Consider the following 72089-nt stretch of genomic DNA (forward strand, 5'->3'; position numbering starts at 1 on the left):
CCTGGGGTGTCCTCAATCTTATCTTAAAGTCACTAGATGTCTTAAAATTTCTACCACCTACCTAAAGCCCACAAACTTATCTTGATCTATTCATATCTTCCCTCCCAAGGAATGTTCTTTTCAATCCAAAGCCTTTTGTTTCATACTACTTAATCTCAACGAGTAGGAGTTTTGTTTCCCAAACCAAGAGCCTGACAAGTTGTACTAGACTCCTCACCCCACCCCCTCCACATTCTCCCCATATTTAGTTGGTTTCTTCTCTATTTTAACAGACACTAAAAAGTTATGGCTTCAACCATGTCTACTAAACTCCAAAACTGTATGGCTACACGACTAGTTACTATTCCTTGGATTTCAAAAGCACTTAATTCATATGGCCTCCACACCTTTGACCAGTTTCTCGTTTGTCGATGGCATGCCATTACATAAGCTCTAAGTCATTCTTCTTACCTTGTCATATCCAAACTTCCACTAAATACTGTCAACTTTGCCTTTCACTAATTTCTCTACCTCTGTTGCTCCCGCACATCCCTGTAATTGAAGACTTTAAATAATTTCACCAGTTTACCTCACTCCCTGCTGTTACCTGCAACCAAGACTTCTGAAATGCTATTCTAATTGAGACACTTAAATGATTCCATATCACACTTGGGACAATATTTAATGTGATTTACAAACTCTGACACATCCTATCCCTTGCCTATTTCTTGAGCCCCACAGAGGCTATGACCCTCACTCCCTATTTCAGCCAAACTGGCATTCTTCTAATTCCTAATATGCTCCCTTCCTGCCAAAAGGCCTTCTGTTCAAACCTCTTTGTCTCTAGAAGATTCTTCCCTTCACTATTCACCAAGTTCTGTTTTCTTCTTTAGGTCTCAGTATAACATTAAAGAAATAAAACCTGTTTTCTGAATGTAGCTTTTTGTAAAGTAAAGAATGTATATAACATTTACCTAGCATTTACGACGACAGCTGATTGAACAGATGTAAAATCCAAAAACTTGCTAGTAAAATATAAAAGGGAAACCATTTCTAACACTATTTGTTTTATGGCAACTAGTGGTTAGGAAATAAAAGTAGGACACTGAAAAAACTTCCGTAATTCCCTCATTTAAAAAACCCTGTCCTGGCTGGTAGTTAGGCTAGTTAGAGCAATGTCCTTATACACCAAGGTTGTGGGCTTGTTCCCGGTCAGGGCACATACAGGAGTCAACCAATGGATCCAAGGATGGGTGGAACAAAATTGATGTTTCTCTTTCTTTCTCTAAAACCAATAAATAAAAACAACAAAAAAACAATAAACATTTTAAAGCCCCCTTCGCTAAATCAGGACTTAACTCATAAAGTTGTGTGGCACCTGCTTTCAAAGATGTACCTAATAATATTTCCTTTCAGTAAAATATTTTTTGCAAGAATCTTAATTCAAATGCAAGTGAGGATCAATGAATGGAATTTTCTTTAAGATGTAAATATGTAACAAAGTATTAGTAAACTAACAAAACCTGAACCACAATTTTAATTGGGATATGGAAAAGGTTCTCTATAATCTTAACATCTTACTTCTCATTAGTCATTTCAACTGTTTAGATTGTTACCTTCAACATACTCTGAAGCATACAGGTGAGAAATCTGGGGCCTGATATAACACCAGACACAAAAAAACTTACTGAAATCACAATTTGTTAGTTTTAAATAAACTTATTTTTAATATTTTAAAATTTTTATTCTTATAGTGTAATATAAGGCTTACTTTTAATTTTTTAATCTTTATTGTATTTTTTCCATTACCACAATTTGTTATTCTTTTAAAAGTACTGGTGAAATATTTCTGGTGTGCTCTATAAACATTTTTATCAATTCAAGTCTAGTAATGTTAATAATCCCTCAAAACTAGGCAAATGTTTTCTGAATCCTTAGAATATTATGCTTCTAAACCTTCAATTTTAGCCAGATACCATCTGCTTTAAGGACCACCACCAAATGCCAATACAGGAAATAACCACCATCCAGGAGGCCAACTTAAAATACAGACAACAGTCCAAATTTTATTATACTTCATATGACCAATAGATATACGAGGTCTGTCGGGAAAAAGTCCAGCGATTATTAACATAATGAGAACGGTTTGCAGGATATCCATGTAACCTGGCAGCCAAGGTGAGTGGACTGGAATGTGCATACGTGAACAATGATAGCTTCACTGTATTGGTAGGCAGTGGGGGCTGTGGATGTCTTTGAGTGAGCATGTGTACCATGTGGTCGTCACATTCAATATGACTGGGTCTAAGAACTTCTGGCGAAGATGGAGGTGTAGGTAGAATACATTTTGTCTCCTCGTACAACCAAAAGACCAAATTTAAGAACAAAAAACCACCAGGACTGACAGAAAATTGAATTGCATGGAAGTCTTGACAACCAAGGAGTTAAAGAACATTCAGACTGGTAGGAGGGACAGAGACAAGCAGCCAGGGTGGAGAGGAGGGGTGGCAAGGTGCAGCTGATGGAGCAGGCTGTCCCACAACCCTGTGCAGGTAAACTAGGAGGGAGCAGTACAGACCGTGCAACCCAGTGCTCCAGCGTGGGGAAATAAAGCCTCAAAACCTGACTGAAAAAACCTGCGGGGGTTGCTATGGTGGCAGGAGAAACTCCCAGCCTCACAGGACTTTGTTGGAGAGACCCACAGGGTCCTAGAACGTATACAAACCCACCCACCTGGGAATTAGCACCAGAAGGGCCCAACTTGCTTCTGGGTAGCAGAGGAAGTGACTGAAAGCCAGCTCAGAGTCCAGTAAACAGCATTGTTCCCTCTCAGATCCCTCTCCCACATACAGTGCCATAACACAGCTGTGTGGGTTGCCCCACCCACCCTGGCAAATACCTAAGGCTCCACCCCTTACTACCTAACAGGCCCGCTGAAACAAACATAATAAAGGAGAACTTTCCCAATCTGGCAAAGGAAATAGATTAAGTCCAGGAAACCCAGAGAATTCCAGAGAAGTTGGACCCAAGGAAGTACACACCGGCACATCATAATTACATTACCCAAGATTAAAGATAAGGAGAGAATCTTAAAAGCAGCAAGAGAAAAGGAGACAGTTACCTACAAAGAAGTTCCCATAAGACCATTGGCCGATTTCTCAAAAGAAACCTTGCAGGCAAGAAGGGGCTGGAAAGAAGTATTCAAAGTCATGAAAGGCAAGGATCTACATCCAAGACTACTCTATCTAGCAAAGCTATTATTTAGAATTGAAGGACAGATAAAGTGCTTCCCAGAGAAGGCCAAGTTGAAGGAGTTCACCATCACCAAGCCCTTATTATATGAAATGTTAAAGAGACTCTTCTAAGAAAAAGATCAAAACTAAGAACAGTAAAATGACAACAACCTTACAACTATCAACAAGCGAACCTTAAAAAAAAATGAATTAAGCAAACTAGAACAGGAACAGAATCAGAGATCACATGGAGGAAGGGGTGGGGGAAGAATGGGGAAAAAGGTACAGGGAGTAAGAAGCATAAATGGTAGGTAGAAAATAGGCAGGGGGAGGTTAAGAATAGTACGGGAAATGGAGAAGCCAAAGAACTTATATATATGACCCATGAACATGAAGTAAGGAGGGGGGTACAGGGCAGAGGGGGATAAAGGGGAGAAAAAAATAGGATAACTGTAATAGCATAATCAATAAAATATACTTAAAAAATAACTGGGGAAGAACAACAAATCTGCATCAAATTTTGCATTAGTCTTGAACATTCCTCTGAGGAAACTATTCAGATGATTCAGAAAGCCACAGCCATGACAAGGGCAACTGGTTATTAGCAGCTTCATCATGACAATGTACCTGCTGCTCATACATCAGGTCTCCTGCAGTTTTTTTTGGAAACATCAATTCATCCTGGGGACTCAGCCCCCCTATAGCCCAGATTTGGTGCCCTGCTACTTCTGGCTTTTCCCAAAACTAAAATTACCTTTGAAAGGGAAGACATTTCAGACTGTTAATGAGATTCAGGAAAATACGATGGATGGGGTAGCTGATGGCAACTGGGAGAACTGTGTGAGGTCCCAAGGTGCCTACTTTGAAGGGGACTGAGGCATCATTGTCCTATGTACAATGTTTCTTGTATCTACTTCAATAAATGCCTCTTTTTCATACTACATGGCTGGATACCTTCTGGACAGACCTTGTACATTACTTAAACCATATACAATGGTTAACGAATTATAAGTCGAACAAAAAGGACAAACGGCAAAGTATTATCAAAACTGGCTTTATTTTCAATACAAGATAAATACCATGCTTGTTACTAGTGCAGTTTAAGGCCAACAATGGCCATATAGCAAACTGCTGAACAATCACCTAAATGCTAAAGAAAGAAAAGACAGAAAGTAAACATTAAACACAAAATTGCAATTACAAACATTTTAATAAAATGGAATGAGCTTTCTAAGAGAAGCAAATATGGAAGTCTAGATCTCATGGACACCAAAAAAATGTACTTTTGATCAAATATCACCTTACCTTTTGCACAGAAATCTTAATGTGTGAAGTCACCAGAGTCAACAGCTAAAATTTCAAGACTTTCTTTGGCCTTCTAGTATTAGACAAATTATTTACAAACCGTGATTCACTAATTCATGGATACTGGAATATGATACAATTTTTTTTGTTAAGGGCGTTCCATTAAAAATTGTAAAACAACTTTGTAAGGCTGCACAAGGCTGTAAACTACTTTGCTAATATACCACTGGATGAAGAGGAAGAAGGAATAATAGACCTTTTTTTAAGGCTACAGTCATTAATGTTATAGATGCATTCCTTAGAATACACTAGGATTTACCCCAAAGGATCCTTTCCCATTAAATACCACCTGAGTACTTCAATTTTCAATGTAAAAAAATAAACATGAATTCACCATTGTATTTTAAAATAACTTACAAAATGCTGAGAAGTGTTACGCAGTAACAATGCAACAAGAAAAAATCCATCTTCAAAATGAAATTTTTTCTGAATGCCGATGCTGTCCAAATTTGAAACAACTGTAAAACATTTACACCCATACTCTCATATGGAATGGAAAATTCTCCGTAGTATTTACTATCTGCAGACACCATTTCAAGATTTGTGTGACTTCAATTGTATTCTACTTAATATTTTAAAAGACTCCCATTATAATGTTAATATAGCAGGAAGTCTTTAAAACATTACATTCTGTCTGTATCTAACCAAATGTTTATATGTCCCATACAAAAACCACAGTAGCTGCATACTCAGTGTGAATGCCAACAACCTGAAATTTTAAAGAAACATTGGTTAAGACAAACCTAAATCAATCTGAACAGGATACAATTGTCTGAATATTTTGAATATTCAGAAGAATTCATATTGCTTCTTTCTAATCCCAAGAAAGAAGAGTATAAGAACTTCCTCTCAGAAGCCTAGACATTTTAGCACATTTTCTATTTCAACTTACAATGAAACTTTAATCCTGTATCTTCTTATTTCTCTAAATCAAAAATCTCACATTACTAATGCAAAGAATGCTATATGTAAGGCCACATCTTAATAAATTTATAATTTTTGGTTGAATATTTATTTAAAAATTAGTCTAAGGCTTCTAAGAGTCAAGTTGCTAAAAAAAAAAAAAAAATACACCAGTGTTTAAACTGAAGATTAAAACAAAACAAAACAAACACACACACACATACTTTAAGAACAGAAAGATAGAATGCTTTGCTACAAAAATCCCACTTAATGTAGTTTAGCACAAAAATGTCCAATATGTACAATGGGTAAGCGTGCATTTAAGTACATACAACTGTGGGAAACATGTACAAACAGCTATGGGATGCAAATGGACTTAATGGATTAAAATTTAAAAGGCAGATAGTATCTGTAAAACACCAAGAATTTCAATACTGTATTATTAGTAAAGAATCAGAACATAAACTTTCTCTTAACAAGCTAAACCTTAAAACACAAAATTGGAGCCATCTTATGAGATACAGAAAATGCAATGATCATTCAGGTAGTATAAACCAAAATGTAGACAGAGAGCACTCCGACAGGAAGTTTGTAGTAGAATCTCATTGTATAAAACAGTAAGTGTTTACTTATTGGCACATTTAAATACGTAAGGGAAAATTTATCCTTCCAACAATTTTTCCCTTTCACTATAAAATGTTATACAACATTCATTAAAACCTCCATGTTTAGGAACTGACCTTAAAAAACTAGTAAAAAACAAAACAGTGTTCTCCACAGGAGAATTAAATAAAAATAATACCTTAAGCTACAATTTATAAGTTATTTGTGAACTGGAAACTGTAGTTAACTGTTTAAGAATAATAGTCTAGGTAAAGGGGACATTAAATGGACTATGACCACTAGCCACTGCAACTTAGGCGAGAGCTTGCTTATGAAAACTGACAAAATAAACACTTCCAAATTTACACTGGAATATCCTTCCCGTAATGTATGTCCTTTAACTAAAAGTAGCACAGTTCAATTCAAAGTGTTGCTTCAAGAAGCAATACCATTCAGGTGCTGTATCACTCACACGTAACTTTATTGGCTGAAAGGAATGTTGCTGCATAGCACTAATAAATGCTATGGTTTAAAATTAACTTCAAGTTTGTTTTCATATCCACTATAATTATTACTAAGAAGAAACTGAAAGGTCTCCAGGACTCTCTCTTTTTTTGGTGTGTAAGTAAAAATTTATCTCTTTGGATTGTTTTTATACATTAAATGTTTTTTGTTTTTCCAAATCACATCAGCCCACAAACAGAAGGGATATAAATAAAACAAGTCTTGCAATTTTCACCTTCACAGCTATACATTCATGTGTTATCAGGTAGAGAAAGACGGCAAAAATTAATTGGTCAAACTGAAAAGTTATTTCCCTCTGACAATACTTAAAAATAATGGACTAGCAGCAAGCAATTCTTGTACACTCACACCGTTTGCAACAAGCCACATAATGAAATCAGCCATGTAGGGAGAGGAGTGACACAGAATGAGCAATTAAAGGGTTCCACTGATAAAGTGAAAAAGTAAACGAAGAATTTAATTAGCATAAAATTTCCAGTTTCATCAAGTTCAAATGCAGTTAAGAGTTTTATGGTTCCATTTAAAAACTGTTCAGAGAAAATTTTATTATCATGGATATTTACTTACCTTTTAAGCTTACTATTACCTAATTTCCCCTGTAATAATATATTTACGTCCATACTTTGCATTAGGACATTATAATGAAAATATAAAAAACTAGGAAAATGACAAAAAATAAAAAAACACCTATACACAAAACAAGAAAATCGATTGATACAACTGTCAGATAATGTTAAAAAGGCAAGTGCATTTTCAACAAGATAAAAGACTTTAAAAATTTGAGAGCAAACAGTTCTGATAAAACACCAATGATCCATGCATAAATACTCACAAAATATTTTAAAATAAAACTGGCAATGTCATGAATAACTCGAAACAGCTAATTCTGTAAGAAGCTGTGTGACAGCGCACAAGATGAAAGTGAAGACTGCAGTACAATTCTCTACAGGGCTTCTACAGTTGCATGTGACATAATATCTAGGATACCTAGAAATACCTTAAGCATTGTCCTAAAATTTGGCGATACTTTGAAAAAAACCAATGTTATTATCAGAAGATCTCTCAAAGATAATCAGATTTCAAAAACATTAAAATCAAATTGTAACCTGCTTAAGGTTTTAAACTCAAATTTCTGTGGTGATTCAGAACAACCTTCCTATAAAACGTCTAATCAAAATGACACTGCCTATGCTAATTTTGCAATTAAAGAACATATGCTAGGCAAGTGCTTCTACTATAGGCCTATATGCAAGGCAGGTTTGAAAAAAACCTTTAAGTAACTCTAGCACGAACCAACAGGCTACATGAAAATATACAGAATTCCTTAAACTGTGGAGATAGGGTATACCTATAAACTCCCATTACACACATAGGAGAATACAACCTGATGTTAATAAACATCACATCCTTCAGAAATCTATATAGTAACCAGAAAATAAAGCTAAGGCTTTCTTTACTTAAATCTGTCTGTTGTGTGACTGTATTTACACTGCCCAGGGCTTCAAAAATTAACTATGAGCACTATCAATATAAAACCGCAACTAACTGCCTCACCAAATCAGAACTGTCAAAATATTTTTTCAATGCCAGCAGTTTACAATTAAGCATTTCAGTACATCTGTGCTGTAATTAAGCTGCAGTACTGTAGCAAATAACGTATGAGTTTTTACTAAAATGTTAAAACCACAAAATCGTTTTTACCCCTAACACATTGCCTGAATTGCTATGTCTGTGAAGTTTCATTTTTACAGGTTTACATACCATTCAGCAAAATCACAAGCTAACTAGGTAAAAACATCTAGAAAAGCAGAATATAGAAATATTAAATATCCATGTAATCACCTATCCTAATATCAAAATCAAGGGCAACAGACACTTAATTAGTATGTTTAATTCACTGAACGCAAGATTAGATTGATGCATATCCAAAAATGCTATTGCAATGCTTTTTTAAAGGACAGTATAAATGTCATAGTAACATTATCTTTAGATATTGCTGAACACAAGACTTTCCCTGAGGTGTAAACATCAAATAACTTGAACAGCTTTACACATCAGCCCCATTAAACAGTTTATTACAACACTACATCTATTGTAATCAAAGTGGTGCTGTTTACAGACATTATCATATGAACATTTTTAACAAGAACATACTACTATAAAAACAAGCATTTACTTGACATTTTTCCAATTGCTTGCACATTATAATGGCCAAAAAGTATATAACCAGTAATAAAGTTGCAAAAGCTATAACTTTAAATCACACAGGTTTTCTTCAAATAAAAACAGTTAAGCAACATAAAAAATAAAAGTAGAGCTACTGGTTACCATTTATGCAGATTTGCTTTATTCAGATCTATTCCTGTTCATTTTATCCATGAATCCTTACAGGTTCAGTTCAATCACAAGAAGCAAACTGCTGGACAAGCGTCATGTTTCCCTCATGAAGACTGTTTTTGTCTTGGAAGGTGTTCCTCTTCCTTCAGCTGTAATGTGTCAAAATTTGTGATGTAGATTTTGCTATTCCCCATAATACACAGAAAAACGCTGGCTTAACTATACATACACAAGTCGTGCATCTACTTCACTGTTACGTATTCTAACACAAAATAAGAATTAACTGAAACAGTAGCTGCCTTTGTGGTGGAGAAATGCTCCCAATTTGTATGATAATTAAACCCGAGACATTCTGATTTCATTCTTTGTGGACATTACTGTCTTATAAATTTAATGACTGAAACAGAAGTGAAAATATAACAGCTACTGTTTCTGTGATGAAAACATTTATAAGTCATTTTCTAAAGTATGCATACTACAAAAATAAATGAAAAATGCTTGAACGATTTAATGCGATTATTTTTCATTCAGCCACATATCAATTCTATAGAACACATTAACAATTAAATGCGAACTGAATATAAAATGCAATAAATCAGTTTACAAATTAGTTGTATTTATTTGACAGCATACAGGAACTTCTGAAATGTTATTAATCAAAAGGTCCTCCATGTTACAATATTTATAAATAAAATTTATGAATATATAGCTCAGTATGCACATTTAAATAACATCCACATACAAATCTTTAGACATAATACAAATTTAAAACATTTACTTTCACTCTATTTCACCTATACTTAAATATTTAATGTGTATAAACTAACCAAAAACAAGCTAAATAGAAATCTACAATGATAGATTTCATTGAAAACTCACATAAAGAAAAAAGAACCAATAAATCTGATAAACTAAAATTTCAAGAATACATAAATATGCAAACTTCAAGTAGAGCTTCACAAAAGAGACATTTAATTAATTTGGATATAAGTGATCACTGAAATACCAGGTATTTAAAATACAAATTCAAAGAACATTTCAATAAATATTACTATTGAAATAGTAGGCAAAAGAGCACAATATTTTAGTGGTATTTTGCCATAAGAAATATTCTTGCTCTTATAAGAGTAATTAATATTCTGTTGAAGCTATAAATTTCATCATTTTATGTCCTTTCCACTAGCTGTGAGAATCTTAAGAGCATCAGTACACATACACATAATATTTACACTGCCTAGTAGTAAAACCTAAACTGCACAGCTGCAAAAGAAAAAACAGCGCTACAATCCTGGACTTTCTCTTTTAAATGGTTCCTATTTGCCCATGTTCTTCAAAAAGATATTTAAGCCACTTCTAATGTCACCTGTTATTCCTTATCTTATTGTTGATGAACCTTTTGGTGGAATTATTCCATGGAAAAAAATCTAGAAAGGCTGCTTTTATGTTTTATTTTTATTTGCAACGTACTTTAAAAACTAGTATCATAGTATTAAAGTGACAAGGAATATGAAAACATGGATTACTGAAAAAAGTCATAAATCTTACTGCAAAGGAACGCTATCTCCCTGTTTTGTTCTTTTTTTTGGTTATACTTGGAGGGATGAGTCATTAAAAGGGAAAGTTTATTTAATGTGACAGTGAGCAAAATAAAAACTACCCAACCCTTCCAAAAAACATAAGGCATACATTGCAACTTTATTTCATTCATCACTCCAATGGAAAATTTTACTGCTTTTAATGTAGAAAATCCTGATTATAAAATTACAACACATCTTTACCCAGGATGAATGCACTCATCTTTGGCATGATTAATACTTTTGAATTAGATCTTTACTATTAATAAGTCTCTAATTTTCATCATACAGACATAAAATCTGGGGAATACTCTGACAATTTATATTTCTATCTCTAAACATGTTACAGTTATCCATTGTGGAAATACAAAATTTACAAACTCAAATGGAAGCAAATTTGAAGGCAATACAACCCATATCCAATATAGCCCAATTCCATATTATAGTCTTAAATTTCTGAGTAGACATCTACATAAACAAAGATATCAAAAAGCTTAAAAGTGACAAATACATCCAATGCTTGTTTTCAGAATACCGTTTGGTCAAACCTTTTCATGTCAAAGCCACACAATTACTTGCTTTAGCTATCAGTCATAAAAGGAAGATCTATGGTAACAGGTGTTGAAGACAATTAAGTCAACAAATGGACCTGCACCTCCTCAATGAAGTCCGTAAAGTGAGCACTAAATAAAACTTCAATACAGAGAGACATCTGCATTTTCAGATTAACGTGAGATCAAGTCAATGCTAACAACTCAAATGATGAGTTCTCTGTTTGTTAAAAACTATCTAACCAAATTTGTAGCATCAGTATCTTAAATGCATGGCAAATCCAACCTTCAAGTAAAAAGATTCAAATGTATATTAGATATGGCTCTTTTGTAGGTTTTCATATTAATAAATGAAGTTTAATAATTTGAGTATTTTAAAGATGTGCTTTTATTAATTCAGTGAAATAAAATTCACTTTTATCTCAAAACTTCTCCTTAATGAGAGGAATGGAGATGGGGTGAGCAAAAGAAACATAAGTATCTTAATATAAGTTAAATCTTTTTGAAAATCAAAATTCCTTCCTTCATCAACAAGAATGTATTATACAAAAGTTCTGTTTATTGTAGATGTTTACAAAAAATTCCCTTACTACCCAAACATTTCGTATTTTCATCTTTCAACCTTCAGACATAGTACTTACCTCATTTTAACTAAACTCTTTTATTACACTATAAACCCTTTACATGATTGTTGTTGCTATAGGCAGTTCACTAAAGAGTAGAAATAAACTTCACCACAAACAAAACTCAGCTTTCCCCTTAAAATTTCACAAAATGAACATTTCAAAATAAGCTGTTTATATGTGATTTAGAATTCACCGTGAGAGTTAAAATATGCTACTGCAGGAAGCAAATTGGTGATAGTGTATATGGCAAACTTAGCCCTTGTTGGTTTATCAGGTTTTCTTTAAACAATGCTAACTAGTCATTCAAAACATTATTCATTCAAAACAACCTAATTTACAAACTAAAACAATGGCAATAAATTTCATAGTAAGATGATAGTGAGAGCAAAGTGACTCACATTGGCACCAATTATTTTTTTAAGAGGGAACATTAATTGTTTGTAAACAACCATATTCTTAAACCACAGTGAGCAAAGACACACTATACAGTCATTCAAGAGATCACTTCCTACCCTCCCACACTTAACAATTAAGATAGCTGTGTAGTCAGACAGGTTTTGCAAATAATACTAAAAGCAAGGAAAATTAGAGCAAAAGAAGTGAAAGCTAGCATATCCAAATGAAGCAGTTAGGATATCCAGGAAAACACAAAGAAAACACAGGGCTGGACACTATTAAGGCAGATCTCAGATGACCTAAAGGTTACAGATACAATTTTTCAATCTCATTACCACCAGTATCCTTCATCAGGTAATTAAGAGAATTTAATTTTCACGTTTAAGTCTCAAAGTAATACTACCTCTTAAGAAGATGAAACATCTTAATACATAAGAAAAAACTTTTGGTTCTTTTGGCTTTTTTTGTTTTTTCCCAAATTAATGAAAAGCTATAAACTGAATAAGGAATGCAAAGTGCCCTAAATCTTGTACAATACCAACCTCTTAAGATCATTACATTTATGGATAAGGTAATCATTCAACAAAAAGTAAAATTATTTAATCCATATTTCATACATGATGCTCAAATTTTTTTAGCAAAGAAATGGATAATGATTTGAGAATATATAAAACCTCATTTATCAGGGAGAGATGAATAAAAAGTATTTTTAAAAATAATTTGGCTTCAATACTCTTTAGTACACAAAGAGAAACTGAACTGTTAACAGAAATTTACTGAGTAGGGCTGTTCCAAACAAGTATTAAGTGGAATGGAATCTAAAACAATTCAACTACGAAAGTAAAATTATTTCTGTAAGAAGTGTACAATCTTAAAACACTGAAATACTTTTGTTTTGCTCAGAGTGGTCTGAGAATAGAGGCAGAAATTACAGAATTTGAAGCACAATGTATTTACATACCCCAAATTTACAATATTGATGATATATTCCCATTAAAATATTACCTATTTGAAATTAGATATCGTATGCTTTTAGAAAAACTAGTACATTTAAAAAATGAGAGAATGCAATTAACATTACCAACAGTTCAAACACAAAAAAATTAAGATGGAACAGACATTAACAGCTTGCCAACATCATTATGTTTCCAGTTAAATTAAGAACTTGCCCTTTTAGCCATTCATCAGCACTTCAATAATAGATTACATTAGTTTTATTTATATACAGACCTACTGACATTCACTTTAGCTTCCAAGTTACTCTTACTCCATTTAGTCAATTTAAGATTTACATGAAAGCTCAAAAGGACTCATATTTAAAAACTTCCGAAAAGGTCAACAGACCTTATTATTATGGTTATTAAATGTGCAGAAAGTTGACTATATTTAATCCCAGTCCCCATCCCTTTATTCATGTCTACACACACAGTAAGTTAAGTATGGTATAGCAAAGGTATAATATTCCAGAACAACAGAATTTTCTGCACTGGAAATGCTCATGTAAAATTTTGCTTGGATGAAGGCACATAACAATATTACAACTCAATTCTGATTAATGTACAAACAAAACATGGAAATTTTGGTATGGTACACATCAGTGATTAATAAAAATGTCAACAAATAGTTTGCAAGTTAGGAATTCATAGTTAATGTCTGAATCCTTAACAAAACTCAAGCCATAATCTAGTTAGGTGTACCCATTACTAGAATGTAATGTTAGTTAATTCAGACACTATGCTTGTTTAAAGAGAACCAGTAAAAAACAAAACAAAACAAAACAAAAAAACCCCCAAAACTCATTAATTAATTCTGGGCACAAACTGGTTCAGAAGCCCCTGATGAAGACATAATCTTAATAGATGACTGAAAATGTATTCAAGTTTCATTAACATGCCTTCAGGTAAATGGAATCTTGTTGAAAGCTGATGAAGTCTAAATAAAAATTTAACTTGTAGGATCTGTACCTTATTATATTAGTGAAATGGCTAATATAGTTAAGCATTCAGGTAAAGTTGGCCACAATTCACCTTAAGCAACTGATGGACACAGAGAATTTTTTCCTAAGATGAGATCAGATCTATTCAACCCAAGGGGGGAAAAATCCTCTTATGTTTAAATTTAATGTTTGAATTTATATGATACAACATTCAATTCTTACTCATATCCAAAACACAGCAGCAATTTCAATTAAGCTTAATTTTAAAAGTGAATGGTGATTTGCATTATATTAAAAAATGTTTTGAGTTATTTATATTGAGTTCTATAATACAATACATGGAGGACTACTTTAAAATTAAAATTTTGATACTCAAAATGCGTATGTGAAATGCAAGGAAAAGTTTTAAAACTGGTCTTTTCACTTCAAAGATCCCTTAAAACTGGAAATAATTAATGAAAATCTATTGTGTACCATAAAAACAAGACTTACATACTTCCTCAATAGTATTATTCAAAAAAAATTACCATTTACTAAAATATTCCTACTGTAGTTAAAGAAACTGCTATTCTGCCACAAAATTATACATTTGATAGTCTTTGATTTTGTCCATACAATTTAAATACTAACAATTACCATCACTTAATTTTTCAGTGTTTCCCATGATTATAAGGAAAGTAATTGTGTGAAAAGTAGTTACGTATAAAGGGTTTTAGCCTAATTTGATATGCCACCAACATATAAAGAAAAAAATATTTGTTTACAGAATAACCTTTGTGTAATATGCACAAGTCTTTGTAGTGCCCTCCTCCCACTTTTCACATGAATAAATGCTGTTCACAAATATAAAAATAAAGTTACACGTGAAAATGAAGTAGAAACAGACAACTCTTCCCGCTTTATGAAAAATGTACACAAAGTTTTAAAATACAGAAAAAAAGACAATGATTATGATTTATGAATGAGACATCAAAGAAAATTATTTCAAGGTTATTCTAACCTGGGATGTATAATTTGATACAATTTAAAATTTGCAGATATGAAGTACCCTGAACCCATTTAAATGGAATAAGTTTTATATCTTCTTTGCAAATTATACTGTTTCCTTTTCTTCTAAAAACAAAAACCAGACACTAGGAAAAATGTATTTACTAAATGTTTTTTTTTTTTTTTTTTTTTTAAGAAATGCTCTTTCAAAGTTGAGTAACCATCCTGTACTTTTAAAAGTTTTAGGGATAAATTAAGTTAGTTCCAGGAGAGAAACTTGAAATTTATTTTTTAAAGTCCATGCACATTACATATATATATATGAAGTAACTCCCTGTATTTTCATATTTTAAATCACATGCTAACTATGTGATTAAGAGAATTCTAATTTTTAGATTTTTAGAAGTAGACAATGAGTCCTCTTGATTATTTTCTTGCTTTAAGACTCTTAACAATCTGAAAGCTAAAAGTTATAACTCAGCAATACAACAGTCAAAGATAAGAGGTCAAGATTTTTTTACCTGTTATTACTTACCTGTCATTTGTCTCAGATGCTTCCAGAAGATTAAATTCACAACAAGTAGTTGGACCATTTAAAATGTAGGTATATACTGTATAAACAACAGCCTCGGAGTTATAATTACTGTTAAAAATGTATATACTAAATACAGCAGGAATAAGGAATACTCACCTTCTAACGATGACGATACTCGCGCTCTCGGTCACGCTCTCGGTCTCGGTCCCGGTCCCGGTCCCGGTGTCTCTCTCGTTCTCTACTTCTCTCTCTATAATAATCATCGTGACGATCTCTACTGCGTGATTTATGACGCCGACTCTTTTCTCGTGATCTACTGTGGTCCCTCTCTCTTGATCGTTCACGTCTTCTAAAAGAAATTACTGGATTAATGCTCTCCATAACTGCGTAGCTTAAAAAAGATGTTCAATATGTTGGTGTTTAACACCAAAAATACCAAAGGCAAAAAAATTCTTTATAAGTCTAATTTAGACTTAATGATATCCTGAGCTGTCAATAATGATTTATTAACTCACCTAAAAGTATGAAGTAGAAATTCCATTTTTAAAAATATTCACCCCCAAATTGGGAACCTGTCACACCAGGCCAACACACCATATCATCTGTTATATCTATTATAACAGGTAGTCTAAAACAGAAATGTAGTGTTTACTGAATGAAAAACAGAAAGGTGAAGGATAAAATTTCAAAGAACTTCCGTTTCAAGCTAAAGAACATAGAGAAGGTAGTTTTGTAAATTCATGAAATCATTCAATATACAATGGAACTTTAATATATAAATACCACCTATTAAAACAGATTATCTAAACCTATATATAAATATTAATTTTACATTTATAACTAACTAAAATATGCAACTGCTCTAATAAGCTTTCTAATAATATACATGTTTGCTTCAAGGGCTGGGAAGTGTGGTAAGCAGCAGAGAAGAAAACCTAGTAATTGCAACCACTAACTAGTAAAGATAGGGATACTATTCACATTGTTACTTAATGAAGAGAAATGTCTCATGAACCACTTAAAAAAACAGGTAATTTAACAAAGTATGTTACCTAAAGTACTTTTAGAAATTCTATTCTAAATCTGAAATTCACAATAAGGAAATAACAATTGTCCATGAGTTCAAATTTCTACTTTGTGTTTTTGCACCAGGCAACTACATGTAGCAAACATTTATTAGGTGCTTACTTTGGACTTCAACAGTTTAAAAGAAGACTGTATAAGATATGGTTTTTAGCTATGACTAATTTGTTCAGATAAAAGTCCTTACACTGGGTCAAAAGGTAATAATTATTAAGTCGGGGACCATAACAATGACAAGCTCCTTTTCCTTAATTTTATGAAGCAGACTCTACCACCAGAGAAAGTATACAAAAGTCAGGTCTAAGAATATCATGAAGATTAAAGATCTAACTTTCAAAAACATGTAAAATTTCAAGGTTAGTACTGCTAAAAGTAATGCAGTAATGCTAAAAAATGGAATTTACCTAATTAAAATACTAAGAATAGATCTTTCATTCATGAAGTCCCTTGGTTCAAGAAATGTTTATTTAGCACCCACTCTATATAGTCAGTCATTAGAAGTATTGCAGTGACAGCCACTATGGAAAACAAGTATGGAGGTTCTCCCCAAAATTAAGAATAGAGCTACCATATGGCCCAGGAATCCCTTTTCTGGGTACCTACCAAAAAAAATTAGAAAACATTTATTCATAAAGATATAATGTACCCCTAGCTTCAATGCAGCATTACACATGGTAGCCAAGACATGGAAATAACCAAAGTATCTGTCGATGGATGACTGGATAAAGATGTGTGGTTCATATACACAATGAAATACTACTCAGCTGTAAGAAAGGATGAAATACTGCCATTAGCAACAACATGGACGGATCCCGAGAGCATCATGCTAAACGCAGTGAGGTCAGATAGAAAAGGACAAGAACCATATGATTTCATTCATATGTGGGAGATAAAACAAAGAAACAAACAAACAATAAAACTCATCGACAGACAACAGTATGGTTATTACCACAGGATAAGGGAGGTAGGAAGATTTTGAAGAAGGAAAGGCGGGGGTCAAATATATGATGATGAAAGACTAGACTTTGGGTGGTGAACATACAATGTAACATGCAGATGATGTATTACTGAACTGTACACTTGAATATCATATAATGTTACTAATCACTGTCACCTCAATAAATTAAAAAAAAAACATTTTAGTGAACAGTATGAGGAAGGTCCCTTCCATCTTTCAACATGTACAGTGAAAAAAATGTGAATTCACAGTAAGAATGTAGTAAGTACTATGAAAGAAATAACAGAACATGACAAAATATCCCAGAAGACCCCTGCTAGAAGTTAGAGGCATGAAAAATAAGAAACCATGTGATGAGCCAAGGAAAAGGGTTCCTAACAAAAAGAATGTCAAGCATAAAAACAGTGAGATGATCAAGCGCTTGAAGTGTCAAGAGAAAAAGAAAGCAGACCAGTATTGCAAGAGAATAGTAAGCAAGAGGATAGGTACACAATGAGGATGAAAAGACAGGGACTATTACCGCACAGTCTGTTTACAGTCTTATTCTAAGAGTAACTGGAAGTCCTTAAGGGGTTTTAAGCAAATGGACACCTGACATTTGATTCGGAGTTTTAAAAAACACCCATAAAACTCTAACTATTGAGTAAACAGTTATAAGTATAAACAAAGTCCTATTTTAAAGTCCCAAACATATTATTTTTCTATTTGTAAAAGCAGCAGTTTTAAACAGACTTGGGACAGGAAAGTTTTACCTTGATCCAGAACCATAAGACTTGGATTCAATTCCATGAAGGCAATCTTGCAAAGAGCTAATAAGAACTTTGCAACGATCATCAGCAGATACTTTGGACTGTTTAATTAAAGAAATTGCAGTTACCAATGTCTCAATAGCACTCCCATAATCACCTGTGAGGGGAAGAGAGGCTCAAGTCAAATAAATTTTGTTTTCATAATAACACCAAACCACCTGGAGTAAGAGTAATAAAGCATTTTACAAAAGGAGTGAACTTTAAAATGATCACAGAAGATGTCTTAATTTTTCTTTTTTTCAGTGTTTCACCATTTGGAAAAAGCCTTTATGTACATAAAAATAGTACAATTTGTTATTATTATAGCTGTGTAAAGAAGGTTATCACTTTGTAAATATGATAATAAATCAGTTGCCCTACGGCTCCTGAATTAATGTCAGGGATAAGATTTAAGCCTACATCTAAAAATTTTTAATTAAGTACTTTTCCATTAAACTGTGATGCACAGCTTTCTTCAATACCTTTAAAAATAAAATACAATACAGATAATGATTTGGAAATATAAAAATAATTACTACATGTAAATGAACATTCTTAGTAACATAAATAAGAAGTATGAGCCCTGGCTGGTGTGGCTCAGTGGACTGAGTGCCAGCTTGAGAATCAAAGGGTCACTGGTTTAATTCCCAGTCAGGGCATATGCCTGGGTTGTGGGCCAGATCCCCAGTGGGGGGTGTGCAAGAGGCAACCACACAATATCTTTCTCCTTCCCTTCCCCCCTTTCTAAAAATAAGTAAATAAAACAGGAAGAAATATACAAACCAGCACTGGCATCAGACACAGCTCTTGAAATAGCACTGCTTGAGATTGCCCTGTTTCTGTTCATGATTTCTTCAAACTCAGCTTCACTCAATGGTGTTCTTGCTGTATCCATTTCCCTATGAAATCAGAATAAACCTTAAATCATACTCAACAGATTTTCTAAGTTACTATTAACAGTATAAAGCATTTCATACTGGTTGCTTTTGACAAAGGCCTTATAGCTAATGTTTACTTTTCCAGATTGAAGCATGCTATTTTCTCCTACAAAGAAAGCAAATCTAAGCAAAATTCTCTTACACCATTATGTTACAGCTGAAATGCAGTAGCTTAGAAATCTTGTCTTTCTGAGGTCCAGAAACAATATATTTACATACCTACAATATAATATTCTTCAATCATACAAAAATAGGTATAAGAAATTGTTCTGATGAATACACACACACACACATAGTTGACTACAAAAAACATAGCCTACACAATCAAGAGCAGGAATTTGGTTTCATTACATTTGGATCCTCTAGGCAGAGGGCCCAACTCACAATTGAAGAATAATAAATGTCTGGTAGCCCTGTCTGGTGTGGCTCAGGGGATTGAGTGCCAGCCTGTAAACCAAAGGGTCGCTGTTTCGATTCCCAGTCAGAGCACATGCCTGTGTTGCAGGCCAGGGGCCTGTGAGAGCCAACCACACACTGATGTTCCTCTCATTTTCTCCCTCCTTCCCCCTCTGTCTAAAAATAATAAATAAAATTTCAAAAAGAAAAAAAGTCTGATAAAACTTCAGGACAGACAAGATCTTGTTTGCCACTGAATCCCTAGAAGAGTATCTGGAAAATAAAAAGTACTAATGTAAATATTTGTTGAAAAAATGAATGAAATGCCAAGATTTTCTAAAGCTGCTTGAAAAAGACAACTTTAAAAATTGTTCATGTACAGGACAGGATAAGGTAAATTTTTTGCTATCATAGTTACTAGTTACTTGGTAAGACACTAAGTTTAGGATATTGAGTTGAGGCTGTTCACAGCTCATCTAATTTTTGCATGCTTTATAAGGTATTAATTTTATTCCCAAAAGTTTATAAACATCCTGACCAAATTATAAGTTGTTCAAAATCCATGTATGATCTCAATTAAATACTGTGACTTCTGCCTATCAAAATCAGCACACACACCCCTCATTAAAAAATTAGTCAATAATACCTCCTCCAATTCTTAAAAACCTAATACTGGATATGAATCAAATTTTAAGCTGTTGAACCAGTCATCCAACCCAACCCTATATACTAAAGGTGAACACTTGATATGTAGTTGGTCATGGGAACTCAACTGAGTAAAAGAAAAATCACACTAACTTAGCAGCTGTAACATTTTCTTCTAAAGGAAATAAAGCATGTTTTGGTAATCACAAAGATGCAACCTCTACGGAGAGAGAACTGTTAACAGACCTTGTTTACAACATCAAATTTACTAGGGGGTGGAGCATCTGGGCAATTATATGGTATTAGGCAGACACTGAAATCCATCCATTCTGGAGGATTATCAAACAAAATGAAATACAAAGTAGTTTAACAGTGATAGTTAAAGAATACAAAATCAAATGGTAATCTCAAAAGAAACCCAAAGGGGCAAACATTTTTTGGAATTTTTTTTTAAAGATTTTATTTATTTTTTTAGAGAGGAGAGGGGAGGGAGAAAGAGAGGGAGAGAAACATCAGTGTGTGGTTGCCTCTCACATATCCCCACTGGGCACCTGGACCACACACAACCCAGGCATGTGCCCTGACTGGGAATCAAACTGGCAACCCGTTTGTTTGCTGGCCAGCACTCAATCCACAGAGCCGTACCAGCCAGGGCCATTTCTTGGAGATTATAAACACAGCTTTCCGAGTTATGACAGTGTAGATAATTTTTAAATTACTTTGAAAAGGGGCTAAGACATCACTTAGTTCAACAGGAGTTCCACCCAGCTTTTCTCTAAAGTTTGCCATTATTTTAATTTCCACAAGGCCTGTGTTTTATAAGCCTTCGTCTACCCAAATACTCTTGTACATTATTTAATGACCCCATTTTAATTAAAAGTTACTAATGTGCCACTCAGGACTCATAGGCAGCATGAGATAATCTGTAGCAGTTATCAAACAAACTCATCTAATTCCTGAAACAATGAAGAAACTTTAGTGTTCTGTGTAGTGCCATCAATCAGTAAATGAGATTCAAATGTTAAAATCTTAAAAATGGAATCCCATATACTTGCTTATTTATTTTTTGCAAACATGATGACCCTTAAACTTTATTATTTTTTAGATAATTTTAAAAATAATAAATTATCTTTTTAAAGCTGTTTTAACCTAAAAAATGAAGAACACAAATCTCCAGGATTTAGTGAGTTGCCCGAAATCACATGGCTATGTATGTGGCATAGCTGGATTATTCCCAACCCTGTTCTGTATGTTTTTCACCATGTCATACTGCCTCTTCTAATAAGAGAAGAGAAAACTAAATACCTGGAGAAAAGGCCATCATTTTTTTAAAAAACCTCAATGATGGAGCCTAGAATATCTTTTACCAAACACACAATTTGAAGACACATACTAACTTACCTTCCAGGAGGCCCATAGTCACCCCTATCATATGGCGGAGGTCGGCCATAAGGATCTGTTGGGGGTGGACCCCGGCTATCTGATGTAGGCATGCCGCTGTTAGTTGGTGGAGGAAAGAAAGCTGGGTTCACATGTGGAGCTGGCGGTGGGGCACCTGGAGGTGGTCCAGGAAGATGCGGAGGAGGAGCAAGTGTAAGGGGTGGCCCAAGAGGACCAGGTGGGCGAGGTGGAAAAGGGCCTGGAGGTGGAGGTGGTCCCTGTTGCGGAGGTGGTGGACCAGGAGGGGGGCCGTAGCCTGGAACTGGAGGTGGAGGACCAGGAGGAAGCGGACCCAATGGAGGCTGTCCAAAAGGTTGTCCAGGAAAAAGAACTGGTGGTGGAGGGCGATCTCCTCGATTAGGAGGCCCAGCTAAAGGAGGAGGCAGAACCTGACCAGGAGGTGGAGGACCTGGTGGACCAGGTGGACCTGGAGGGCCTAGGGGTGGACGTGGTGGAGTCTGTCCAGCTATAGAATAAAGTGGAGAGAGGGAGAGAGAAAGGGACAGGGAGAGGGGAAGAGGGGGAGGGGGGGAGAGAGAGGGAGAGAAACACTTCAATAAAGTATTTTTAACCTTTATGCCAAGGTTATACTTTTAAAGCGTAACACAGATCAAGATGCTTTCTCTTTAAATAAAACCCATGTGGTAAATGCTACACTAACAATTACAAAGGTGAAGTCTATCCTTACAAATTTAACTTCTCAATTTATGCTTAAGAAAAATTATTGAAACAAAAACTTGACAAAAGACAATAATGCTTAGAGATAGTTTCCATCTTTCAGTATACACACATTTCTTATGGTGAAATAACCCACCTTATATTCTACTCTGATGCCAAGCTAGAAAGTGAAACAAGGAAAAATGGTCTTGAAAGATTTTAAGAGGTAAGAAAATAAGACGGATGTAAATATTCTATATATAAGTCAAGCAAGTTTGGAGAAAAATAAAGACCTTTTAGGCCAAAAATGGGTATTTCCTCTATGCTGTGCCCCATATGCCATGGAATCCTAGTTTCCAGGAACAAAGGCCGAGTTCCTTTAACAAGATGCTTGATCAAATTTCCTGGATTCCAAAAATAGCATAACAAGGAGAGTAAGACACATTAATAATGCATTACTTGAAAAGAGAGAAAAGGAAAAGAGGTATTAGATAGATACATTTTATCCATGATAATTTAAGAAAATTTTTACCTGGAAAAGGTGGGGGTGGCCCTCCTGGTCCTGCTGGCCCAGGAAATCTGTCCCCACCGGGAACAGCCCCTGGAAAACGGCCCCGTCCTCTACCACCTTGTGGAAATGTTGCACGTGAACTGCCTCCTGGAGGACCAGCTTTACCTTCCCCAGACATTTGTCCTGATTGTGTAGCTGCAAATATCCAAATACTCATAAATAGCATTTATTAAAATAGTTCTCTGAAATGTAACCACTGTTATTAGAAACAACCGTATTTCAAAGTTCATTTATACTATATACTAACTTGCAGATAGATGCCTTGGGCCTATCCAAACTACTTCAGAAGTATTGGTTAGAAAAACATTCACATTTACTTAAGTTTCTTTTGAAGTATCAAATATTCAGACATACATGTACTTTTAAGAAATAAATTAGTTACTTTCAAAATACAGTACTCTGCAGCAGCCAAGACCAAAATTCTCCAACAGAAATCTGAATTTCATTAAACATAAATCATTTAAATTTTGCAACATATTCTTCAGTTAAGCCTTAAGTGCCACTTGAATTTGTTAATTACATGATCATTCATATTATCTCTGTAAGTGATAACATTCATAATGGGTAATGGCAAATCTTTTCTATATTCACTTTACCAAGTGGTGAAAGGTCTTGGTACCAAGCAGAAATCAACGAATATTTTCTGGTTATCAGTGGGTTCTCCACCACCATAACACACATCCACATTAAGTTTGCTTCAATCTAAGGATTAGAATGTAGTTTCTTCCTTTCTCTAGGATGGGAATGACAGGAAAAGCATGGTAGGGCTATAGAACTTGCACACTGTTGAATAGTATTGGGTTTGTGACACCTAGAGAAAAATGGGAGTAGGTTTCCAGTACACAGAACCACAGTCATAACCAGTAATTAAATCAAACTGAAAGCATGGACTTTCAAAATGACTTGGCAAACAAACTAAATACTAAGATGATTTTTCTAGTATAGTGTCTAATAAATGCTAGCAACTTTGATTAAAATACACCTCTTTTAATAAAAGCCTCAGAGGAATTGCTTACTTTTCCTGGACTGCATTTCAAATTGACTCAGGAACTGTTTATTGCATGGAGTTACAACAGGATTCTGACCATGAAGTTCCCTTTTAGGCAACAGATCCATTAACTTTTTTGAGGATGCTTCAGATCCAACACCAACAAGGGCAAACCTAAGAGATGTTTAAAGGGGCAGGGTAGAAAGTGAGGTGTTAATAATGTTACTATTATTAAAAATGAAATAGCATGAATTTAATTTTATCTAAAATAAACTATTTCTTAAATTTAAGCTGTACAAGTTCACACTTTCATCTTTAACTTTTTAAATAACGTAAAATTCACTCATTTAAAGGATATGGTTCAGTGGTTTTTAGTACATTCAAAGTTTTACAACCATCACGACAATCAGTTTTAGAATATTTTATCACCCCTAAATGAGACCTCAAACCCATCAGCCATCACTCCATTTTCTCCCATCCCCCAACCCTAAGCAATCACTAATCCACTTTTTAAATATGCACTTGCCCATTTTGGCCATGTCATATAAATGACATCATACAATAAAATATACAGTCCTTTGTGACTGGCTTCTTTTGTTTAGCATGTTTTCAAAGTTTAATCATATTCATGTATCTGTACTTAATTCCTTTTTATGGCAGAATAACATTCAATTACATGGATAGGACACATTTAAAAAATCTATTCATTGATGGATATTTGAGTTGTTTCTACTTTCTGGTTATTATGAATAATGCCACTATGAAAAGATGCTCAACATCATTAACCATCAGGGAAATGTAAATCAAAACCACAAGGAGATACCACGTCATATCCACTAGGATAGCTTTAATCAAAAAAACAATTAACAAGTGTTAGTGAGGATGAGGAGAAACTGGATCCCTCATACATTGCTGATGGGAATGTAATATAGCACAGCCACTTTGATAATCTGGTAGTTCCTCAGAAAATTTAATACAGAGGTAACACATAATCCAGTAATTCCACTGCAGGGGGTGGTGGTGGTGGTGGTGGTGGTGGTGGTGGTGTGTGTGTGTGTATGTGTGTGTCCGTGCGCTTCCCCAACAGAATTGAAAATGTATGTTCATACAAAGCTGGTACGTGAATATTCATAGGGGCATTATTCATAATAGCAAAAGCTGAAATACCCCAATGTCCACCAAATGGGTGAAATTGCTAAAAAAAGTATATTCCTATAATGGAATATGTGGCCATAAAAATAATTAAGTACTGATACATGCTATGACATGTATGAACCTTGAAAACACTATGCTAGGTGAAAGAAGGGACCACTTATTATATGATTCTGTTTATATGGAATGTTCAGAATAAACAAATCCACACAGACAGACTGCTTAATAGGTATGAGATTTCTTTTGGGTGTGAAGAAATGTTCTGGAATGAGTTAGTGGCAATGGTTGAACACCTTTGTAAGTATACTAGAATACTTCAAAAGGATGAATTTTATGGTATACAAATTATATCACAATTAAGAAAAATACATTTGAAACAAAAAATGATTACCAATTTTGCACATCTACACAACATTCTAGATTATTATCAGAAGGGCTCTTAGGAGTTTAGAACCCTTTTCTCTCTAATGTTCAAAATGGTCATTAACTAGATCCCTTATTCTGGTCAAAAAAAAAATTCCACTGCTTTGAGTCAAAATTAAATTTAGAAAAAACTTAATGAATTCATTAATTCAACAAATATTTATTGAGCAACACAATACCTCCTACATGCCAGGCAACATTCTAGGGCTAGGGATACAATAGTGAACAGAACAAAATCCCTACTTTCATGCAGCTTATAATGTAATAGGAGACGGGGCAATAAACAAGTAAAAATACGCTAGTAACAGGAAAAAAGAAAAAAAGAAACACAGTGATGGGAACAGAAGGTGCTATTCTGTACAAGATGGTCGGTCAGGAGGAGACTTTTAAACACAGTCCTGAACAAAGTGAGATCCATGTGCACAGTTGGGGAGAAAGTAAACTAAAAGAGGAAACCTCTAGTGTAAAGGCTCTAAGTAGGAATGTGTTTGAGGAACAACAAACAGAAACAGTGTAAGGAAGCGAAGACTGGTAGGAGATAATGCCAGAGAGGTGGTGAGGAAACAGATCATATAGTGCCAGTAGCCATAGTAAAGATTCTGGCTTTTACTCTAAGTGATATATAGGGAGCCATTGAAGATTCTGAGTAGACAAATATTTATGTCACTTTTCCCCAACTTCTATGTTTAGTATAAACTGTAGATCAGGATGAAAGCAGGAACACCAAAGGAGCTATTGCAAATGTTCAGGAGATAGTTTTATATAAAATAATGCCTGCTGTAACACACTTACAATAGGCAAAACGGTTAACAACCCAAATAAAAATAAGAATGGTAAAATAAATTACAGTAGCACTCAAGGTATGATGGAAAGAATTAGAAATTAGAGAGAATGTTTATTTATTAATAAATACTTGTTTTACTCCTTGTATCCAAAATATTATAAAACATGTGAATTGTAATCCTGGGGTTTTTGCAATAAAAATATCAAGAAGCACTATGAAGAAATTTGAAAGTATTTTCACTAAAATGTTAAGAGTGACCATCTATGGATAATGTGATTATGGCTTTTAATTTTTTTTTACTTTTGGACAGCTAATGTTTTATTATGTTCCTATAATGGCCTTACCTCATTTGTATAGTTTAACAACAGTTCAGAAAAATAAAGGAAAACATCCACATTACATTATTTTCCAGTTGCCCATCTTCCCCCACCCTTTAATCACAGGAATAATAACACTTCTTCAAACTGTCATCTCAATAATCACTGCAACCATAGGTGGAAAAGACTGAGGAAAATTAAATAGACATTAGCTGTCCACACTTCCAGCTCCACTAGTTTTAGTGAGCTGGATCACATGGCGAATGAATTAAGTACAATTCCTTGCCCAAGAACTTCCTGCCAATGGGAATAATAAAGCATCCTACACACATTTATAGTTAACATTAGCTTTAAGGAAACTTACCCCCAAAATTGTAATACTAACTAGTTACTAACTTATATTAGGAAAAAAAAAACTTACCCCTTTGATTGGCCATTTGCCCGATTTTCAAAAAATTTTATCTCCAAAATATCATTTACTCCCAAAGAATGAACTGCTTCAGTTAAGTCTTCATCTGTTGTCCACTGCAAGACATTTCCCCTTCATTAAGCATCAAAATATATCCAAGATTTTTATTGTTTCAATTTAGGTTTTAAGAGTAAACTCAAAATAAGTAAGAGAAAATTAATACTCAGTGCAATTAAATGCAGTTACTGTAAGTCAGTCTCCAATTTTAAAAGAGCATGTAAGGACCTGAGGACAAAACTTCATTCCTTGATAATTTTCAGAAATTAGAAGATACAAACCCTTAGAGATAGACTTTTTTTTTTTTTTTTTTAACTCTTAGTAAGTTTCTGGTCTCTTCCAACTTTAAACTGCAAAGATTTTAAATTTTCAATAAAATCAATCTTACTTGTCATTTCTTCCCCTTAAAGGCAATTTTTTGGGGAGAAATAAATCCCATTTTAAAAAAATTTAAAAATGAAAAGAAAAAACTAACATGTATTGAGTACCTATCATGTATTTTAAATCAAATATTTAACTCTTAAAACAATCTTACAAGTCCTATTAATCCCATTTTACATATGCTATAGAAAGGCTAAAGAGTTTGTCCAATATCACACTCTAATAAATAGAGGAACTAAGATTCGAAGCCTTACTTAGCAAACATTCTATACTGCTACTGTCTCCAATATTATAAAATTGTCAGACTGGATGGTAGAAGATCAATTAGTTTTTTTAAAATGTAAACATTTAAAAATAAAATGCTATTAGGAAAGTGGAAGAGGGACAAGTTTTTAATTTTTATTGAATTTATTGGAGTAACATTGGTTAATGAAGTTTTGTAGGTTTCAATGTTAATTCTATAATACATCATCTGTGTACTGCAGCAATTTTCAACCTTTTTCACCTCATGGTACACATAAGCTAATTACTAAAATTTTGCGGCACAACAAAAAATATTTTTGATCTGACAAAAGGAGGTATAATGTTGATTCATTCACACCGGAGGGCTACTGTTGCGTTGGCTATTGTCATTTTTTTACTTGGCAATCTAAGGAAAAAGAGGTCATTGCCCTGACTAGACAGTCATGTGTTGCATGTTTTAATTCTTGTGGCACTCCAGCTGAAAATAGCTGGAATAGGCCGTAGCCAGGTAGCTCAATTGGTTAGAGCATTATCCAGATACAGCAAAGTTGCGAGTTCAATTCCCAGCCAGTGCACATATTATGAGAATCAACCAATGAATGCATAAATAAGTGAAACAACAAAATCACTGTTTCTTTCTTTCTCCCCGCTTCCTCTCTCTCAAATCGACTTTTTAAAAATCACTGGTATACTGTTCTGTCCCAAAATCAAGTCTCCTTCTCAGGAAGGATAAGTTTTGATTACTAGACAATTTTTAAACATCCAAGTATATATAATACATGTTTCCAAGTAGAGATGTAAAAATTCTATAGGACTGCTTTAGTGAGTATTTAAAATTTAATGCTAATAAAATTAACAAGTTATATTAAACATCCAGTTAGTGAAACTGCCAACCACTAATCTTACAGTCTTATAGACTAAAATTAAGATAATGTATACAGCAGTATTTCCATAAATCAGATTTCAAATTTAAGAGCAGAAATTAAACTCAACAAGTGTGTAATATGAATTGTGCATCCTTCTCTCCTACAGTTCTGAATCCTGGTTTGAGACCTCATGTGAACGCTTTTTTCTTTGTAAAATTGAGACAGATGAAGTCTAGATGTGGGAGAAAACAACTGACTTGAAGACAAAATAGTTGAACTGTATTTAATTAGAATCTCTACCAAAACAAGTTGAATGACTACAGAATTCAAAACTAGAAGATCTGGAATTTATGTTTTAAAGGTACTTTATTGCTCTCCTCATGGCATAAGCAAGCATACAGAACAACCAATCTAGTAACACTGCTGGAGTAGTTAAAAATCAATTGCCAATAATCTAATTCATATGGTAAGTTTACTTACCCACGTTAGATTTCCAATGTACAATGCAATTCTCTTTCCAGTATATGTATAGACAACATTTGGTGCTGCCCCTTTACCCACATCATCACCAACAGTTGGTGGGAGAGTATCCATGTAATCCCGATCTTCTGGGGCATCTCCATTATTTGCCGATGGAGAGATGACATCGTCATACAAATCTATCTGATCGTGCCCACCATATTCAGCTTCCTGAGATACAGAAATAATGTTCTAAATTATATAACAGACTACTACACTAAATAGAATACAAATTCATTGAATTATTAACTTTTAGAAATTCATTGAACTATTTGTTTTAAAAATCTGGTGGAAGATCAAAAAAGGCCCAAAGATATCAGTGAAAATCTTATCTCACTTTATGCCACACCTGTTCTTGAACAGTGCCCATAAATGGCTATACAATAAATCCAATTTTCTCACTACTTGTTATAACACAGAGAATAATGTTCCTCTAGGAAAAGAATAACATAGAGACAAAACAAATAATGTAAACCCTTTCTTCAAAGTAAAATATTCTTAAAGTAAAAGTAATAATACACAAATTAATACAAATAGATGAGCTCTTAAAAACTGACACAAAAATACAAACAAAAATCAGGGCCATTACAAATCTTTAATATTTATCTGCAGAAAAACACAACTACTATTTGCTGTGGTATTCAGGATCTTGTTTCCTAGCACTGCGAAATCCATTAGTTTTAGAAAAAAGCAGTGAGCTAAGCCATAGGGAAGGAATGATGAAATGTGGGTATGTAAATAATTCCAAATGTCATAACAAATGAACAAGGGAAAGAGAATCAATAAAAAACAAGCAAAACTATACAAATTGGCGTCTAGTAATAGCTTTATTATTCTCAGTCAACAAAGAATTAATGCTTACTTGACTTTTTAGATATCTAGTTAATTAGCAAGAAAAAAAGGATATTGCCCTGGCTCAGTGGATTGAGTGTCAGCCTGTGAACCAAAGGGTCATGGGTTCGATTCCCAGTCAGGGCACATGCCTGGGTTGCACAGGCCAGGTCTCCAGTGTGGGACGTGCAAGAGGCAAGCACACATTATGTCTCTCCTTCCCTTCCCCTCTCTAAAAGTATATAAATAAAATCTTAAAAAAAAAAAAAGGACATGAACGTGGATATAAAAGCTTTGTCACTGTCACCAGAATTAAAGCAATGCTAGAGGATGCCACTTGCATGCCGAAATAAGCAAGACGACGAAAACAAAAAAGAAACACATATAAAGAGAAAAATGAAAAAGGAGGGTTCAATTTGTAAACAAAACGAAATGCAGGGATTGGCAGAACACTTAACACCACTTACAACTGCCTTTGGTAACCATTACTGGACCACAGGCTTAACTCGCTATATCAGAGAAAAATCTATTTTCATCTTTCTCCCTTTCCACCAGTAAGTACCTAAAATCGATATGAATTATTTTATTCCTGTGATGTAGAATACAGGGTGGGGGCAAAAGCACGTTTACAGTTGCTTGTATGGAAAATAATACAATAAAATAAATAGAAATACAAGAATAAAGGTGCTTACTCAAAACTGTAAGCCTATGTTTGCCCCACCCTATATTTGAGATAAGAAAGAGGCAATCACAGGTACAAAGCAACAAACTCAAAAAGTTCAGACATAACTCATCTCCTCCCATCAATACAGTTTATTGTTATTAAAAAGGAACTGTTATACAAATGGCACAACAAGAGGAGCTAATAGTTTTAGGGACTATTACACAAACAGAGAATGACCTAGAGACAGCATTTGTAATATGATTCTGAACAGATCAACGAAATATTATTATAGCCCCCAGTGGAACACAGTGTTAATCAGAATGAAGGCACAGAGTAAAATTTTTTAAGAGAGAATAGAAAAAAACCTAGGAGAAATACCATTTCTACACATAGCCAAAGGCACCTGATATTTGTAAAGTCATCTTCAGGTAATCTTCTGCATGAAAGAGTCAATCAATTTACTAATTTTACAACAGAATCTTTACATAATAATTTTGTTATGAGATAGAGTGTAAGACATTTAATGATGGACCCCAAAATCTCAAGTTAAGCCATAAAACAAAGCCATCTTTAGCAATCAGAAACTAATATCACAAGTCACTAAATAATGCCATAATTTTGTACTGTTTGTACAGCAGTACCAAAATAATTTTTCATAACTGAGTTTTTGTTAAACAAAGTAACATGCTCAAATTGCAGTGATAGTAAAAATTAGTGGTTCCACACACTTGCAATGCTAAAAAGCTTCCCACAAGGGGTAGTGAGTCCTTTAAAATATTTTGCAGCAGGGTTCTGCACCTCAAAAAGAACTATTACTATTATTATATAAAGCGAGTTGTATTTCCTCAGCAGAGACTATAATCATAATATGTGGTCTGAGGGAGAGTAAAAAAGAATGCAAGGGCTATTAATAACAAGACTAAAATAAAAATATTTGAATTTATAATTTCACTAAACATGTTAACACATTATTTGATTTTTCATTGGTTGTAAATCTAGGACAATGTTTACATAAGTAGATAACTTACAAACATAACTGTAACTACACTAACCTGGTCAATCACAATCACTATTTTTGTCCACCCATGCATTCCTATGTTGGCACTAACCAAATTTCCATATTGATATGATTCTACCAATATTAAGGATCAGCCAATTTGGTAGTAGTTAAGACTACTACCAATTGGTTGAAGTATGATGCTAATTGAGACCATGGTCCTGGAGTTTGATCTCCATGTGGACTGGTGAGCTTGGCTCTGTTCCCAGGCCACACAGCCTGTACTACTAGCCCCAACAGTATACATTTGGATGTGGTGAAAAAATATTAATGACTCTAAATATATCTGCTGTCATTACTAAAAATTCAACTCAAAGCACATACTCTTTGGTAGTATCAGTAACCTTCCTTTTCAGTTTCAGCATATCACACTTATTCTCCGCATTAAAAAAAATATATAGAACATATCCTTTTATTGCCTTCAGGCCTGGCACTGGGATTTTAGGTCATCATAAATTAAAATTTGATTTTCTTCCCTCAGAAAATATTAGGATAATGGGGTTATTTGTTTATTTTCTGAAATTTGCAGAATCAAACACTTAGAAAGAAAAAGAAAGAAAAAAGGAAAAAAAGAGAAAAAAAGAACATATCCTTTTGTTTCCACTTAAAAAAAATATTTTATTCATTTCTTTTTTGAGAAGGGAAGGGAGGGAGAGAAACATCAATGAGTGGTTGCCTCTCAAGCACCCCCTACTAGGGAACCTGGCCTCCAACCCAGGCATGTGCCCTGACTGGAAATCAAACTGGCAACCCTGAGGTTTGCAGACAGGTACTCAGTCCACTGAGCCACACCAGCCTGGGCTTGTTTCCACTTTAAAAAGAGGGAAAACATGCATATTCTATGCAAAATGTGTATCATGTAAAGAGTTCTGAAAGTGTACTAGACAAACAAAAACATGGCTTCTACTTTGTCAAAAGGAATTGGTCAACAATGTCAGGTTCTACTATGTAAGGCATTTTCAATTAGTATCTTTAGGAAATTTTAATGGCATTCAAAAACAAGAAAATATCAACATTACCCCTCTAATTATTTTAGATACCAAATGCTGCACAATCCTAACTATCTACTTTTCTTTCCCTATGTTCTGAATCACTACAATCATTCTAAAGGCTAGGTATCCTCTCAAGATTTTGCACTTCAAAATATACATGACATACAAGTAGTGGTTGCCAAGTCAGAGAAACATTGAAAAATAACATGGACAGTAAAGTAATCAAAATTCTGTTAATTCCTTTTCAAAGCAATGTTTCTCAACAGTTTTTTTTCATTATCACCATCGCCCTCCTCCCAAAGAGTTATTTTTAGACATACTTTCCCTAATCACCTCCCATAAAATTTTAGTGTCACTGATATACTGTATATACTGAATACCACTGTTGGAATGACCATGGTATAGATGTACCATATGCTCTATTCCTCCTGACAGGCCCAACACTGCTTTTGGTCCAAAAACTGTAGTAATGTCATTCTTGTATTATATGATACTACCAGTAATGGCACAGTGAAGGCCACTTATTTCAAAACCCCACCACTGGTGTGGGGGGGGGGGGGGCGGAAATCAAAGGAATTTAACAGTCACTTCCATTTAGAGAAATGTAAGCACAGGAAAGTTACATTTTGTATTTACAAATGTATTCTATATCAAGAAAGAAAAATACTAGCACACAAAATCCAGTATCAGATAACCCAATATAATATCTATTCATTTTTTAAAAAGTATATTCATTTTTTGCCCTGGCCAGGCATGTCAGTTGGTTAGAGCACCATCACAATATGCCAAGACTGCAGGTTCGCTCTCTGGTCAGGGAACAATACAATAAGCAATCAATGAATGCATAAGTGGAACAAATCAATATTTGTTTCTCTCTCAAAAATCAATAAATAGAAATTTAAGAAAGCAAATACATTTTCTGATTTTGTTTAATTATACTGAATAGATATTAAAATTAGTTTGTAATCCCTGTAAAAAGCTCAACTTGGCTCCCTTCCTGACAGTAAGGAAGCCAACTTCTTACTAAAAATATCCCACATAAACAACGCAAAGTAGACAATTTATAGGCAGCTAAATGGGTCACATTTTAAAATAATAGAATTGAGACCCTGACCAGTGTGACTCTGTTGGTTGGGCGTCATCCTAACAAAGCAAGAGACCGTTGGTTCAATTCCCAGTCAGGACACATGCATGGGTTGTCACTTTGGTTACAAGAGGCAACCAACCAACCAACCAACCAACCAATGTTTCTCTATCATCACAATTATGTTTCTCTCCCTCCCTTCCCCACTCTCAAAATAAATAATAAAATCTTTAAAAATAATAGTAATAAAGAAGAGTTCTAACTTTCCTAAACACTTCCATCCCAAGTTTCTGAATCAGTCTCTACCTACCCAATTCTCAACCTTACATCTGTATCTTAAAGGGTTTCTAGTAAATATAAAATTTTCAGAAATAAGGTTTCACTGACATTTGTCTAATAAACTCAACTTACCAATACTGGCTAGACAACTGGCAAGAGTAGATACATAATGATTAAATATACAGTAGAATGACTCATGAAATAAAGGCAAGCTGACTTAGGAGGCTGTCTGGGTCCGTTAACTTCTAAATGAAATTTTTTCCTGGCCACTACCAACACACCATTTCATTTTAAAGTTGGGTGGTCAGATTACTAAAGCAGCACTGTTATCAGTGACCTATTGTTGGACAGATCAGTAACTAAATTCTACATTCAGAGCTTTTGATCCTCAACAGGCAAAACACACAATACTTCAATACATACATTATCAGCTTTCCTGAAGTTCATAGAATTGTTGACTTTCCCCTTCCCTGCCAACAAAAATTCTACAGGTAAAGATACACATAAAGGAGTGGATTCTACAATACACAACCTGTCAAGAGTGTTAAAATTATGTAGGTGACTTACCCACACTACAGTGCATTCTATCTAAACTTTGCATCCTTGCTTGTTGGCATATAATAGAAACTCAAGAAATGTTTTGAACAACTGAGTTTTAAAATTTTATACTGAGTTTAGTAAAAATGAAAGTCTATAATTATTAAATATTAGGCTAGTAACACTGTATCTGAGTACAAATCCTAGTTCAAATTAAAGTGATACACACTAAAAGGCTAAAACAAAACTGCTTTCTTCTCAATTCCAAATTCAAGTTAATTCAGAGATTTGGAAGTGGTTCAAACTCTCCTTCCACTGAAACAACTGTTCTCAATTTGGTTACATCCAAAGACCTTCAATTTAAAAACTAAAGCGTTTGCATAAAAAATAGCCCAGTCCCTGTGCCTTTTCTCCCCTTCAACTTTATTCTTTTTGAAATGAGTTTATATCATGCTTTTCCAAAGTACACACACACACACACACACAGCTTCATAAAAGTATGACTATTTAAAATAGAAGAGTCTCTGGCTAGGTAGTTCAGCTGGTTAGAGCATCATTGCAATACACCAAGGTTGCAGGTTGGATCCCTGGTCAGGGAATGTACAAGAATCAACCACCGAATGCAAAACTAAGTAGACAAATAGATGTTTCTTTCTCTCTTTCTCCCCCCCTCTAAAATCAATAAATAATTAAAAAATAAATAAAATAGAAGAAATGTAAAAGAGACCACAGAGATTTTTTTAATTTTATTTTTTAAAGATTTCATTTATTTATTCTTATTCTGAGGGAAAGGGAGGGAGAGAGAGAAACATCAATGTGTGGTTGCCTCTCGTGTGCCCCCTACTGGAAACCTGCCCGGCAACACAGGCCTGTGCACTGACTGGGAATAGGACTGGCGACTCTTTGGTTCACAGGCCCACACTGAATCCACTGAGCCACAGCAGCCAGGGCAGACTACAAAGAATTTCAAAGTACACAAATTCAATGAAAACTGCAGCTCACATTAAAGAAGAAAATTTTTAAAAAATATTTACAGCAGTTTAGAAGCTAAAATAAGTCAATACTGGTAATATTTAGTAAAACATTTTACTCAGCTACAATAAAATAAGTTTTAGTAAAATAAGTTTACTACAACAACCAATACAAATAATGACACCAGCTAATAATATAGCGCAAACTAAATAAATCAGTAATAATTTTGTAGTTGCCTCTAATTGTAATAAAAATATCAGAAAAAAAATCAGTAATAGTAACATTTAAAAAAACAGGATGAGCCCTGGCAGGGTAGCTCAGTTAATTAAGAGTGCCCTCCTGATACACCAAGATTGCAGGCTCGATTCCGCAGTTAGGACACTTACAAGAATCAACCAGTGAACACATAACTAAGTGGAGCAACAAATCAATGTTTCTCTTTCCCCCCCGCCTCTAAAAATCAATCAATAAATAATTAAAAAACAGGATGAACCTTGAAAACCAACTATCCTTTTGTGTCTATTTAATCCCATTAAATAGTATTCAAAGGTATAAATATTTTACTAGTAAAATTATACAACTATGTGTGAGATAAAATGCTGTAGGTACAATCAACAAAAAGTTACATTTTCAAAAGAACCCAATGAAACAGTTCCTCCTCAGGGCCACAAAATTTTAATCTCTTCTTACCTCCTGCTCAGTCAGCACTAGTAATAACAGAGATAAACAAGTAACATTCCATCTATCTATACAAGATAAGAGAAATGTTCATCCAAATTAAGCCTGGGAAAGTCTAAAATACATTTCACAAAGAGGTCCTGAAGAAGCTCAAGTTCTAAAATTGCACCTCAATTCTTCATTTATTTTGTTTAGAAAAGCAAAGTATATATACTCGTGTAAGAAAAGCTAAGGAAGACAGTCTTGAACATTTCATTGTTCCTTTAGTTGCAAGTAAAGCCCGCTTTTGGATGAAATGTTGAACTGGTTTGATAAAAGGAAAAAAATGCCTGGAGGTCTTTACTGGCCTTAAAGGCATTAGATCTGACTGTGCAGCACTCCACATGATTTTCTACTTTGTCACTGACATAACTAAGGCATCACATATTCCAAATACAAGCACAATAAAAAGAACGAAGATTTTAAAACCTAACGTTTGATTACAATGAGTTACATTTAGGCATATTCGGTCTCTAATGGAGTAAGAAACAGTTAAAGCTAACTAAAATTTTTTTTCTTTTGTAATGTTGAAACCAGGGCCACAAAGTCATTCCTGAAAAAGAGAAAGATAAGGCTTTCTAGCTTTCCCAAATAAAACAAACAAACAAACTTAAGCCCGTAGTCACACAAAAGATCCCTAATGAAGGGAGAAAAGACACACAGTTGACCGGTAGACTTTTATTAAATTTCTCATACGGACCTGGAAATATAAAAAAATAAAGCTTTCTGGTGCACTACAGTTTTAGGCACATGATTTTTAAAAAGGTGTTACTACATAAAGGGCAGTAAAGACGTGAACGGCAGGCTCAGAGCTTAAACCGCACTACTCTGGTCACAATTGAGACCTTTGCAAGGATGCCCCACGCGGCGCGGCGGCGGCTTCTAGGCCGACTGTGACCTGTGAGACACCGGGAAAACCTTGCACTCTCACCTATCTAACCCTCCACAACATAAAGCAGATCCCTCGGAGGACACTGGGCGTTTTGCTTTTAAAAGTCAAGTCATATCTACAACCCTTAATTTTTAAAGGGTATCCTAAGAATTTCGGACGAACGTTCTTTAATCACTTCTCTGGTCTCTAGCTGAGCTCCCATCTTTTTTGTTCTATCCAACCATCCTGCTTCCAAGTCTTCCTTTTGGCCCAGACCACCTAGCTTCCCAGGGATTTTCATCAAAAAGGCCAAGAATGATCGGGCCTCGAAGGCACCGCAAGCCCTCCACCACCGAGGCACGGCCAGTGCACCGACTTTTAACTCGAGCCGTGGGTCCAAAAGTCAAATGACTTGTTGCAAACGCGCCCACCGCTAAGCCGCCGTTAAGAAACTGGGAAGGAAGGAGGAAGACGCCGGCCCGAGGCCCGTCGCCAACAGGGCGAGAGCCCAGGGAAAGCCAGCGCGCGGGTTACAAAGGGCGGCGAATGCGGCCTTCCATGAGGCGACCGTGCGCGGACAGAAAGACAAAATGGAGCGGAGAGAAATCGGAGCCCGAGCGGCGCGGCCGGGGAGGAGGCCGCGGATGGCGCGCGCCTAGCCGGGCTTCCTCCTCGACCCCCGGCGGAGGACGGGGCGCGGCGGCGGCCCGTTCTTCCCGCCGCGCACACGCGGCCCCACCGCCCGGGCCTAGCGCGGCGGGAAGCGCCCGTCGGCCGCCGCCAACAATGGGGAGCGAGGCGGCGGCGAGGGAGGAGCCAGCGGCGGGGCCACTGCGGCCAGCGGCGGCAACCCCGCGGCCCGCGTCCGCGCTCACGGCCCCGCGAAGGGCCGCACCGCCCGCGGCCCGCGAAACGACGCGGTAGAACGAGCGGCGAGGGGGGTGGTCACCGCGCAGGGGTCCGGCGGCACGGCCCACGGACGGCCAAGGCGCATGGTCTGCAGCCGCGCCGTTTCACAGCCCGCGGTGGGCCCAAGTCCTCTCCCGGGCCGCGGCACCTCCCGCTTCAGCGGCGTGGGCCCGGGCCCTCACGTACCTGGTTGAACTCTTCGCCCACATCCGCGTAAATGTCTATGTGGTCCACGCCGTCCGCCATCTTCCCTCGGCCTGGGCCGCCGCCACCACCGCCGCCGCCGCCGCCGCCGCCGCCGCCGCTGCCTCCTGCAGGTCCGCCCGCAGCGGCAGCAGCAGCCGATCTAGCGGCGGGGGCGGGGCACGCTGCGTCACTTCCGAGGCACCGGGCGGGGAGGGGTGCTGAGGAGGGGCGCCTGGGCGACACGAGGTGGGGGGGCGGAGGTCGCCTCGGCAGCCGAGCGTCGGGGCTGAGAGGAGAAACCACCTCCCTGAGGGCGAGGGCGAGGGCGGAGGCGGCTTCCTTTGTGCGTCCGAGTTAGGCCTTGGGAGGATGGCGCGGGGCGGGGGGCGTCCCAGTTTTCACAGCTTGTGTTTCCTCGCCGCCCGTGGCGTACTCGAACGTTTTGTATATTTTCATTTCGCAGTTTTTCTTACATTTCTCACAGCTAGGGCTGGGCTTCTAGAAAGGCGGGAGTTCTCTGTCCCCCATTAAACACAGTGTAGCGCAGCGTTCTGTGAGCGCCTGGAGAGCGACGACAGCGTCCACTTACCTCAGCGTCCTCGCTCGGACGCCGACGGCGTGTCGTTCGCTCGGGGGACGCTAGATAGCCGTTGAAGGTTATCTTGAGTTATTTGCATGCTACTTAGGTTATTTGCATTCTGTTAATGTTTACAGCGCGGCCACCTGCGTCGTCTTTTCCTCGTTCATTGCCCCTCATTCCCCCCCCCCCCCCGTCTGCAGTTGGTTTTCTTTGGAATAGTTCAGATGCCTCTAACTCGAACGCAGTCATCCTAGAGCCCACCCAACAAGGTGGAGGCATCTTGAGGCAAGGGGCTTGCTTCCCTCACGGAATCATAGAATGCCCCTTCCCGCCGCTGGGGGGGGGGGGGGGGGGCGGGGGGCGGGCATAACGCTGAAAAGGGTGTTATTAGGTCCGTACATCTCAACTCCGAGCAGAGGGTACCGAGGCCTCATAGAGTGGATGGAGTTTAACCGGAGTGACGTGGAAGCGCTGTTACCACCAATACTTGATTCAAAGGTGTCTCCCAGTTTGAAATCTTCCGTCATTGTGTCTTTCCCACCAAATTAAAGTGTGTTTCCTAAGATCCAGAGTGGCCAGAAATCATTCATACAATGACAAGCCGAGCAGTATCTGTTCTGGATATGGTGGAAAAACCTTTGTTGGAGTCTTGAAGGCCAATCTGGTGATGGGGTTGCAAACTTCTAGTAAGAGACTTACCAGCTAGATGACGTCAGTCAAGTTACCTAATTTCTCTCATGTTCAATCTCAGAACCTTAAAATCAGGATAACAATATTTACCTCACCAAGGTTGAAGGTTGATGGTAGTTCAACTACTTTTAAATGAACTAGTATACAAAATGCCCTATCCTTTTCTGCTTTTGAAAATATTGTACTGATTTCCTTTTTCCTATGGGGCTTTATAGAAGAGCCCCTCATGGTAAAAGATAGTGATGTGGCAGGCACAATGATGGCCCATCGTAGAAGGCTACATCCCAAGCCTCACAACTGTGAAGATGCTACCTTACAATGCAAAATGGATTTTTCAGATATGATTCCGTTAAGGATATAGAGGTGAGATTATCCTTATTTTCCTGGTGAGTCCAAAGTAATCACAGGTGAAAGAAGACAGAAGAGTCAGAGAAGGGGATTTGACAACAGAAGCAGTTTGTTCTTTCTTTCAGTACACTTCAAACTAATTTCAAGATTCTGACCTGTTTTTGCCTTTAAAACATTAGCTGTCAGTATGGCTGTTTCTTTTTATTATTATTATTATTATTATTATTATTATTATTAGTGAGCGAGAGAGAAACACCAACTTGCAGCTCCAGTTGATAGACTCTTGTATGTACCCCAAGAGGGTTGAACCCCAAACCTCCCACATGACTCTCTAACCAACTGAGCTACCCAGCCAGGGCAGGATGGCTGTTTCTTTGAAGTTCACTGGGGTTTTTCCCTGGCTGCTTTTGAGATTTTTTTTCTCTCTTAGACTTTGATTTTCTGCTCTTTCACTATGTATGTTTGGAAGAACCCTCAAGACAAAGACAGCACAAGCTGTCTTCGGAGCACTCCCACATCTTTCTTTCCTCTCAGGCATGCATCTTTTCTCTCCTAAACTCTGAGGGTCCCCACAAGACTTGCAACCAGGGGAGCAGTGGGGAGCAGCAGGCAGCAACAACTGCTCCTGGGCTTATCCCCTGAGTTTGTCTCCAAGGCCCCATTTTTTCTGACTTTTCAGTGAGCTAACAGCAGCCCTACCATGGCTCACTTTTTTCCTATCACGTTTCTAGAGAGCCAAAGTAGAGCACCGCCTAGGCTCTCTCCTGTTCTTTTTCTATTTCAGACTTTCCAGTGAGCTAAAAGCAGTCTCACCTGGGCTCACTTCTTTCACCATAACTTCTACTTCTCAGTGAGTCCATGAAACCCAGTGTGGCTCACTTTTTTCCCTATAACATAAGCCAAAGCAGAACACTACTTAGGCTCTCTCCTATTGCTTCTTCTACCCTAAGCCATTCCTTTGTTTCACTCTCCCCAGCTTTAATAAATGCACTCTCAAAATCACCTAGACTCATATTGTGAAACCTTTCCTGCATGAAGTCAAGAACACATACACTATCTGCTGGCCTGAGGCAGACCCACTCCGGGACACTGATAATTTCAATATCTGAAGTCCCATTGAGTCTGTTGTTGGGTTTTTGTTCTAGTTACTTGTCATGTTTTCTTTATGCTGGTTCTCACTCATGTTGTCTTGTTACCTGACTCTCTTTGTGTGCTCAACATAACTGAAGAAATAATGTGAGACTTATGATTTTTCTTTAATAAAGGATTTTCATTTTCTTCTGGCAGGATCTTGGAGAACCAGCAAATAGGATCACCCTAATCTAGATGATCGGGAATCTTGGGGGTTAGTTTGGTTCACCCTTACCTCCCAGGGAGCTGTCATTCTGAGGACCAGCCCAAAACATGGCTTACCAGAGACACCCCACATGACAGGACCTAGACTCCATATTTTATTCCCCTAGATGTCAAAATTCCAGCTTAACCACTCAACCATATTGTCTGAATCTGAAAATGCCCCCAAGGGCAAGAGCACTATGAATTTTGTTTCAGGGTTTTTTTTTAAAGATTTTTATTTATTTTTAGAGAGAGGGGAAGAGAGGGAGAAAGAGAGGGAGAGAAACATCAGTGTGAGAGAGAAACATCAATCAGTTGCTTCTTGCATGTGCCTGACTGAGGACCGATCCTGCAACCCAGGCATGCGCCCTGAGGGGAAATCAAACCGTCTGCCCTTCTCTCTGCAGAATGATGTTCAACCAACTGAGCCACACTGGTCAGGGCTTGTCTCAGATATAAAAAAGAAACAATAGACCCCACATGGAGTCACTTGTCGTAAGTCCTACCAAGACTGAATACCTAACCTAATTGAAGTTTCAGCCTCTTCCAGGAGTAGAATTTTAAGCCAGTCAATCTGGCATTTTCTGGTTAACACTAGTGAGGTAATCTGCCTGGTAAGATCCTCTTCCTTCCACTAAGGAAAGGTGACCTTGCCTGAAATAATTCACTCTTTTAACTTTTTTAACCTACCCCATTTCTGCCTATAAAAGCCATCCATTTTGTCCATACAGCTCCTCAGCACACCTTTCTACTTACTAGATGGGATGCTGCCCAACTCATGAGTTTCTCAATAAAGCCAATTAGGTCTTCAAATTTATGCAGTTGAATTTTGGGTTCTTTAACATAGGGTGCCTCCTTTCTTGTCAATGTTTAAAAATGAAATGTTAAAATTTAAAACGTGCATAATCATAATGATGACAACAACAAAAACTCTGCCACTTATTGAATACCTTACACACACCAGCCTTTTTGTTAGGCATCTTGTAGTCATTAATGTACATAGATGAAAAATTGGAAGCTTGGGTTTTTGTCCTGGCTTTACTACTGACTAGCTTAGTAACCTTAGAGAAATCCTTTACCTCAGGTCCTCCATGAAAGTCCCTCTCAGTTCTGAAATTCTATTATTGAAATCTACATAGAATTGAAAGTCCAAAGTTCCTTGGGAGGAATTTAACTATTGTATGTTAACTGTTGCAGAGGAACTTCCTTCTAGCCCACCTGCATTAGTTTTATATTATTGCTGTAACAAATTACCACAAATTAGTGGCTTGAAACAACACAAATTTACTATCTTATAGTTCCAGAGATCAGAAGTCCAAAATAGAATCCATTTTCTTGCCTTTTCCAGCTTCTAGAAGCTGCCCACATTTTTTGGCTGCGACTCCCACCCCATAATTGCATCACTCCAACAATATAAAATCAAATATTTAGGAAGAGTAGTAAAGGAGTTGGAAAGGAGGCAAATAAAGTTTTCTGTACATCTACTTCTCCATATAAAGGAACTATTTCTCCTCTCTGTGCACATAGCTATGCAACATAGCTATGCTCCAGAGTTTAAATCACCACCATTCAAGAAAATGGCCATCTATTTTAGTTTAAATTACAAAATCTAAAGAGAAATCAACTGATTACCTCAGTTTTTATAAAAGTCTACTCGTCCAATCAAGTTTGTCTAAGGGGGCAGGGTCACAGAGTTAAAACAGGCCTCACAAATTCTACTCTTGAGTTTGGAAAGGGTGGAAAATTGTCCAAGAAAGATGGTTACTTTGAGCTAAGCAGACACGGTAAAGATTGTTTAACACATTTCACCCATTGGATGACATAGACAAAAGCCTGATGGTTGGAGAAAATCCATAATCCATAAATATGTAACACATGCTATCATACTAACTTACTCCAAATAAATAAATGTCATAATCACTGTAGGAACATGACTTTCGTTCTAATGTACTACAGGCCATACTTTAGCCATGTGGTCCCCAGCCTTGTAAAAATTCTCACCTCGACTAGTATAATATTTATAAATGTGCAATCATAACATATGTAAATGCAAACATTTTATTAAGGCATTTCATATTAACATTTTATACCATGATCATACAAATATAACATTTTATATAATGAAATAAGCACGATTTTTAAATGTCTTGCTAATCATAACCATATCATTAGTGGATATAAATGCATATTTCAAATAGTCTTGAAATTTGGGGGCCAACTCTTGCCAGATCTGGTTACACTGTCATTGTTTTCATCTTATTGCAGTGTTGATGAGAATTCATACTAGAAGCATACAAATGTTGGCTCTGCCATTTTCTTGCCTTTCACTTGTACTTACATTATTACTATTAGTTATGAACCAGGGTTTCTCAGGATTCTTTTTAAGACACTTGGGCATTTTGTGATGGTTAGCTTACTTAAAGCTAGAAAATAGATTTTTAATTCTATGTACCTGGACTCTCATAAACTGCCATGCATCATAATACACTACAAGTAAAGTATGTTAAATGTCTGTTTGAGGGACTCCCTTTAAAATCCTCTCCATTGGGGAAGAAGTCCCTCTCTTTTTACTGGATTGCCCAACAAAGGGGATTATGTGGGAAGCGAAAGAAGCTAATGATTCAAAGCCCCACCCCCACTTCATGGGCTCCTTGGACAATTTGTTTGAGACCACTGTTCCTTTCCACTCCACTTTCTTCTCTGTCATACACCTCTGCCTCATGTCAGTTGGGGATGGAAGTGCACCAGGCAGGCATCTTTTTGAATCAAAGTGGAAGTTGAATGAGGGGGTACACTTAGTTTGAGTTTAATAGAAAGTGCTTCTGTGGAAGTTATTGTTAGCCATTTGGTATAGGAATGCTTTCCAGGAATATTTTTACTGCCACTGGGATGACTCACGTACCTTCTGTGATACAAAGATGCAAGGCCAGAGGTCATATCATGACCTAAGTGAGTTCAACTATGCTAGGCACTAGATATGGGTAGTGAAAGAGAAACAAAGTTTGAAATTACTGAATAGTATCGGAAATCAGGTACTATTCTTTAGAAAATTAGTCTAAAGAGACAGGCAAAATTGCAAGTGGAAGATATGCTTCTCTTTGATGCCCAAGTCAAAAAAGAAGTCTCTGTGGGCAGGAATACACTAAATAATGATTTTTCTGTTTATGAGAAAATCACAGGAAATTTAAATTCCTGTTTCTTCTAAATAACAATTTGCTTTCATACCTTGTTCTGTATTCATAATTTTTTGTTCTTTTTCTTTAAGAAAGCTCCCAAAATATAGGCATATCAAGCCTCAGAAAACCTAAATTCATATCTGCCACAAACCTTAGTGACATAAAACTATTTGATGTATGAATTGAGCAAGGACACTAATGTCAGTTTATATATTAAATATTAGTTAAGTTTAATTCTTCAATTTTTTAGCTGAAAAATGTAAAAGTACATTATTGATTATCTTTCCATATCCCAATGAATATATTTATATACTCCATCTACTTCGGTGACAATTGATTAACAATTAACAGCTATTCGGTTTTGCTAAATAAGAAAGACTTCTTTGCAGGCCCAGAAAAGTGGGGCATTACACCCTCTCCTGCTCTTCCTTGAATCAATCAGTTCCACATTTTAGGTACTGCACTTCCTATTACCAAATTCTGTTAGACTGAACCATATAAAATTAAAATGTTATAGGTCAAAAATGGTTGAACATTAGCAAATTTATAGGATGTACTTAGTTGACATTTAGGATGCATTCAGCTGCAAGTACTAGAAACAATACCAATTCACATAAACAATAAGCAAATGTATGGTGAGGACACCAGTGAATTCACAAAATTGACTAAAAGACTTGAGAACCAAGTCTGGAAAACCGGCAGAAACCAAAGGAGGCAACGTTGAGTCAGGATCATGCTGCAGAGGTAAAGAGTAATGAGAGCAAAGTGTACATAGCGTATTTTGCTGTATAATGTGCACCCACATTTTTGGCTCAGACTTTCAGGAAAAAAATCTTTTGTTTTAGTTTTTAATTCAATTTTTATTTATTTATATTTAGAAACAAAACCAGTTATCATATTCCAGGGTATTATTTTGCATACAGATATCATTATTGCTTTCTAGAGTTACACTTTTAATGCATAAGCATCAATAAAATAATTAAAAACATTTACATGGGTACAGAATTAGCACTATCCATGTATAAAGCGCGCCCTTATTTTCCCCTCAAATGTTTGGGCAAAAAAAAGTGTGCATTATACATGACAAAATATGGTATTAGTTAATTCTGTGTTAAGTTTCTATACGGCCAATAAAGTGATTAAATTATTCAATAGCACATACAAATTTTTACAAAATGTCACCTCATCAATCAAAGTCAAGAAGAAATGTTTCATCTCAAGAGCTAGGTAAGCTATTATGGAGCAAGAGGTCTGATTAGCAAGCTATTGTATCCCCAACTCCATCTCATTTTCATGGACTCTCCTAAAATGAAGCTAATCCTGCTACTCACTCATTTTTCTCTATGCTGTCTCCTTTTTAAACAAACAACTTCAGATGGTGCGCTCCTCCTTCTGGGAGCAAGCTAGTGTGTTTCCCTTCCCCCTCTTCTTCCCCAATAGGCATGCATTTCTTAAACTCTAAGGGGTCCCACAAGACTTGCAAACAGGGGAGCAATGTACAGCTGCAGCTCATCCCTGGCTAACCCTCTGACCCTGTCTCCAAGGCCTCTTTTTCCCTGACTTCTCAGTGAGCTGAAGCAGTCCCAACTAGACTGTCTGCTGTTGCTTCTTCTATCCTAAGCACTTCTTGTTTCACTGTCCCCAAATTTAATAAATGTACTCTCAAAATAAAAATAAATGAATGAATGAATGAATAAATAGAAACAACCTCAAATACATGGAGCCAGGAGTGGAAATACCTAAGGTGAAAACACAAACTATCTCTGCACTAGGCTCCAATAATGTTATGTTGTAAGCAAGCAGGCCTGAAGTAAAAACATAGGTGATGATGGTGATGATGATGATGATGATGATGATGATGATTATAAACCCTTATATCACATTATTATACTGTGAATAATAACCACATTTTCTCATCTTTATGTTGTCATAGAATCTGGAAAGATGCCTTAGTTATACAAAGTATTCAGTGAGCTCTGGCTGGGATAGCTCAGTTGGTTAGAGCCTCGTTTCTATGCACCAAGGTTTTGGGTTTGATCCCCAGTCAGAGCACATACAAGGAGCAACTAATGAATGCATAAATAAGTGGAACAACAAATTGATGATTTCTCTCTCCCTCTCTCTAATCAATATCAAACTTTAAGTAGTTAATAAACTTTGGCTGAATTGATTTGTTAAAAATCAATAAACTTTACAGCTGAAAGGAGCTATGAATCCAAGTCGTCCCCATTTTTAACAGATGAAAAAACTAATCCTGAACAGATCAGTGGAAGAGCAGTGCTGGTCATAACACATAAACCTTTGAATAAAAGAAATTGGAAATAAGACATAGCTGTTTAGTAGGTAGGGATGAAAAAATGAAAAAAATGCAAATTTTTGAAAAGGCTGAGCTCATTTAGTCTCAAACCTCTTGAATTTTCCTTTAACTATTTCTCAAACACTTTCTACTTTGTTATTGTTATCCTGACCCAGGCCTTCATCACCACACATCAACAAAGATAATCTAGTCCAACGTACTAATTTTACAATGGAGGAAAGTGACTTGCTCCAGATCACAGTTAAAAGAGATGCATTTTGTTCCCTCTTTATGAGCCAGTTTCAAGTTTTGCCTAAAATGGGAAGGAATCTTCATCTACTGGCTAACACTTTGTTGCCTTAATTTTCTTAGCTTCCTCTGTAGTTAGGATGGTATTTTGATTTGGTTCTGGTCAATGCAACCTAGTTGGAATTCTACTAGTAAAATATGAGAAAATGTTAGCTTTCTTAATAAAGAGGTATGTCGTTAAATTGCCCAATTTTATTATTGCTAATCTCTTACTGTGCCTAACTTATCAGTTAAACTTTCTCCCCATCCCATTCCTTTTTCTGCTTGAATGTAAACGTGATAGCTAATGGAGTTTGTGGCAATCATATTGTAACTGCAAGGCCATAAACATGTTGGCAAGAGCGAGCCTGATAAAGATGGTAGAATAGACAGAAATAGCCTGTGCTAAGGTTCTGTTCCAAAGTACCATAGAACTTTTGAATGACTTCAGACATTGTTAGAAAAAAATGTGTTAAATTGTTATACATGTTAAATGTATTATTCAAAAGTGGAAGATAACCTCCAAAATCAGAGAGACATAATATAGAGCCTTCACACCAGGGAGGAAAAAGGTGGGAGATAGACATTTTTTGCTAATCTAACAGGACAGGAAAAAAGAAAAGAAGGAAAAACAAAAGTATAAATAGAAAACACAGAATAAGATGGTAGTTTATGTGCAAAAAATCAGGACACACCCAATGCATAGCAAACTAAAAGACCTACCTTGTCAGAGTCAATATGATCTTCAAATTATACTATAGAAAATATGCCTAACCAAAGACTTACAGAAGGGTTAAAAATAAAGGGATACGAAAAGGTGTAGCAAGCAAGTACAGGCCAAAGTCAAGCTGGCATAGCTATGTTAACATCAATAAAAGAGAATTTAAGAAAATTTAACCATTAATAAAAAGAAAGATAGCAATGTATTTTTAATGAAATGTTAGAGTGCATAAAAAAATCACAGCATGGAGGCAACTACTATTAACTACTATTAAGAATGTCGGGTACATTCTTTGAGTATTTTCCTCTTACCAGAAATAATTATATATTTTTATATTCCATTAAAAATTAATATATGATGATTATAGAAAAATTTAGACAAATGCTGAAAACTAAAAATGAGAAAATAAAAATTTACCTTATACACAAAGATAATTCTATTTCATTTCATGTATGTCTCCCTAGATATTTTGAGGTATATGTATACATTTGTTTTTAAAACTGGCATCATAATAGCCCTGGCCAGGTGGCTCAGTTGGTTAGAGCATCGTCCCAATACGCCAAGGTTGCGGGTGTGATCCCTGGTCAGGACACATAAAAGTATCAACCAATGAATGCATAAATAAGTGAAACAACAAATTGATATTTCTTCCTCTCTTTCTAAAATCAATAAATAAAAAGTTAAAAATAAAACTGACATCATAACAGATGTCCCCTTTTCACCCAAGGACACAATGTAAATATTTTTCTATATCAATAGATATTCCTTTGCATCATTTCAGTGCATATAATTATCCATCGTGTGACTCTACCCTAATATTTCTCAATGCAGAATTTTACAGAGTTGAAACCATATTGTATATCATCTTTCATCTTGCCTTTTTCATTTACTATAAAATAAGCAATATCTAATGTTAACATTTTTCCTAAAGATAAATATGAATAATCAAATAATATTTTATGTCTGTGCATAACTAACTTAGCTATTGCTCTATTCTTGAATTTAACTTGTTCACAATTTTTCACTTATAGATGCTGCAAACGATGATCATTTTTCAGAATAATTTTTTTAAAAGATTTTATTTATTTTTAGAGAGAAGGGAAGGGAGGGAGAGAGGGAGAGAAACATCAATGTGTGGTTGCCTCTTGCACGCCCCCTACTGGGACTCAGGCCACAACCCAGGCCTGTGCGCTGATGGGGAATAGCATCAGGGACCCTTTTGTTCACAGGCTAGCACTCAATCCACTGAGCCACACCAGCCAGGGCTCAGAATAATTTTTTAATAAGACTTGAGTTCCCTAGATTTTCTCTTTAAGTTGTTCTAAATACAAAGGAGGCATCTGTAAAGCATTAATTCAATGTCTGATTAGTAATTAATATTTATATAATTAGCATATTTTCCTTGAGTTTATTGAATTTATGATTTAATAATGTTGAATTAAATGTGCTGATTATAATCTTCACAGTGTAATGTCTTCTCAGGAAATCTATGCAGATAGGACATTTATTTCTGTCTTATAAGACCTGAGCAGCTTATTACAATTTTTAGGTGTTATAGACGTTTCTAGTTCTCTTTGCTTTTTAAATATTTCATGGGTCAAACCTGTGATTTATTTGATGCTGAGTCTTTGGTAACATGATCCCCCAACCACAACATTTTTCTTCCCTGAATCCCTGCTTCCCTTAGTCATAAGGACCAGTTGGGCCGGTGGGGAAGGTCTGTTGCCTGAAGCTTGTCGCAGGAGTCAAGGGAGAATGCCGAGCCCAGGGTTCCATGAAGACTGGGGCTGAGTGAGCTGGAGAAGAGAATTCTGAATCTACAGACTGAGGGTGAGGGGCAGAGGCAGGTGTTAGAAGCCAGAGAACTGTGCCAGGAATGGGAAAGCCAGGGATAGAAGAGTGCAGAAAAAGAGATTTGGTCAAGTCTGCAGTCTGGGCCTCACCACGTACCTGGTTGGAAGCTCTTACTGCTGGCTTGATGGTGTTTACCTTTACGCTGCACAAGGCCATGTGTTCAAAAAGTCAGGAGCAGACCTCTCATCAACATGCCTTCTTCCCACCCCTCCAACATACCTCCTTCTTTGGGTTCAGTAGTATTACAGCTTCACTACGTTAACAAGTAGAAGATTCTTGTATTAGTTTCCTATGGCTTCTGTAACAAATTACCACACCTAGAGGACTGAAACAATACAGATTTATTATCTTATAGTTCTGGAGGACAGAAGTCTGAAATGGACCTCACTGTCCTAAAATCAAAGTGTTGGCAGAGCTGTGTTCCTTTCTGGAGAATCTGCTCCATGCCTTTTCCATAAAAGACAAGCCTTGAGACAAAAAATGTTCAGAGGAGACCTTTGGTTGTATGATGAATTGCACAAAGGCCCCCAAGCCTGTAACACAGAAGTCCCTTCTGAGAACTAAACAACCCTAAGTAGGGCACATTCTACAAAGCCTACTTCATATGTGGCCATAGGACAAAACATGGGGTCATGGAGAGGAAGGGACAAAGATTCGGGAGAGAGGTCTCCACTTCCCCCACCCGCTCACCGCCAGGCAGCTAGAATGGCACCTGCCAGGTTGGATAACCTGGGAACTTACTCTACTACCAGGGTAGGGAATCTTTGCAATTACTGCACCACAGGACTTGATGATTGCTATGAATCAGAGGCTGCTGTGTTTTTCCCATTCTTCTCTTTTACAGATAGATATAATATGTGTGTGTGTGTGTGTGTGTGTGCGCGTGTGTTATTCCATTCCTGCTGTACAATTTCTAACAGGAAGATTTGAGGTAGATAACTTGTCTTTTAGTTTATAGGCTATCAGACAATGAGGAATGGTATGTGAACATCATAAAGAGGACTGAGAATTAACCAGAGATTGTGAACTTTGAGGTGGATGAAGAAACTGGATGGGACTTTGGTGGTTTCTGCCTCCAGAGAGGAAACAAATGTGTGGGAAGAAGGACGCACATGGATATTTGGGTACCTAGAGGGACAAAATGGGCCAGAGACCGAAAGTTGCCCTTCAATATCTCTTCTCTTCTTTCTCATTATTAGAAGTCTTTAGTTTGGCACACGGCTACCCAGAAAGCTGATATAGTTCCCAGCCTTGCTTGCAACTGGATAATTCACATATCAAGCCCTGGGCAATGGGATCTGAGTGAAAGTGATGTTTGTGACTTCTGTGCTGCACTTTTTTTTTTTAAAGATTTTATTTATTTATTTTTTAGAAGGAAGGGAAGGGAGGGAGAAAGAGAGGGAGAGAAACATGAATGAGTGGTTGCTTCTTACACATCCCCTACTGGGGACCTGGCCTGCAACCCAGGCACGTGCCCCTACTGGGAATCGAACTGGTGACCCTTTGGTTCTCAGGCTGGTGCTCAATCCACTGAGCTGCACCAGCCAGGGCTGGGCTGCACTCTTAAAGGGGATGGCATACTCCTTTCCTCTTTTCCTTCTTTCTGGTCAAAATGTGACATGACATTAAGTCACCTGGGACCACGGAGACCAAGAGAGCACCATAGGAACAGTGGGACAACAAGATAGAAGGAACTTGGGCCCCTAATAGTGTGGAGGGATATATTAGACTTTTACATGAAAGAGAAATACCTTTTCTCTTGTAAAGTCAGTATTATTTTAAGTCTCCATTTATGTGGCTAAATATATATAGTGTGGCTGAATATATCTTAATTTCACAAACATGTTGAGTTTGAGGTGCTTTTAAAAATTTCTTATGAAAAATGTCAAATGTACACAAAGGTAGAAAGAATAATATAGTAATTTCATGTGTACTCACCTACAGCTTCAACAACTACCATTTCATTTATCTGATTTAAGCTAAACCCGCATCCTCCACCTTCTTTCCACTGGAGTATGTTGAAGCAAATTTCAAATAAATCATTTCTTCTGTTAACATTTTAGCATGTATCTCTAAAAGATAAGGATTCTTTTTTTTTTAAAGAAGAGTGCCAAATGTTTTTGAGTAAAATAAATATAGATATCTATCAGACAGTTGAGTATATCTCTGTAACATTCAGGACAAAGGTCTGACCTGAAGGCTCATGGATGGTATTTAAGGACCTGGTAGTAGATGACATAACCTAGGGAAAGTGGTCCTCTGAGTTTAAAACAGAAAAATTACATCAGCTTAGATAAGCAGAGGTTTCTTTCACTGGTTTCAGGTAGCGTGGGGAATTGTGAAAGATAGGGTAAGTGCACACGGGTAGGAAGGTTTTATAAACATTGTTTTCACTACCCAAAATTCATTTCTCATCTTGATTTTCTTTGGGGTAGAAAACTACAATCTCATGTCCTAGAAACCAGTTCTGTGTTCAGAGATGGTTCACACATCTTAGCCACAGCTGGTGAGCCCCAAGGAATGTTTGCAGATGCCTCTTGGTTCTTTAGGAACTACTTGCGTCTGCTTGGGTGGTGTGGTGTGATGGGATGTGCTGAAGCTGCTGCAGCCATTTTGTTATTGTGAGAAGATTCTAGGGCCACCCTGAGTGTAGAGACTGAGGATGAAGCCAACACTGAGTGCAGAGATGGAGAGAACCCAGTCCTTAACGAGCTGGTTTGTGCTGCAGGTTCAAAGCCTTTATAGCCAACCCTCACTCTGAATCTTTAAAAAAATAAAAAAACTTTTTTTTATACTCACCAGCGGACATTTTATCACTGTTTTTTTTTCAGAAAGAGAGGAAGGAAGAGAGACTGGGTATCAAACCCACAACCCTTTGATTATAGGACAATGTTCTCACCAACTGAACCACACCAGCCAGGACTTGACACTGAATCTTTGAGTTACAAATCATGAGCTACCAATTTGCCTTTGCTATTCAAATCATTTCAAATTGGATTTTCTGTCACTTGTAATATAATGTGTTCTCTCTGGTAGAGCGGGCCATAAGGTCAATGTTTTTCAAGACCTAGAGGAACCCCAGCTCTAGTCACCTCAGCTTTAGCCTGGGCACGTGATATGTTTACACAAGAAAAATAATTAGCCCATAGCCTCTACTCAATATATTTCCTTGGTGTTCAGTAGCAATAAAAACATATAGACTTTTGGCAGATAGGAGAGTTTCCCACAGGCTTTCCCTAGGAGCTTACGGCTTCTACGGGAACTAGCCAGTTGTCGGGAGTCATGGGGTGCTTAAAGGTATAGAAAAATGGAAGATTTTTTCAGATTTTTTCAGCTACTGTGAAAAAAAGCATTCTAGGTAGAGAAATGCAGTGAATTACATATACAACCTGCTTTGGTTATATGATAGATATTGTTACTCTCTGCAGAAGCACAGCATGGAGTATTGTTCTATAAGACCTACCTAATATGTACAACCAGGTAAACAGGAGGATGCAACATTATATCTTTTTCAAAAAATATATTTTATTAATTTATTTTTAGAGAGAGGAGAAAGGAGGGAGAGAGAGGGAAACATCAATGTGTGGTTGCCTCTCACATGTCCCCAACTGGGGACATGGCCTGAAACCCAAGCACGTGCCCTGACTGGGAACTGAAATATATCTTTGTGAACTGTATTCTTCACAGCTGCAACTAAACTGGTGCGGATAGTTGGTAGAGGTGGCTCCTTCTTTGACAAAATGTTGGAGGGTGCTAATGGAGGGCTAGAGCAGGAGATGAAATGTTCCACCCTGATGAGAGATGACCTCAGCCTTCAAGCTTGTATTGAAGCCATGGGCCATCCTCACCTGAATGTGGTTTCATTCTGCAGCACTGACACTTCAAGTTACCAGTAAGCCAGGAGTGCTCAGTGGCAGAGGATGTGGACAATTGCTACAGTCACCCCTACATGATTTTCTTGTATGTGGAAGGGGGATCTCTTTTCCTTTTTGTGTCCCATTGAGAAACAGTGGCAGACATGAGGACTCTTGGCCGGAAGAGTACTCACACTTTTGTTTGACAAGTGACTTGCCAGAGAAGTGAGCTGAAGTTATATATCTCATATTAGGTAAACAGAAGACGGCATATGAATATTTCAAACAAGCAATTTTACACTTATTAAATTTAGCTCAGAGCACTACAATTTGTTAAAACCCCATAGACAAAGGCTGATAGAAGTTCAGGCTTATTTCTGTTTTTAATGATCTAAAACCCAGCATTTAGGGAAGGCAGAAGGGATTTATTATTTAATTATAAAGTATTTATGAATATTGGAATTAGAAAATCAGGCATCTTCTTTAAAATCTAGATGCTAGGATAGAATTAATAACTACTTTTGCCAATGTTGGGATGGAGAGGGGCAGCTCTCTTAGAAAAAGAGCAAAAATCCGGAGTGGTAGGGTGAACTCCTGGAATAAGAGTACAGAGCCCCCTGCTGGCAAAGATGAGCAAAGAAGGACAGAGACCAATAATAATAACAATAATAATAATAATAATAATTAATAAATAAATAAAAGCATTCACTCAAATGCTACCGGAAACAATGAAGTGGGTGAGAACGTGAAGGTTTAAGGTTGACGTGGTAGATGAGGTCTCCTGTCACCACCGGCAGGAGAGACTGAGAATTTGCAGGGTTGGAGGACCTTGGTGTGTCCTGTAAAATTTAGCCAACTGGCACAAACCTGAGGACTGAGTAAGAGTCAAACAATTAGGAAAGAACTCTGACTAGCAGCCGAGTCTCAAATCAGAGAGTGGCGAATGTTGGTTTGCGAGGGGAGAAATGGTGTAGAAGTGGCAATCCATGTCTGAGGGGCAAGTTTTGCCAACAGTTCCTCTGGAGTTAGAAGGAATTTTTGAGATGGTAGCACATAGAAGTTTCTGGCCAGGAACTTAATGTGTGTGTTCATCAAATATCTACCTTCACTCACCTGCCCCAACTCCCAGGCTTATTTATGAAAACGATTAGGAGAGCTGGCTTTGTGGTGACTAGGGGACCCAAAGACTGCTATTTGAAATTGCTGTCTGCTGCTGCTGGGACCCAAACTCCTGATCATCCCTTGGTCCTTCTATTTCCTCTAGGGCAAGAACTGTGGTTTTTTAAAAAACCTTTTCAGCTCTGACCCTTCCTAATACAATGGCTGGCCAGTGGAAGGCCTATAATTTGTGATGCCTCAGAAGGGTATTGACTTATATATTCACTTACTTCTTACTTTATTTCTACTATGTCTTCTTTCACAAGAGATTTGGAAATCTTATGAGAATATATATGATCAAATAGAAAATATAAACAATAAATAAAGCCAGGATCATTAGAAACATATATTATAGGCAAATACAAGTCAATAGAGTGGAATGAGTTATGCAAGCAGTAGGGGCCAATACAATTATCTGAGCCACAGAATCAGATTTGAATTTTCTGCTGAAAAAAAAAAGTGAAGGCCAGTTATGATTCTTTTGATACAAAAGCAAATGATTCTAGTTTCTTAAGTGTTTACTAGAACTTACTCTAAAATAAATTTCTGGTGTAGAGCTTTATATCTGGGACATTGAGTGATATGTTAATGTCCTCAATGATATTCTTATAATGAATCTAATAGGGCTTTTCTAAATCTGAGTCTTATAGCCTGAAATTTGAGGCATGTCCCATAGTGTAACAATTGAGAGGAATTTTATGGGAGACTCAAAAATTAAGGTTTAAGACCAAAACTTTCTAAAATTTTAGGTAAATCAAAAAATCCAACTAGAAAATCCAGAGGAGTTCAAGTCCTTCAAACAATTCTCCATTAAGATCACGTCTCTTGCCCTTGGCCATGCAGCTCAGTTGGTTGGAGCATCATCCTGCACCCCAAAAGGTTGGAGGTTCAATTCCTGGTCCAGATACATATGGTAGGCAACCAATCAATGTTTCTCTCTCTGTCTGTCTCTCTCTCTCTTTCTCTCTTCCTCTCACTCTCTATAAAAGAGATATTTTTAAATTTTTTTTAAAAAGATCACCTCTCTAAACCAGACTTTTCATAAGGGTCATTGGAGTTTATATCTTCTCCCAAGCCCTGAAGGTGATTATTTTCTGTTTGTTTAGAGTAGCAACAGGTATTATAGTTATCAAATAAGATTTTTAAAAAGATGTTATGAAAATTGAGGTATCTAACCAAAACCTTTTGCAGGGATGGTTGACTAGCCAGCCCTCTGTTCTGGTTATCTATTGCTGTTGTTGAGCTTAAACAAGTAGAAAGTCAGATATTTCTCCAGAAAAAATGGGTTTATTTGGGAACAACAAAGAATTGCAATTCAGGACATGCAGTATAATGACAAATCATGCCAAGTCCAGAGAAACAAAGGAGAAGACCACTCTTTTATAAACCTGGGTGGGACTATTGTAAATGAAGAGTCCATTGCGGGAAACTGAAAGTTCAAATATAGTGGCCTTTCATTGGCCAAGTTATAGCTGAGCTGTTACTGAGCAAGGAGCAATCTTTTCTTCCTTCTGCTAAGGTAGTAAAATAGAATCCCTTCCTACGGGAGATGCAAGGTGCATCACTTTCTGTTGGGGTCAGCAGTGTGAGTTGAGTGAAATTTGTGAGATTTCTCTCTTTTAGCTTCCAGACTCCATTTAAGTGAGGTTTCTGGTTTTTTTTTTTAATTTTCACAATGCCTAGGAAACTCCTGTAAGGCTTAGTGACTTAAAACAACAATGGCCATTATCATTATCGCTCTTGGTTATGGGGGTTGACTGGGCTCAGCTGGCCAGTTCTTGCTCAGCTTTCCTCATGCAGTCACAAACAGTGACTGGACTATAACTATCTGAAGGTCTGCTCACTCACGCGTCTGGTACCAGGCTGAGAAAACCCAATCAGTTAGGGGCTGGAACAGCGGGGCTCCTTGGGTAACTATCTCTGCATAGCCTCTGCATGTGGTCTCTCCAGCAGCATGGCTTCAGGACAGCCGGACTTCTTACACAGTGACTGAGCGAGGTGGTGGGGGGAGGGGAGAGAGAGAGAGAGAGAGAGAGAGAGAGGGAGAGAACGAACTAGGTGGAAGTCCTATCACCTTTTCTGACGTAGCCTTGGAAGTCACGCACTGTTATTTCAACCATGTTCTATTTACTGAGGCACGCACAAAGTTCTGTCCAGGCTCAGCAGAAGGGAATACAGACTCCGGGAGGTATTGAGGGGAAAGTGTCAGGGTTTGGAAGAGCCCATGGGGCCAGAACTACTGTTGCAGCCATTTTAATAAAATACCGTCTGCCACACCCTCCACATTCCAAAGGTCCACTGAGAGAGTACCTAAAACCAAGACAGGATCACATATTTTGTTTGTTAGTTTAGAACATGTTGAAAAAAAAGAAAAGCATGTCTTTATTGTTTCAAGGCACTTTTCAGCTGCATAATTTTTTATAATTTTGTTTTTCAATTACAGTTCACATTTGATAATATTTTGTATTAGTTTCAGGTGTACAGCATAGTGGTTAGACAATCATACACTTTACAAAGTGTTCCCTCTGATATTTCCAGTACCCACCTGGCACCATACATAGTTACTACAATATTACTGACTGCATTCCCTAGGCTGTACTTTACCTCTGTGTATATTTTTGTAACTACCAATCTGTACTTCTTAATCCCTTTACCTTTTTCATTTAGCCCCCACCCCTCTGGCAACTATCAAAATGTTCTCATTATCCACGAGTCTGTTTCTACAATATTTTGTTTGCTCATTTATTTTGAAAGCTTAATTTTTTAAAAGATATTATTTATTTATTTTCTAGACCGAGGGGAAGGGAGGGAGAGAGGGAGAGAAATGTTGCCTCTCTTGTGCCCCCGACTAGGGATCTGGCCCGCAACTGAGGCATGTGCTCTAGACTGGGAATCCAACCGTCAACCCCTTGGTTCACAGGCCAGTGCTCAATCCACTAAGCCAAACCAGCCAGGGCTGCTCATTTATTTTGTTCTTTAGATTCTACATATAAGTGAAATCATATGGTATTTGTCTTTCTCAAGACAGGATCATTCTTAAGGACTTATTCTGGGCCTTCAAAAAGTGAACAAATTCAAGTCCTCCCAAATTTTTATCACACAGCATAAATGAGAAGACTTAGCATTTTCAAAGAAGCTTTACCAATCACTCACCACAAACGCAGGAAAAGCTGCATAATGTTCTCAAGAAAAGCCCAATTTTCAGCAACATTGAAGCCATCCCTAGTTGACGTCTCCAGCTGAGAGGGGGGCGGGGAGGGAATGCAGCCAGGTCAGCTGATAGTTTCCTGTCAGTCAAAGAGCAGTGTAAGAAGAAAGAAAGAAAGTGTGAGAAGGAGGAAGAACATAGTGCTGCTTTAGGTCCCTCAGTGCAGTTATCTGGTTTGCCAGGAGGCAGATCTGTCAGAAGACTGATACTAAGATGTTAAAATGCAGCTTTGTATAATAGCCAGTAACTAGGAGTTAGTACTGTGCTCAGGAAGTTTACCCTGGAGTCTTTTTTTTTCTAGGTGTAAAGGCAGAGAAGAAGTAAGCTGTTGAAGGAAGGAAGGAAGGAAGGGAGGGAGGAAGGAAGGAAGGAAGGAAGGAAGGAAGAAACCATTTCTATATTCATTTATTTAAGTTTTTAAATTATGCCCATTTAATTTCAAGAATGTGAGGTCACCAACAATCTATTATATTATTCTTGATAATTTTTCATTAGATAATAGTAGAGTATCTGTGTTTGAAACTCTATGGAATATTTATTTATCCAAAAATCCTCAGTGTGACATATTTTAAGGAAGAACTGGGCATAAAGTTTAAATGGAATGTTTAACAGATGGATCTATATTTTGGAGGGAGTGACTTAGAACAGGCTTTGAATAATTTCAATAGCATAAAGTCTTTACCTGCTGCTTTATTTAAATAAAGCCTTCAATGTTATTTTAGGATGATACTAGCAGGAAGAAAGGGAGATTTGTGCATATTTGTGCTTAGCAGGAATAATTGTGTCTGCAGATCTCTCTTCTTTATTGGCTCTGGCAGTAAACAGCCAAGCCTCCTACAATGTTCATGAAATTTTGGCAATAGGTTTGAGTTTGAGAAGATTCCTCCTAATCCTTCTGCATTGTTTTTACACCACACTGCACCAACCCAAGTCCTGATGGGAGGAGTTCCCAGGACTCCAGCCCCCCGGGTGCACGCCCTGAGGGAGGGCTCCTCAGACACTGCTTCTTCAGAGGCTCAGTGGGAAATGCACTCCAGGTAGGGTAGGAAGACCAGGAACGTCTGTTCTCAGACCTTCCGGAGTGGGTGTGACAGATACTGCTTATTGCTTACTCAACAGTTTCTTGAGAGCAGAACCCCTTAGTGGTTCTTAAAAAAAAATTGTATAGATTTTATTTATTTTTAGAGATGAGGTAGAGAGGAAGGGAGGGAGAGTAACATCAATCAGTTGCTTCTTGCATGCGCCCCCAACTGGGACCGAAACCTCAACCAAAGTATGTGCCCTGACTGGGAATCAACCAGCGACCCTTCGCCCTGCAGGACAACACCCAACCGAGGGGACTCTAGCCTAGTTAAGTTGACATATCCAAAGGTCATCATAGTCATTAACAAACTTTTCTCTTTTCTTCTAGAAATTTTGTTGTTTATCTTGTTCATTTAGTTGTGTAATCCATCTTGGGATAATTTTGTGGGTGATCTAAAGCAGGGGTCAAGGCCAAGTAGGGCCTGGTTTGAAGCAGCAGTATGCTCAGAGAAGATGGGCTTTGGCCCCTGTCCTGAGCAATGAGTCACAGGCTGATACAAGCCAATCACGATAACCCTTTGTTGTTTTCATTTATTGAGCAAATATTTGTTGACTGCCCACTATGTGCCAAACATAGTCTCAACTCTGAGAAAACAGCAATAAACAATACAGGTACCATGCCTGCTGACATGGAATTTCCCTTTTGCAAGTCATTGGTTGGAGATTAGGTGTGTGAACCAATTCTGGGCAACGGGATCTGAAGGGAAGTGTGCTGTGGACATCTGTGGAAGGTGTTTCTCCTGAATAAAAGGGAGACTTTCCAGGAAAACCTCCCTGCTTTGCACATGGAAGTACATGATAGCCGGTGCTGCTGCAGCTATGTCCTAAAACTCAGGGTGACACCCAGAGAATGACAGAGAAGCCAACTCAGACCCCTGCGGTCTTTGGGTTTCTGTATGAACCAATGTTGTAATGGCCCATGTTCATGTTTATTAGGTGACATAAATAAATATCCTTCTTGTTTAAGCCATACTGAGGGATTCTATTACGTGTAGCCACCCGAGGTATATGGACAGATTTCTCGGCATGACACCCATGCTCTCTAAGACTTTGCTGCAACTCCCATCAGTTCCTTCCATCATCCAGCTCCAGCCTTAATTCTCCCTCCATCTGAGACACATGCTGGAGACCTCCAGCTCCCATTCCAACTTGCTTTGGCCTTTAATAACTAAATTGATCCCTTTTTCCTAGGTCACTCTGCCCCAAAATTTCCACCTCAAAACTATATGCACTTCAACATTGCTTCCACATCCATCTTCCCTTTCTACCCCAACACCACATACACCAAGACCCAATTGAAGAGGGAGGCACTGGATTATGATTATGTGGTGTTTGAGCTAGAGGGGGTGCATTTTTAATGAAATGTGATGCTGTGGAGGAGCAGAACCTAAAAGCCTTGTCCAGAAGCTAGGCTACAGGGACTGAAGTGGACACACAGCAGAGCTGAGGGAAGACGTCCCAGAGAGACAGAGAAAGACAGAGATGGCTGCCTGATAATTTCAAGTTACCATATGGCCTGATTATACTTAACTGCAATTGAGTTCCTTGGAAGTCCTGTCTTCTCATAATAAAACTCTTTCTTTAAAATTTAGCCATATTTGTTTCTTACAAACAAATCACCTAGACTATGTGGTTTTGCAGTCCCCAAAGAGAGCCTTATTCTCTCAAGTGTACAATTCCCTCTGTTAAAGAATGTTGCCAGGTGTCTGGGATCCGTCTGCTAAGTACACCTCCAGGCTGTCCAGCAATGCCTTCTGCAGAGTCTAGCTCAGGATTCTGAAACAGGGAAAAATCCAGTCTCAGGGTGTGTTCCACATTTCCTAGAGTTCCTTTTCTTGAGAAGTGAGGGAAAGCATTTAACTCTTCTGTCGTAATTTGGGTTGTTCCTCTCCAAAGCACCGCCTGGAACACAGACTTAGTTAAGGAGGGAGCAAGCAGAGTGACATAGGACAGAAGGAAAAAGTAAGTGGTGCATTATGGGGCTGGTCACAAATGCAGGTGACAGGGGCTCAACTCCACTGAAACCCATGTAGGATGTGCCCTAGAGTCCACCTGCTCTTGCTACCATTGGTTGAGGTTTGTCCCCAGGGTGTTAATTCCCCTCTACAAATTTTGTGTTATTCTGTACAAGGGATGCTCCAACTCTTGTGGCTCCAGAAAAACCCCAGAGACAGAAAGGCTGAGAGTTACAGGGACACTCAGGGTGGGGCACTGGCAGTGAGCATGGGAACTGTTTACCTGCAGCCAAGATCACAGGTGGGCTACGGGGGATGTGTCAAATATCATCTTCTATATCCCCTCTTTGGGGAAAGGGCTTTATCATTAGATCTGGCTGTGGGTCCTCAAAATCAGGGACCCTAGAAGTATATATGGTAATATTCTGTGACAGAACTACTACCTGCTAACCAAAAATCCATAATCTCTTCTTCCTGAGTATTCTGCTGGCCTATGTTTCCCAGCCTCCCATGCAGTTAGGTGTGGCCAACTCACTGAGTTCTAACCAATGAAATGTTAGCAGCAATAATGTTTGTCACTACCAGGCCTGGCCCTTGAAATTCCTCGCAGGCATACTTCTCCATGTTCTGTCCATTTCTGGTGGCTCGAAGCTGAGTCTCAGGTGACCTTTGAAACCACACATTCAAGACAGCAGAGCCTCTGCCAGCCTGGGTCCTTGAATGACTGTGAGCAACAGAGCATCTCTTACATCCTCTTCTCCTGTTTCTCCAGCCTCACCTCCTTCACCTGGAACTGTCTTGCTCTGAGAGAAATGAACTTCTATAGTGTGTGGGCCATTATACATTTGGGGGTTTCTTTATCACAGCAGCTGGCCTACTCTAACTGATTTACCCACCACGACACCTTACCATTGCCCAGACACAGAAGTGGTTTTCCAGGTGTCTCTGAATCATCCTATTCATAAAACACTTGAAAGTTTAGGAAGACAATTATAAAATTAATACATGGACATGTAAATAATACAAGAGGGTTTAAAATCAAAGTAAAATCTAAGGAAGTCTCCTGTTTGCCCCCTCACCCCATTTCTAGTGCCGTTCTCATTTGGTAACCATTTTTTAACTATTTCTGCTTTTATTTTTCTGACTCCTACTTCTATATAATCTTCTCTGTTTTATTAATACTAACAAATATTTAGTGGCAACCTGCTAAGAAAAACAAGTAGTTACTAAAGCTTTTTTCTTTTAATGTAAAAAAGTGAAAACAGTGCCAAAGAAAACTAGGCCAAAAAAATGATGTGGTAGTAGAAAGACCTCATACCTGCTTTAATTATATGAAGAAGAAGCAACGTGGTGATGTGTGTCAAACACAAAATTTGAAACCACATTTGTGTGGATTTCAGCTCCACCTGCTTGTTTACCAGGTTAGGATGCTGCTGTGCGGTGAAGCAGTGCCTCTGCAGGTGTTTTGCTATAGGTTCATCTCCAGGAATATTCGTGGGGTCTTCACATACCACCATACTACATGGTGGGTGCCAACTAATCTTATTGTCAAATCTTACAATCAAACTGGTCTGGCGGGTAACCTGTGTAGAGTGAAGTGCTCAGACATCCATTGATGTCTGAGCAGAAGAATGGATCTTCTGCTACTGAAGAACAGTTCCACTTGAGCCAGCACCTCTTGCTCCACCCAACAGAGGGCAATAAGAGACAGAGTGTATTTGCTTTTAGAAAGGAAAGCCTTTCTTAGAAACCAAGCCAAAGTCAGATTTGAATTGTTGTCAGCCTATTGGTGTTGGCCAGAAGCCCAGAAGTATATAAAATCATCCTTCTCAAATGACAGATCCATCATAAAATAAAACTAATTCCATATTAATTTAGAAATAATCAAGCTTCATATATAGACACATTATTCAACCATCAGCTATCAGCCATGAGAAGATGACGGCCCTGTTGGTAGGGAGTTCCTGTGTGAGGAACAGAGCTCATTTTCTCAGTCTCTGTGCGATGTGTTAATGGATCCTTCTGCTGATTCGTGTTTCTAAACAAATGACATCATCTAAAATCTACCACAGAGTGTTCTTCAGTGCAGCTCTTTTTCCTTCGTTCTGACTAAATGGTCCACGATGGAATTTGTTCAGATTGAAAACAATAAACTCTTATCTGACTACTCAGTAATGGAAATTTTTACACAGAGGGGAAGGGAGGGAGAGAGAGAGGGAGAGAAACATTGATTGCTTGTCTCTTGCATGTCCCCACTTGGGGAACTGGCCTGCAACCCAGGCACGTACCTCGACCAGGAATCAAACAGGTATCATTTTGGTTCACAGGCTGGCACTCAACGCACTGAGCCACACCAGCCAGGGCTCTTTTTATACATAATTTTTTAAATTTATTGATTTGAGAGAGAAAGAAACATCAAATTGTTGTTTCACTTATTTAAGTTTTCATTGTTTGATTCTTGTATGTGTCTTGATTGGGGATTGAACCTGCAATCTTGGTGAATGGGGATGACGCTCTAACCAGCTGAGCTGCCTGGCCAGAGCCCATTGGAAGTTTCCTTAAATGCACAATTCATTCTCATTTTTTCTGCATGTATTGCTGGAGCTTCCTTGATTGACAATCTCATTGACCCTCTGGGTTTACATATTTAAGTAGAAAAGGATTAACAGCATCCTTCAAATACTTAGAATTTCTTAGGTATAAGTGTTAGGAAAGATAGTTGCCTTTTTAGGTGAAACTCATCAGGAGGCAGTATTGTGAGGTGGTTGACAGGACAGCTCTAGTCTCTGACTTCGGCTCTGCTGCTACCTGTGTGATCAGGGCAAGCCACTTCTCTGCGCCTCAGTTTCCTATCTGAAAAGTAGGGGTAATGGTAAAATGCCCAACTCATACGGTTGGTGTACTTGGAATATGGTAAACACTCAGTCGATACTGTTTCATTTAGTGTCAGAAATCATTTTTGAGTAAATGCCTAACAAAGGTCAGCTGCCATCATCACTATTTTGGGCTATAACTTCGGTAAATATCAGTTATTTAATTTTCCAACCAGACTTCATTCCTCTACTACCTGCATCTGCAAACCTAGGACTGTCCACATGCTAATGCTTGTTCCTGCTCTGACATGAATTTTATAGCATCTGTCCTAACTAATTGTCCTTGATAGGGACAGTCAGTGCAGACTGGAGAAGGCCAGGATGGGACCGTAAGCAGATTCATGGTTAAGCCTGCAAGTCTGAGCATGGGAACAAGCTCAGGGGACCTCTAATTAAGACCGAATTTGGGACATCAGCTACATGGAAGAGGGAGATGGTAGGGGTGAGGGGAGAAAGAAGTACGGTGATACCATTAGCCAATTGTATATACTGATCCAGGATCCTGGGTACCTAGGACTTGAGACAGGCAATCAATAGGACTTCAATCACCAGTACCTGGAACATCTTTATGGCTGGCATTCAAGATAGTCATCAATTGATATTAGAACCTCAATCAGGATTTATTTTATTATTTTTTAAAGATTTTATTTATTTATTTATTTTTAGAGAGAGGGGAAGGGAAGAGAAAGAGAGAAACATCAATGTGTGGCTGCCTCTCATGCGCCCCCCACTGGGGACCTGACCTGCCACCCAGCCATGCACCCTGACTGGGAACTGAACCCTCCACCCCTTGGTTCTCAGGCTCGCACTCAATCCACTGAGCTACACCAGCCAGGGAAGACCCTGGGATTTAGAAGCAAGAAATCCAAAATCTCTGGTGGGCTTTCTTGCCCAGTGCTCCTAATTGTCTTGACCATATTGCGCACCTTAATTCACTCATTACAGAGCAATAATCCTCAGTATTCTTGGAATCAAACAAATAGGTTGTTTGACTTTGAGGCCATACCCTTGCGCTAAAAGTATTCTGTGGGCTCTAGTTATTTTTAAATCATAAAGTGAATGAAACTTAACTTGGTTCAGAAAATTTAGAGAAGCTTTAGAATGTCATAAACTAGATTGAAAAGAACTGTTATTGAAATATCTTATCCCTTTAAAACAAGAAAAACCTTACAGAATACTTACCATCAGCCCTCTCTAAGAGCTTTCCTGTGCAGTGAAGCAAATGCCCCAAACATTGTAGGTATTTTTCTCCCAAGGGCAGGAAAAGTCTACTGTAGGCGAGAAGCTCTGAATTCTTACACTGAATTTCCTTCCCTCTTTTTCTTCTTTCCCTGCCTCCCTCCCTCCCTCCCTCCCTCCTTCCTACTTTTCTTCCTTCTTTCCATTCATTTATTTTAGTTCTTAGATGGCTTCAAGGTGCTCCTGCTGCAGGAAAGTAGAATAAGTAAGCTACCAGAATACTTTTTAGCCTCACAAATCTGACTTTTATTAGGAAAAGAAACTGCTTAATTAGGAGCAACTAGTTTATCTTACAAAATCCTTCCTCAATAAAGTATCCACCTACCAGTTTTCTAAGTTCTCTCTGATAGATGCTAGCCTGTGAAACCAAAAGCCTTCCTGTGACATTTTAAATATCATTCAGAAAAGCTGACAACATCTTAATATTTTTTATGTGTAAAAAAGCTTTACATTCATTATCTCCTTGGAGTCTGACACCAAGTTGGTGAGGGGGAAGGCATGTAAGTCTAGTCCCACTTCCTTTTTCTGTTTTACAAGTGAAAGACTGAGACTCAGCTTAAGTGGTTCTGTGGAAAATACACAAGTCAGAATCAGGACTCAATTCTGGGGTGCTGGGGTTCACAAGTTCTGGTTGTCACTATTGAACTGTGAAAAATTTCAATCCATCACACTTATTATTGAATACTGTATTAGTCTGGGTTCTCCAAAGAAAAACAGAACGAACAGGAGATTTGATATAGAGAGATTTATTATAAGGAATTGGCCCAAGCACTTATTAAGACTGAGAGATCCCAAGTTCTGCAGCCTGCAAGCTGAAGACCCAGGAGAGCCGATGATGTAATTCTAGTCTGAATCCAAAGGCCTGAGAACCAGGAGAGCTGATGGTGTTTCATTCCAAGTCCCAGCCCAAAGTCAGGAGACCAGTATCCCAGGCAGAGAAAAGAAATTCTGCCTACTTCACCTTTTGTTCTATTGAGGCCTTCAAGGAGTGGTGAAGGACCACCCATATTGGAGAGGGCAATTTGCATTACTCATTCTAACAATTCAAATATTGATCTTATTTAGAAACACCCGCATGTGCATACCCAGCATAATATTTAACCAAATGTCAAGGCACCGCCCTGGCCCTGCCACGACGTCACATACAATCACCACCACAAGGACCCATATAACTGTGTGTACGTCTCGGTACTAGACATTCCTGCTACCACCCCATTCTGTGTCACTCCCTGGAGGTCAGAACCCAAGTTTCCCTTCTGGATCCCGCATGACTGACCCTGGTAGATGAGTCATTTCATCCCTATGAGTCTCAGTTTTCTCAACTGTACAATAAGAGGGTCAGGTTTGGAGGACTTTGTAGGACACTTACAGCTCTAAAATGATGTTTCTGTGATTCTATAATTGAAATCTAAGATTTAAAACCTAATTCAACTTCTGCTTTATAGACATACAGACTCTTTATTATGGTTTTTCTCCCCTTCATTCTGCCCCAATGTCCAGCGTGAGGCGCTTATCACCCAGACCGGAGGTCAGAGGACACACAGGGAACTTTGAGGGGAGGGGAGTCGCTGGGTGAGACACCAGCTTGTGTCTCAGAGAGGTTGCTTCGGTGTCACTCTTTCCTCTCCCTGCTCCCTGTCAAGAGTAGCTACTGTTCCAAGGTAAGCGGAGTCCATTCCCATTAACGGTTAAAAGTAGATTGAGAGATGAGAGGATAAAACAACTGTTGGACATTTACACAATGGAGTACTACTTGGCCATAAAAAAGAAAAAAATTTTACCCTTTGCAACAGTATGATGGACCTGGAGAATGTTATGCTAAGTGAAATGAGCCAGTCAGAGAAAGACAAATACCATGTGATCTCACTCATACGTGGAATCTAATGAACAAACTGAAGGAAAATGGGGACAGACTCCTAGATGGAGAGCAGGTGACAACTAGTGGTGGGGGGAGGTTACGGGGTGAAGGGATTGAGCAAAAAGGAAAAAGGACTCCTGGACATGGACAATGGTGTGGTGTTTGCTTGGGGGAGGGGGTATAAAGGGATTAAATGATAATGGGAAAAATACAATAAAAAATTAAAAACAGTAGATTGAGAAATGTGGTACAGAGAGTCTCATCTTTTTAAGGAATGTATTCGAGTGACTTCCAAAGGGAAAATTTGAAATTAAAAAATCAGTGTCTTTCACCTCCCACCATAAAAATTGGCTCCATCTGCCCCCTCCCTGAGTAAGCTCAGAGCACAGCGGCTCCCTGGGAAAGGGTTCAGGGATCCCGGCTCCCAGGTGAAGAGCGTTCACTTGGATGCCTGGGTCCCTGTGGCTGCCCATTTGAGGATCAGAGTGTGAAAGTCATGAGTACCTTCGCAGGTGTTCACAGCCTCCAGGTTCACGGGACGTCATATCACGATACGAGTTGGAAATCCCCTTCCTCCCGGCGTCTCGGGCCTGGCGGGTGGTGTCCAGGGCCTTCCCACAGCTGTCACTCCCTTCCAGCAGGCAGGCCATTTCTGGGCCGGCCTTGCCTTGATCCTTCACACGGCTAACTGCAGGCAGGCCTGAAGGCCTGGCGCGATCGCAGTGAGCATGTCCTCCAGCTTCTTCTGAATCAGCCAGTTCCTGGCCGGCAAGATGCCAAACTCTATCCTGCCGGGGTGTACTGCCGGGCTGTGTGAAACAGAACTCAGCCGCTCCAAGCACGTCCCAGGAGAGGCCATACCAGGCGCTGTTTAGGCAGCCAAAGGGACGAAGCAGCACGTTCTTCTCCGGTCCCTCCACACCATCCATGACAATCACGCCCATGGCTGGCGCCCGCAGGGAGAACTTGCCCTCGATCTTGGGGGTTGAGAGGCCCTGCATCCCCTTCTCCAGCGGAAAGCCCCGAATGCAGTTATCTTCGCGCCGAGCCCACACTACAACAGGTCGGCTACAAGCGAGTCGTCATCCAAGTCTTGGTCCCACTGAGGGGGTCGCTCTTGCTGGGCGGGTTGTGGCGGGCTCTGGTCTCCATGCTGCCAGGGTCACTCCCATGGTTGGGCTCTGTGAGCTGGAGGCAGCCCAGGAGTTCCCCTTTGGCCAGCCGGGGCAGGTTCTTCTGCCGCCGCCTCTCACTGCCATATGCATACATGGAGTGCGCGACAAGGGGAAGCTGGACACTCATCCCTGACCTGTAGCCACACTGTCCAGTCGCTCCAGCTCCTGGGCCAGGAGCCCATACGCCACATACGAGACTCCAGCACAGCCATATCCAGGTGCCTTCCTGCTCCCCTCACAGGCCACTCAACCTGTTTTGTTCACAGCTGTGTTCTGGCTTCAAGGAAAACGTGAATACTACAGGTGCTTACCCAGCAAGTAAAATGCAAATGAAGGTGATAATGCTGTATGAATGAGTCCATAAACAAAAACGTGAAAAAAATGTCAAAAACTATACTGAGTACCATGCTATATATAATATATATATAATTTTATAGATATTACATAACATACATTTTATATTATATATCATGGTATTATATATACTTATATATACATATAATTCATATACTTATTATATAAATATATAATTTATATATTTATTATATATAATACCATGGTGTAAATTATATATTTATTATACAATAAATATATAAAATACTGTCCTTGCACCAGGGACCTGACCATCTGTTGGAGAGAAGATAAGCACATAAGAAATTCTTGTATGATTTAGAGCAAACAGAGAGGGAGGTCAATGAATAAGATTTCCTTTGAAGTGGGAAGTAGGACTTGGGCTGGATTTAAAAAATAAAACAAAACAAACAAACAAAATCATGGAAAAGATTTGGATACACAGAAGCAAAAGAGGAGGACTTTCTGGGTCAGGGAAGAAACCCAGGCAAGGATAAACAAGACTCATTTGCATGATAGTGAATGGACCAGCAGATATGTTTGGATAGGTGGGGTAGCCAATAGAACAAGGCACAATAAACGTAGTATTTGAGGAAGGTATCAGCTGACAGCAATGGGAGGATGGATGGAAGGGGAGTCTCAGAAACTAGTTACCTCTTCCTGAGTGCCTAATATACATGTCAGGCTCTGTGGTAGGATTTTATATATATTATCTGGAATCATTGCAACAATCTAAAAAGTAGGTTTCACTCTCTCTCCATTTGATGGATAAGAAAATTCAAGCTCAAAGACACTGAGAAACAGTCCAAGGCCATCCAGCTAATAGGAGGCTCAGTAAAAATTCTAACCCACTTTGGTCTGACTCCATAATAACCCTTTATTCTGCCATCTCACACTGTCCCTCCCAGAACCAGGAAGCTTCTGCTAGTGCCAGTCCCTCAAGTCAGCTACAATGTAATCATTTGGTGGATTTTGCAATTGCAGCAGTCAGTTACCGGGCAATTCATTACCTTGCCTGGTGGTGGTCTGATTTAGGTTGCTCTGTATGTCTAAATAACTCATTCAGGCCCCTTGTGGTTTGTCTTAAGGACAAGTCCTGCTCCAGTGTGCGGTTGGTGGCAGAGAAGGCAATCAGACAGAGCTGCTCTCATTACTGGCTCCCAGAGGCAAACTGCAGAGGCAGGCTCTGTGAATGGCTGCTGTAATCACAAACCAGAGGGCAGTCCTTTACTCTTGCCTAATATGGAAAATATTGGTCATGCACCAGTTGTTTCTGTAACACCTGCACATCCATGTCCTTGAGCACAAATTAAAAACCAAATTTTAATTCAGACGTCCAAGTTATTTACATGAACTGCTTTACAAGAAGATCAGAGGGAGATGCCGAAGCTGTGGTTTATAATCCACACATGCCTTTTGTTAGTTGTTTGAAGAAATCAGAAGAGGGATAGTCATGTGTGTGTTTGAGGAGGGAGAAAGGGATCCTATTTCTGTATAATAATTTCTTTTAAAGAATATTATAAAGGCAAGTCATTGTATAAATCTTAGTTCTTGAAGACCTAAGTTGTCCTTTCTTTAAATACAGAGATGGAGGTGGGAGGTGGGGATGGCTGGGCTGGGTTGGGGGAGAGTGGTGGGGGGAAATGGAGACAACTGTACTTGAACAATAAAATTTTTAAAAAATAGAGGTGGAGCCAATACTGCACACCCATCACTGATGCAGTCGAACCCAGACGGAAACAGTCTGATTGCATCACTGCCGCACACCCAGCTAGTGTCTCAGTTGGGACCTTCCACGGAGTTAATTGCAGTTGCGAATTAATCATTATCCTAACTGAGCCAGGCTTTTAATTTCCTCTTGAAGCTTCTCATTAAGTGTTCTTGAATTGGTTAATGTGAGGACACCATCAATGCAAATTATCATTTAGCAATATGCTATAAACATGCACAACTGTTTTTATTATGCACTCTACAGTGTGGAGTTTTAAGTGTGGAAAAGTCATAACCACTTATCCTAAAATTCTGTTTTCATTTTTTATTATAGTTCATCTTTGCGAGTTCTGGGTGTCTGTCAGGATCCCCTTTCCCTTTCACACTCTGGAATCCGAAATGAAAGCCGTAATGGTTTCAGGCTTTTCAGAAACTCACCTATTTCAGAAAAGAAGATCAATAAACACTTTATATGAGTGCTTTTCAAAAGTAATATCTCTTCTCTGACTTTATGTACATTAACAAAGCTATTTTAACAGCCTCATATGCTAAAAATACTTAATCAAAACTGGCCATTAATCTGTCCAGTTGACAGATAAGATGAGAATGTATAATTTTTCTATTTTTCAGGATTGGAACCAGTGTGATGCTTAGTGGGTACCCACTTTTTGAAAGAGATAAAATACAAAAAAAAAGAGTCAGAAATCCAGGCAAGAAGTCAGCATCTAGCTGATTTATCCATGAGCCAGCAACTTGGGATTCAAGGAGCAAAACCTATTCTTAAAAGGGCTGTCTTAAGGCCAGCTTCCAGGCCATAAGGTATTCTAGAACCTCTGCTTGGTACAATTGAAGGAGGATGGAATTAGAGCAGCCTGACGTGAAGCCACGGAGAGGGGGTCTGGAAGGGAGGAAACACCTCCTGCCTCAGCTCTGGAGGAGCCTCATTTAACTCTCCCAGCAACCCTGAACTTTAAGATCATCAACTGAAGGTCATTGGCATCAGTTCAACATCAACAAGAATCCCCAATCTGGGGTGCAGTAAAGAAGGAAACTTTTTTCAGTGCAAACGGCTCAGCTGTGAAAAAAGCACTGCTGTCAGGAAGCCCTGGGACCTGGCCCCTCTCTGGCTAGACAATTCCACTCTGCTCCTTGCTGGTCTGCTCTGCACCAATTTGCTCTGCCCTGCTCTGGTCTGCTCCACTCTGCTCTGCTCCACTCTGCTCTGGTCTGCTCTGTGCTGATCTTCAGGCCAGGAAATGCAGTCTTCAGTGTTTGGTGAAAAGGAAAAGTGGGCTCCCAGAGCAGGAGGGGAGCTGACTTATATAGGCAGACATCATTGGTTTGTCCACATGCAAATGAGGACTCCAAATCCTCCCAGTTTGATTGGTGCTGATTGGTCAGAATGAAGCCACTCTGATTGGTTGGTTTAAAATAAAGCTGATTGGGGAGTGGGGATACAGCTATACAGCTCCAATTGGATGGGGAAAGCCTCAGTTCTATTGGCTGAAATAGGATTCCAGGAACTCCTTTATAAGGGCTGGCTCAGATGTCAGGAGCACAGTACAGGCAGGCAGTTCAGTGCAGGATTGTCCCTGATGTGCAGTTTGCATGAGAGGTCCATGTATAGAAATGGCTGCCAGGATGTTTTTGAAATTTGAGTCCGGTTAGCCACCAGGAGCTCTTTTTTGTAGGTGTCCTCTTTCTCAGGGTCCCGAAGAGAAATAAATTACACCTTGCTCCAGATCACATAGGTGGCCAATGGAAGGCGCAAGACTCAAACAAGTTCTAAGTTCAAGTGTCCTTTTTCACACCCAAAAGCTACTTTTCCTTGGTGTAAGAACAATCAGTGGCAGATAAATAATTGTCGATACTAAAGTGTTTGGCTGGAACTCCTCTGACTTTGCTTCTGCCTGTCTCACTCTCAGTAACACCATTTGTGTTCCTCATTTATTCTTTAGGCGTGTCCATCTTAGGGACCACATTCTGATGGATATTACCTAGAGGCCTGTGCAGACATCTGTATTTCAGGCTTTGCTGTGGGTGATTGCCTTCTGCTGGTCCCTGCGGTCTCTG

General features: G+C 38.1%; 1 protein-coding gene, 1 non-coding gene and 1 pseudogene across 6 annotated transcripts; 1 reads left to right on the forward strand and 2 right to left on the reverse strand.

The window, feature by feature from the left end:
* Window positions 1-4250: 4250 nt before the first annotated feature.
* On the reverse strand, window positions 4251-38451 carry CPSF6 (cleavage and polyadenylation specific factor 6). 5 transcript variants are annotated; one of them, XM_053921152.2, is made up of 11 exons: window positions 38265-38448; window positions 29127-29336; window positions 27112-27215; window positions 24043-24188; window positions 22988-23161; window positions 22749-22859; window positions 21760-22264; window positions 19163-19278; window positions 18344-18497; window positions 15707-15899; window positions 4251-9094 (listed from the first exon to the last, which is right to left on the reverse strand). In XM_053921152.2, the coding sequence occupies exons 1-10, from the start codon at window positions 38322-38324 to the stop codon at window positions 15710-15712; spliced, it is 1770 nt and encodes a 589-aa protein (XP_053777127.1). In that variant the 5' UTR covers window positions 38325-38448; the 3' UTR covers window positions 4251-9094; window positions 15707-15709. The 5 variants fall into 5 exon arrangements, with proteins under 5 accessions (XP_053777127.1, XP_053777130.1, XP_053777131.1 ...); XM_053921155.2 differs by having other exon boundaries at window positions 15707-15896; window positions 38265-38447; XM_053921154.2 differs by lacking the exon at window positions 4251-9094 and adding an exon at window positions 13613-15626 and having other exon boundaries at window positions 38265-38451.
* Window positions 32117-32258, forward strand: LOC112319209 (small nucleolar RNA SNORA79). Its single transcript, XR_002976310.1, has one exon. It is a non-coding gene; the product is annotated as a small nucleolar RNA SNORA79 (small nucleolar RNA).
* Window positions 38452-67219: 28768 nt separating the features above from the next.
* LOC112318987 (glutaryl-CoA dehydrogenase, mitochondrial-like) overlaps window positions 67220-72089 on the reverse strand; it is a 4874-nt pseudogene continuing 4 nt past the window's right edge.

Source organism: Desmodus rotundus, chromosome 3, assembly GCF_022682495.2.
Source record: "Desmodus rotundus isolate HL8 chromosome 3, HLdesRot8A.1, whole genome shotgun sequence".
In the NCBI taxonomy this organism is placed as follows: domain Eukaryota; kingdom Metazoa; phylum Chordata; class Mammalia; order Chiroptera; family Phyllostomidae; genus Desmodus; species Desmodus rotundus.

Excerpts from the sequence above, each read along its gene's own strand:
- CPSF6 (XM_053921152.2), bottom strand. The coding sequence starts at position 38,324 with ATGGCGGACGGCGTGGACCACATAGACATTTACGCGGATGTGGGCGAA. Across the intron at positions 23,162-24,042 it reads TGAAATGCAGTCCAGGAAAA|CTACACAATCAGGACAAATG; the intron begins GTAAGCAATTCC and ends GGATATTTGCAG. Across the intron at positions 22,265-22,748 it reads ACCCATTTTTGGCCTAAAAG|CTGGACAGACTCCACCACGT; the intron begins GTCTTTATTTTT and ends TTTATTCTATAG.